The sequence below is a fragment of the Phalangium opilio genome, unplaced genomic scaffold, assembly GCF_054372755.1.
Source record: "Phalangium opilio isolate 3A_F unplaced genomic scaffold, DU_Popi_V2 ptg000039l_2, whole genome shotgun sequence".
Lineage (NCBI taxonomy): Eukaryota > Metazoa > Arthropoda > Arachnida > Opiliones > Phalangiidae > Phalangium > Phalangium opilio.
The window spans coordinates 1,353,385-1,425,473 of NW_028324163.1; the positions used below are offsets into that span (position 1 = coordinate 1,353,385).

At 39.0% G+C, this 72,089-nt stretch overlaps 1 protein-coding gene and 1 non-coding gene across 2 annotated transcripts; both read left to right on the plus strand.

Moving 5' to 3' along the window:
- The first annotated feature begins 30,237 nt into the window (after positions 1-30,237).
- Positions 30,238-30,427, plus strand: LOC149680191 (U2 spliceosomal RNA). The gene has a single exon (XR_016365631.1). It is a non-coding gene; the product is annotated as a U2 spliceosomal RNA (small nuclear RNA).
- An 11,553-nt stretch (positions 30,428-41,980) lies between these two features.
- On the plus strand, positions 41,981-49,732 carry LOC149680192 (uncharacterized). Its single transcript, XM_089834592.1, has 7 exons — positions 41,981-42,352; positions 42,410-43,295; positions 43,401-46,284; positions 46,441-46,934; positions 47,025-47,188; positions 47,880-48,153; positions 49,557-49,732. The coding sequence occupies exons 1-7, from the start codon at positions 41,981-41,983 to the stop codon at positions 49,730-49,732; spliced, it is 5,250 nt and encodes a 1,749-aa protein (XP_089690718.1).
- The last annotated feature ends 22,357 nt before the right edge of the window (positions 49,733-72,089 follow it).

Sequence of the window (72,089 nt, forward strand, 5' to 3'; positions counted from 1 at the left end):
GGTATTGGGGGATTTAAACTCTGATTAACCCTAATAAAATGACCGAAAAACTCATCTATGGATTCATTAGGTTTTTGTTTTCTGGTCTGTAAGTCTAATCTAGCTTTAGCTCCTTCATCCTTTATTCTATAGTGCCCTTTTAATCTTCCCTTGAACTCTGCCCAATCAACTCCTGGGGGAAGGGAGCGGAACCAATAGAGGGCATTATCCCGTAGCAATACTGGCATAAAAAGCATTTTATCGTCATCACTAATTTTGTGCAAACTTGCGTACTCCTCAAAGTTCCTAATGAACTCAGGGACACTCTCGCTCCTTTTACCATGGAATGCTAGCCTCTCAGGGGGCTCTAAACTCTTTGCATTTCCTTGGTTAGATAGTGCCAGATTAGAAAATGACTGTAAAATAGACGCTAGAAAAGCAGCCTGTTGGGCGCCTCCGGTGGTAGGATTTCCCTGTGATTGGGGATTTGAGGTCCCTTGGGTCTGACCTGTACCCTGTGTTCCGTGTGGCTGAGAGCTAGGAGGGGGCGGAGGATTTGTTTGAGGGGCAACGGAGGGTTGGCTGATGGTCCCCTGTGATTGTCCTATTGGATTTGTTCTAGCTAATCGTATCGGGGCACTCGTGTAACTAACAGAACTTCTCCTTGGGAGGGTTCCACGACTGGAAGTTGTCGTTTGGGTAGCTGAAGGCATTGTGACTGTCGACGAAATTGTGGGATTTATTCGCGTAGTAGTAGGCCAATTCTGCATAAACTGTTTGGCCCCTGCGTAAGCGCTTAATGCGGTTGAGGGTCTAATTGGGCTACTTCTAGGAGTTATTTGTACTGTAGGGAGATCTGATATGCTCCCGAATCTGTTTCTCCTTGTTAAATTTCCGCTAGGGACCGGACTTCGGCTTCTTTGATTAAAAAGGGCTAAATTTGCTTCGCGCCTCTGTCTTTCTTCCTCCATTTGACCACGGGTCTGAGATGATATGTTTCTCTGTTCAGACTGGGCTGTTCTATCAGGACCTAGGTCGGGGTTCTCATCCCACAGGGGTTCCTCATTTGAATCGTATGCATAAGCCATCTTTGTTGCGGTTAACCGAGGGGGGCGTAAAAGGCTTCCGACCACGAGATTAGGCTTAGCGGAATGAAGTGGGGATCCCGATAATTCCGAAGGTTTGGAAGAAGCCGAGGACGAGTCCGATTGTTTGCGTTCACGATAAAATTGATTATTAAAGCTTGGGCACGGTTCGGATTCGCTCATTCAAAAGAGGAAGATTAAAGCCAATTTTATTTTATGCCGACAATATACTTCCCGCAAAATAGCCTTAAATCATTAGTCAAAAACTATGTGTCCAAATAATTATTTAAGCCTAATTAATTTATTCTATTATAAAAGAAATAGGCATTTGTAAAGATTACGGAAACAATAAATAATAGAAATCCGAAAGTCGGAACTACGCTGTAGAATATTCTAGAAACATGGGCGCAAAATCAAAATGGCGGCCTTCATGCCTAAACTTGAACTAAAACGAGAACGAAGCCGAAGCGGGCCCGACCGCCCCGTCGAAAAAAATGGCGACGGCAAAACAAAACAAGCAATAACCCAAGGGTTCGAATAGCATGGGCACAGGCACCATTTGTAACTGATTGCCCCGGGGAAATATAAATGGCCGGTCGCGATTAGGGGAATCGTTACAAGCCGTGGGAATTTAAGAATAGGGAAAATAGGCCTATGTCATTCCGAACGGAAGAATTGAAATAGCAATAAACACATACCTTTATGCTCTCAGTGAAAAAACTTTTATTCGAGATTATCAAACTTCCAAAAGGATGACGCGACTAATTACGCGGACGCATAAACTGACCCGAGCTTGGTTCCAGATAGCGGAGAGAAAAAGATCCGCCACAGAAGAAGATCAACTTCCAACTAACTGTTGCTCGAAGCCCGGGTGTTTCTTATCACCTCGGTTTCGGCGCTTACTAAGAAGGGGAGGGGGTGAAACAATTACGCTCAACGGCTGGCAGAACATAAGCAAAGTTCCAGTTCTGCCAAACGTCGTCTGCAGCGGTGTCTGCTAGACGCCGTTGCAAACGTGATGTGTTCAACCGAACCTTCACGTGTTTTACACGTTTAAATTTACATCACAACTAACGTGATAGTTTCAACCTATTCCCGACGTGTTTTACACGCCGTAAACCACCACCAACAATTGCGTGATATTTTCAACCTTTACTCCACGTGTTGTACACGCTTTAAATCGCTACCTAATTAACGTGATGTGTTCAACCAAAACTCCACGTTTTTTACACGTCTAAATGTACTCCACAACTAACGTGATAGTTTTAACCTATTCCCCACGTGTTTTACACGCCCTAAATCATCACCAAAATTAGCGTGATATTTTCAACCTATACTCCACGTGTTGTACACGCTTTACATCGCCACCAAATTAACGTGATGTGTTCAACCAAAACTCCACATGTTTTACACGAGTAAATATACTCCACAATTAACGTGATAGTTCCAGCCTATTCCCCACGTGTTTTACACTCCCTAAATCAACATCACAATTAACGCGATATTATCCACCTATACTTCACGTGTTTTACACGCCATAAATCATCAGCTCTATTAACGTCATATATTCAACGTATACTCCACGTGTTTTACACTTATGAAAAACCCAAACACGTAATATATACTAAGTACACTCAAAATACACGCAATTTACATGGTGAATTGCTACCTGGGTAGTGTACCTTTGTAGATTCTGCTCGTTTAGATGCCATTTTGAACTATCATCCAAATCCTTTAAAACTAGAATAGAATTCATATCACCCTTTAAAACTAGAATAGAATTCATATCACCGTCTAAAGCCGTTACCACCTGCTTTTGAGGATGGGGGAAGGGATCATGTTTGAGCGTTCCGATAGGGATGAGTAACATTTTCTGGGCGTACTGCATAATCATGAATTATTTCCGGCTATCGCGCTGATAATTGTAGAAACCAGGGGGAAGAGGAACGAGAAAAATCCATACCCGTCTTGAACTATAATGGCACGTTTACGCTTCCAAGATAGTTTTCTACTGGCAATCTTCCTTAGTTTTCCCGAATGTTTGGCCAACCGAGCTTTTTGAGACGTGTTTAATTTTACTTTTCCTTGTGGAAGAAATCAGACCAACAGCTACCTTTGTTGACGACCCCCAAAACTGCCGAAAGATACCGTGAATATACTACATTTAGACCTATTAAACAGGGTGTAAATAACAACGCCTTGGGATTCACATCAAACAGGGTGTAAATAACAACGCCTTGGGATTCACATCAATTTATTAAAGTAAGACAGTACAAACGTGATAATGGGGAGTATGTCTGAATGCTACACACATTGAATTGTCATAGCCCTACACTTTAGCCTATGAACTTAGGCTGCACACTGAAACGTACAGTACAATCTGTTTTGCAAACATATCAGCGTAGATGTTCAATGTGTCTTCTATCGTGGTGAAGGCACTCTTCAAGGCGGCTGTCCAGGAAGGTGCTACGACACGGATGTTGGCGGTCTGGGAAGCGTTCGGTATACAATGCTGCCGCTTGTTGCACATTACCGCGACATTCACCCAAGATAAACATCATGTCCAGTTTAAACTGAATGGCGAGGTATAGCCGGCCCTTTAGAGATTAATCAAAAATGTCTTGATTAGAATCAAGACCTAAAAAGTATCGATAAGACTGAGGTTATCACTTGTCTGAAGGATCAGATATTAATTTTTTTTAATTGAAACTTAAATGCATGCTTAAGAAAATACAATGTTTCATTACCGTTTTCCGTTGAAATAACTTATTTTACTGGTAATCAATTTCAAAAATTTACTTATCTCGGCTTTTCGACCACAATTCCATTCCCCGAAAACATTTTATCATTACATTAATTACTTTTGGGAGAGTACGTGTATGGTTTTGCGTTTTAATAGGTTCCTAAAGACGTTACATCCCCATTCGTGACCGGCACGCTTCGAAGTGGAAGATTTTAATTATTCTAAAACCGGCGCCAAATTCAATAGGGACAGTAAGATTTTTACTCTCGGTTTTGAAAAATGATGTAATATCAAGTCCACTTTAGTCAACCGTCGTATTGTTCTTTCTCGTAGTTCAGGGCACGATCAGTGTTACTGCCCAATTTCTCTCTCGAGTTTCTAACAATGGTTAGAGACTATTTGATATGGCACGGCACAACGTTATATACATTTGTAAATTCTAAGTAGCACAAAAGGAAAAAGAATCCATTTTTTTATATTTTGGTTTGAAATAAATAAACTCATGATAGTAGTTATAACGAACAGAAATTCAAGGGAATGGCACCGGTAATGAGCAGCAAAAAGAGAGGAAAGTTTGCTTCAAGTTAGCAGAGGGACATGGTAGTGAAAATAGTAATCTAGAATTTTGTTCGTTCAAACCTTAATATATCATGCAAAATTCAAGTGAGGAGGCGGCACTACCTAGAAAGATTGATTTTGGCAGATAACAGCGAAAAAACTATGTTCTACACAAACTGGGACTATGGGTGTTTCAGGGCCGCTGGTCGCACATGATGAAATTTCAACTCCAGTTAACATCAATTCTCCCTGGTCGTGCTAGTAGCAGGTTAAGCTATAGTTTTTTCAGGTCCTGTTAGTCTCGAAAGGGTTATATAGTCCTTGTTGCTTTTAAAAGGTTGTTGTCATGGAAAACGGTAATGGAACGTTGTTTTTTCTTAAGCATGCATTTAAGTTTCAATTAAAAAGAAAAATTAATATCTGAGCCTTCAGACAAGTGATAACCTCAGTCTTATCGATACTTTTTAGGTCTTGATTCTATTCAAGACATTTTTGATTAATATCTGTTCCTTCAGTCTTCATTTTAATTAAGAATGTTAAGAAACTGTTTTACATTTTCAAAATCTGCACTAAGCAGAAACAAATATAAAGGGGACCATAATCTTAGCTCAATCAGACATTTATTTATAATGATACTTCAAAAAAAAAAAAAAACGTAAATCAATAAAAGTATGTATTCTTATTGTAATTAACATAATACAATTTTTTACAATCATTTATTGAAACGCGAGGTGCCCCCCTAAAAATTCCAGAAATAGGACCAAATTGACAATTATACAAAATTTTTAAAAATGCTGATTTATGTCCATTTAACATTTAGCTCAAAATGGTCATAAGCCCAATATGAAATTCGGATATCCTTTAAACTTCATAAAGACGATCCGAGATTGTCAATTTCAAACTTTTTTGTAGCATAAACTAACCTCTGTTTGATATTAAGCTTAAAACCTTAAACAAAATATAGTCAGGGCTACCCTAAAAGTTCATAAAGATGATCCCAGATTGTTAATACGCCTAATAAGTGCCATCTTCAAAATTTGTAGCCGGGGAAAAGAGAGCGTGATCGAGTGGGCTATGCTAGTGGTTGGAAGTCTCGGGGGTTGGGACAGGGATAAGGGAGTTGAGATGGATTGGAAATGATGATGGGCGACCTGCGGCACCGTTTCTCTCCCAATGTACCTCGCGCACGCCCCTACCCTTCGGTAGGCGATTGCTGAGTGCTGCCGCGTAGCGCCATTTTATTTGTATGAGAACTAGCTTCTATTTTGAAGATAGAGGGAGCGCCCTTTACAATTTCGTCCAGTACGACCCTATCTAACCGCTAAGGATGCTGGGAGGACTATGGTACCGTAGGTGGGGGTACACAGGCAACGCTATAGGTATGGGGGTTTCCACTCCATTCCTCTCTCCTTCAAGGTTGGGACTCCAGGCATAGCCAACTCCATCACGCACTCGACAACGCAAAACAACTCGCGCCAGCGTGGGAAATAAGGCGGTGACACAGGGCAAATGACCAGTTTAAAAATTAAATCGGAGGGGGGTCAGTGGTCCAAGTCACTCTGGTCAATGGTCACGGACCAGTTTATTTATTCCAAGTCAGAAAAGTCGCTGGCCTAATGTCCAGTTTAAAAAATGCTTATTTGGTCACGGACGAGAAAACTCACGTAAACGCGACGCGAATGACGAAAACTACGGATTTTCCGACTGAGGAGAGGCGAAATAGCCTGGCCTCCTTTTCCGTCCCCACTTGTAATTTGAAAGTGGAACTGGGACTATGGCGCGCGAATACTTATACCTTCTCCCTAGTAAACTAGATATCGCTTCTTGGTAAAACTTTATATCACAAAAACCATGAGTTTGTAACATATATTCCATAACATGGTTCATACAACTTTTGGAAAACAAATTTCCCTGAGATTTCCAGGCTTTTCCCCATATACTTCCCTGAGTTTTCCAGGCTTTTCCTGTATATGGAGTATCCTATGGAGCAAATGTTAACGATGGAGGGAAGGGGCAAATAGGACTATTACATAATCAAAGGATATCCCCGTATATCTAATATAACCAGAGTTACGAGCTTCCAAAATTTAGTGCTATGTTAATCCTATGGAGGAGGCAAGGTACCTACAAGCACCCGGGTTAAGTATCTACAAGCACTCACAAGCACCTAAAAGTACCTACAAGCACCCGGAGCAAGTACCTACAAGCACCCGGAGCAAGTTCCTACAAGCACCCAGAGCAAGTACCTACAAGCACCCGGAGCAAGTTCCTACAAGCACCCAGAGCAAGTACCTACAAGCACCCAGAGCAAGTACCTACAAGCACCCGGGGAAAGTACCTGCAAGTTCTCACTAAAAGTATCCACAAGCACCTACAAGCACCCGGGCAAAGCACCTACAAGAGCTGAAACGCCATGTTTTTTAATTTTTCCGCCCATCGATAGATGGCGTAAAAATTTATAGGGAGCATAAACGAGAGTTTAACTCCTCCTTCGTTTCGTCTTAACTCCTCCTTCGTTTCGTCTTCGTCACACCGCTTATTGGACGGCGTCGAAAACCCCGCCTTAATTTTCACCCTCAGCTGTCAGTCAACTCTACCTTTAGAATATGTATAGAGTACGCAAACAGAAGAGAAATTGCAGAGCTCTTCGTAGCCTAGTGGGTAAATCGATCGACTGTTTTTTCCTCGTGGATTGTTTTGAAGCCGAGGGTCGCGCGTTCAAATCTACCTTGAAATTTTGGTTAAAAATTTATATTTATTTTAAGCTATTTAATTCATTTACAAAATATTATTTTAAATTATATATATAAATTATTTATTTTAAATAATATGAAAAAATAATATTTTAAATAATATGAAAAAATAATATTTTAAATAATATGAAAAAATATATTTTAAATAATATGAAAAAATAATATTTTAAATAGTAATTTAAAATATAATTTAAATATATATTTTGGAAAATGCCAGGTGTTGATTTCGCTAAAATATACGAGATGTCGCCAGTGTTTCCACTTTGCGGCGAAAGCGAGATAAGCTATTTTTTAATTTTATTTCATATTTATTGCTTTATTATAATAGGAGATAGGACTCATAATCTGTGCTTAATTTTTACGAGGTGTGGCGGAAAAAATTATAATGGTCCCCTTGTTCTTGCTTAATATCCCTCTAACGGCGTGAATCACGACAAAAACGCCGTAAGTCCAATATAAAAAAATTAGGGATAAAATGCGTGTCTTTAACAGTGGTAAAACGCTGTAATTCCAATACCCAAAACAACGTAAGTCAAAGTATGTGTTATTAATGAAAAAAATCAATACTTAAACTTAATTGATCTTAATGAAACTAAGGGAAAGGACATCTATGGACTGTTATCTTTCATTTAAGATCGTTCCCAAACGTATCGAATGAATCGTTTTCTTTATACACTATCCCAATTAAGGTCATTTTTCAAAAAAATCCCATGTTATCTTTATGGAAGAATATTGTATCTTTCACCAAGTGTCGGATTAATTTTATGGATTCTAATACCACCCTTAACAACTTTTTTCATTATAGAATTAACTATTAGTTGTATCTCTTTGAAATTTTAACCACAAAATTGGGGCCCAAAGTTTAGTTCACTGGCAAAATTTCAAAGCAGCAAACACAATACGAAAAACGTTACGGCCAATCAAAGAACCCTCTTTTAGCATTAGAGGCAGTATCAAGTCTTATCTAAGAGAGCGACCGCTCTCCTAGAATTGTTTATTGGTTAATATTAAAGGGAAATATATTGTGAACAAGTTGTCCAATTCAAAATGTTAGCCTCGAAATAAAATATGAGAAACTTTTGTCTATTCAATTATTTTTAAAGGTAACGAACAGTTTTGGGGTCATCTTATAATAATAATATTTAATAGCGACCAGCGGCGTGCAAAAGTACAACCGGGCACATCTCTTTTTAACCGTGAAAGTTACGTCCTCTCCTTGCTGTTTAAGAGAGCCGATTCAGAGAAATGGAGACGAAATTGTATAACCAGTTTTATCTCTACCCGTCCCGCTCTGTTCTGTTCTCACTCTCCAGTTTAACTTTGAACTTACGAATCCTTCGTGAAGCCCAAGGTGCACTTAAACAGTCGCTTCAGAAAAAATCGAGACCGTCGAATTTCTATTCCAATATTAATTTCCTATAGGGTATTATACATCAAGTCATCTCTATAGCAAATTCATACACATCCCGTTCTTTCATTGTAGTCTACCGCTAAACGTGGGGCTCGAACCCACGACCCCAAATTAGCAATCTCGTGCTCTATCGACTGAGCTAGCTAATCCTATAACCTCGGTCATTTATTGCAATCCGGTAATTGGCCTGTCTATTAGGGTTACCTAAAATTCTTAGTGTACTGGTAATTTTACAGAACTGTCCCTACCGCCCAGCTTGATGTTCGACCCACTACCCCGAGATTAAGAGTATCGCGCTCTACCAAGTGAGCTAGCGTAGCTTTTAAACATCCGTCTTTAACCGATTTCCCGTAAATTGCCTATCTATTTCGGGAATCTAGAGTTCTTAGTCGTCAAGGGGTCTTGAGACGCTACCAAAAATCTGTTCTGATTATGTGAATTTCCGATGGTTAAGGTTTAGAGCGGAAAAAAACTGCTGCTGTTTGGGAGAGATTGGGCCCATGTTATTGTGCCGTGTAATTGTTTTTGCAATAAATGTGCATAAAGGAATCTGATGAATATATCTATCTTGGGATTTCTCAACGACGGTGGACTCGTGGGTCAGCTTTATAATAAGTACGTTGTGGAAGGCGGTGGCAGTACCAATGTTAGCTTATGCCCATGAAGTTGTCAGCCTGTCAGCAATCGTGAAGTTGGTCGGCCTGCGCTGCTGTAAGAGGTGAAATGGGCTGGAACATCCATTCTGCTTGATTGTCTGTATAAAAATGCATTTCTAAAGTGATCGATCCAAGTTGAATCAGGTTTAAGTTTACAAAATCAATGAAAAAATTGTGTTTGGCGTTTTAGTTGATTCTTTGTACAAAAATATTTTTGAATGACAGTTTTATTCTGAAATTTGGAAATTTTATAACATATGGGACAATCAGTCTATAAGCAAAATTTCGAAAGGGCCCACAAAAGCCATGGGCCTGCCCGCAGTTCCGGCTCTGCTCCCCTGTAGTTACGCCACTGATGTTCATCATATGATGTGGCTAAAAAAGAATCACAAAAGACCGAATGGCCTTGATTGTTCCCAAATTCACAGCCCCCATCCCTTCCCCCTATGCTATGCTAGAGAGAACTCAGTTTGTACAGTGAGAGGCGGCCGTTTTCCGGTCCCTTTAGAGATTAACAGTTCATTTTCAGCCAATAGGTGTTGGCTTACGAGTAGCTCCTAAACCGGAGGTCTGAATAAAGTCGTCGCGAGGTGTTGAATGTGTCGCCCTTCTTCAGTGTTGCTGCACAAGACAAGAGTGGGGAGTCCCAAAACCCTTGTTTTCGTTACCTCCTAGGCTCATTTAATGCACTTCTGCTATTACCTATATTCAAGGAACATGAAATAATTTCACTCAAAGTTCTTAAACACATTAGGAAAACAAACGCTTTATTTCAAAAACGAATGCAGCTGAAGATACAATAATTCCAATTAATAAAATTATTATGGGTAGGAAAATAGATTCTAGGGAAACCACATGCATTTTGGTCGATTTAGGAGTTTCAGAGAGCAGTTGCTTACACTTGATATATTCTTGAGTTTTTATATCGATATCCTTTCGAAACACGTTTCCTTCGAAGTACCTTAAACTTCTAAAAAAAGTAAATGTTTGAAATATATTAAGGCTTTAACAATAAAATTTAGAATTAACGCTAAAAGGTGATTTCGCAAAGTCGGGCTGGTCAAGTGCAACTGTTTCTTGAGACGTCACACAAAGTCCTACTACTGTCCAAAAAGAGAGTGTCTATTCTCACCCCCCCCCCGGGTGAAAATAGCTCGTACGCTATTCTCACCCCACTCCCGGGTGAAAATAGTCTGACTACTATTCCTACCCTACCACGTGACCGCACTCCCGCGTGACGCCATGCGGCCGAGAATATTTTGGTCATTCCTTTTACTAATTAAGCAAAATGTTCTTAAACATCCCCTCCATAGAATTAACATTACACTAAACTTTGGAGGCTCATAACTCTGGTTATATTAGAGATACGGGGATGTCCTTTGAGCATGTTATAGTCATACTTAAGGATCTTTTTAGGTATTCACAAGTTCTCCCAACATCAACAGTTTCTATGGTTTAATTATAAAAGCAAGTTTTTACCGAAATGACATAAGTGTCCAAAATAATCTTAACGTGGTCTAAAGTTAACCTATGGTGTCCAAAAACAGCTTAAGTTGTTTTAGGTTTTCTAGCGTTATTTAAATGTTTTGTAAACTTCTCGTAATAATTTCCAGACAGTGCGTAATCTTTAAATGTATGGCGTACTTTTGGAAAATACATAAAGCAAGGGTTAGTCACATGGTAGGTTGGAAATAGCCTGGAAGCTATGTTCACCCGGGGTAGACTTCACCGGGCGGTGAAAATAGCGCCCAAGCTATTTTCACCCTCCCACGGCCCTTACCTCAATTCTTAGTCACGTGGTTGGGTGAAACTAAAATCTACGCTATGTTCACCCGGGGTAAGTTTTCACTTCACCGGGCGGTGAAAATAGCGCCCAAGCTACTCACTCCTCGTCCTTACATAAGCCATCGTCGAAAAGGATATCTTGCCCAAGGAAGGCTGAAGTTAGATTGTTTGAAGCGACAAAATTAACTGAAAATCGATGAGGGGAAACACCCCCCAAACTCCATACCCGAGCCCCAGATTCCGATTGCTACAGAGACATTGAACGAATTTTGCAAGATTCAAGCGTTGCCCTCTCCGACTCTGGGTCTCCATCTTCCTGTATCTTTTCCCTTGAAACTTTAGGGTGCTGGGCTCCATTACTAAGCGCTATGCGAGTATGCGTACGTAGCTTCCCTTGATGAAATATTTCGGTTGTTAGGCCTTGGTTTTCGCCGTCGTTATATCTCGCGGGGCATATTTTGCAAACTAGAAACGAGTCTAGGGGAAAGGAGGGTGGTGAGTGAGAAAGAGAGAGAAAATAGGGACAACTATCCCCGCCTTTAAGGAATATCAGGCAATTAAAATGTTTAAGGAATAAGGACACGTCCTTATTGCTTTGGACAAATCCGCAACCACCAATATTTAATTTAAATAAACGAAACAGATATATTATTGTAACAAAGACACTCGTTTTAAAATTAGAATTTTATATTGGAACTGACAAGACGCTCAAACTATTATATCGAATGATTATTTATGCTGTTTTTCATGGGTATCTGCTATGGAGTAATTTTCTTGGATTGAGAACGAAATTCAGTTTAGAATTGCATTAAATCCATCTATTATTCTATTTCTAATTTAATGTTGCTCCATGGTGGCAGATTAATTGCTAGCTGCCAATGGAAAAAGGCATTGATAGGCGTATGAAATATGCTGTCAATCCAAAAATTGTTTTTTTTTTTACTTCAAATTAACACGCTCATTTATTATTGATGGACTTTTCAAAACCTTCGTGTATATTATATACCGATTAGTTTTACCAAAATCTACTCAGATCAACATGTAAAACCCAATAACGTTACCCTAACATTAGTCAATTTCTGTCCCTCTCTCTCTTTTTCTCTATCTCCCTCCTCTCACTGGTTTTGCATTCATTAATCATATAGAAAGGAATATGCTATTGGAGTGGCCGAGTGGACGCTCCATGAGCAGCTTTGGCTTGGGTTGGTGCGTAATACAGCTCTGCCATCTGTGTGCTGAACGTTGAACTAAAATATTTCAAAGTTGGGTCACCGTGAGGGCGCGTGCAACTAATTGCCATTTGTTAACGCGGGATTAACATGACTTTGCCTGTCCATGGGTTATGGTGTTCCGAGTACGCACTAACCCTAACATGTAGCGCCTCTGGTGGATTCTGCGCTACACATTACAATTTACGTGTGTTTTAGGTATTGTATCAGCCACTAAAGTAACATCGTCCTTTCTCTAAGTTTTAATAGTAAAATTTACGAACAAATCCTTTAGCAGTTGTGCGATTTCTTTACTTAGACGTCTGCTGAATGGAAAGATGCAGTACTCGGTGTATGAATTATCCTACGACACGTAATATTCTGGATCATTGTCGGTACACAAATTAAAACTTGATAAGCAAAACATCAATGTATCTGGATCGAAGAATATTATAGCTTTTTCGGATTTTATCATGTTCATAAAATCCGCAATATCAGCATCCATGATTTTGTAAGGTGATCCATTACGAAAAATTATATTTTTTACTTCAACTTCGCGTTTCCCAGTAGATTGCTAGTCATAAAAACAGTGTTGAAATGAAATACACAAGTAGGGGTGAACCGGTACCGATACCATATCGGTATCGGCACCGAGACTCGGGGTTTCCCGATAATATCGGATCGGTTGGTTTTATTATGATACTAAACCGATACTCTTTTAAAATGCGTTGGATTTTTATTTTTTTCATTAATGTATTGATGGTGATAACATCTCATTTCTGTGAATGTCAATCGTGATAATTTCTCATTTATATAAAAAGTACCTGAATTTAGTTTATCTCATAACTAACAAGCAAAAATAGCTTTAAAACAAAAAGAAATATTTTATACTACTTTATTTTGAAATGTCGAAAAAACTAAAAATTAGTTTCGCAAACATTTTCCAAGTTTTGAAATAATTTAATTTTTTGCTTCTAATTCTTCAACAGAATCCCGTTGGACCATGGGCCAAGAATAGTAAGGGTTGGACCGAATTCAGATTTGTACAATTGTAGCCAAATTTAAAACAATTTATTGCCCGAAGGGCGATTTTCTGCTGATTGGGAATTTTTATATGGAAGAGCTTTCGGCTGAATGGTATGGGTTTACACATATTATTATTATAGCGTTTTTCTTGAGTTGCCGAGCTCGAGTAGCGCAATGTTAGATGATCGAGGAAGTTAAACAGCATTAAGCGCCGTCAGTACTTGGGAGGGAGACCTTTTAAAGTCCGACTTCCATCAAAAAGGGTTCTAGCGAAATGAAAACCGAGCATCGAGACTAACAATGGAGCGACCGTGCCGAATTTCGAAGTCCCGCTGGGTAAAACATGGAAGGGTTCTAGCTAACTGAAAACCGTGCAATGAGGTTCTAGCGAACTGAAGATACGCAATAGAGAATTTCCTTCAGGGGAAAGCAAAAATTCTAGAGGAAATAAATTTGAAAGGATTTCTATTGTTCATCTTCAGTTCGCTAGAACCACATTGCACGGCTTACAGTTAGCGGGAACCCTTCCAACTTTTGACCCAGCGGGGCTTCGAAAATCGGCACGGTCGTTCCATTGCTAGTCACGATGCTCGGTTTTCAGTTCGCTAGAGCCCTTTTCGCTGGAAGTCGGCCTTTAAAGGAATGGTTCACCCATAAAATGTTTTTGTCTCTTAGCTCAATAGTGCTTTTATAAAGATAGTGGTACTACTGAAATTAAATTATTAGCGATAGTTTTCATTTTATAATTAAAATAAAATTTTATATAGACATCACCATTAGCCCCTATCTCTAAACTTCACTGTCGTGCTTGGCCAGACCTGCCAGATGACTGGCTGGTTTAAATAGCGTTAAGCCAATGAGATTTTACCACTCCAAGCAGAAGAATTTAGGTCGGGTTTTTTTTTGAGTCTGACAACTTCGTCTTCAAGTATGTTTAGCTCTCGTCGTTAGTCGTTTCGTTGATCAATTAGAATCAAAATTAATTGCCGAAATGCCAAGTTGTATTATAAAAGACTGTCAGAGTGCTAACTCCAGGTGTGCGGTTAGTTTTTACACTGTTCCCGATCAAATTGGTTACGATATGCCACCAAAGAGGGTGCCATATTTGATACCACGATTCGCTAGCGTACTAGCTAGGCCTTTGCTACGGCGGTCTACGGGCAGGCTTGACTACGCCTCTACTGGCGCTGCCAACGTACCTTGTCGCCGGTCTAGCGCTCAACCGCGTAATAGTAGAGTTTACTTTTTAGTAGAAGCTGGTCCTATAGATACCTCGGCCAATAAGATGGAGGACTGAATTAATATATGAGAGTGACGTATCGCACTCTCTCTGGCTTTGCGGAAAAGAACCATACAGGCGCTATAAGGTCCTCAATGCAATTAGTTTTTCTGATTTAATTTAAATTATACTTAATGTAAAATTTTTTCAACTCTCGAAATCTTGGTTTTGGGTGTAATTAAAGGGATTACAGCAAAAAAGTTTATGGGTGAACCATTCCTTTAAGGGTTAGGTTTGACAATTCCCAACAATAAATTTTATTAAACCATACGAATGAAAACTAAACTTGATAAACCTCAATTTGAAAATAAAAAGAAAAAAATCAGAAATGAAAGGAAAATTCATGATTGGAAAACCGCCAAAATTGCGGAATTCTGTCCAATGCTATGGGATTCGATCGAACAAGACATTCGATCCAATGGGACACGATCCAATGGGACACGATCGAACAAGACAAACGATCCAATGGGATTCGATCGAACAAGACAATTGATCCAATGGGATTCGACCCAATGGTACACAATCACTAAAGTATAAGCAGGGCCAGAAATAGGAAAACTTTCTTGTAAGACATGTGTCCAGCTTGACTGGAAAATTTATAGGACATTGTCCACTGGAGTGTGTAAAAAAATCTCCATAGTGAAGCTATCAAAACTTTATTGCTCAATATATCCAGTTATCCCCTTAGTCTTTAACAAAAATATGGGACACTTTAAAATTTTATTGGGCAATGTCCATTGTGCTTATTTCTGGCCCTGAGTATAAGGGCCTCTCAGCACATACTAGTTACAAAAGACAAGCTGTGATATTATTTCGGAAATACTTCTAAACATAGTACTTAGTGGTATAATTCATGAAATTACTCTTAAAGTTATTTCTTAGTATTTTTGATACATGTGTAAATGGCACTAAAGATATCGGTATCGACAAGATCTCATTCACGTAAAGAGGGAACGTTGGAGTTTACTTTCATCTTCGCTACCATCAAGTGCTACCTATGCCCCTCCCTATAAAAAATAACCCGCCAATTTATCGATACACTAACACCGCCTGGTGGACTATCCATTCATTATTTATCGAAATTGTCGTTCTCGATCTCGATGTGAGGGAGGCTGACTTCAGAATTAGTAGAAATGTTTATTAGAGCAACAGTTGATATTGCTGGTTATGTCAATATAAAAATAAACCGAATAGTAAATAGTGAAATAGAGAATTGTTATTCGATTATTATAACAAGGAAAGACCACTATTATTTTCCTAAAGTACCAGAACAACCAAGGCTTACGTTTGAAACTTCAGGTAAATAGCCATATTTTAATATAAAATCCAAGTTATTCTTAAATGTCCTTATCCCCATTGATAATAAATATATTTTTAATTAAGCCCATCCGATGTTACTAATCTGGATCTTATACTAAAACTTAACATTGTTGTCAATAGTTTCTTTCCACTTCTCTCCTAGGCCGACTTAAGAGTCGCTACTGGCCGCGTCCATTTTAACGTGTTATTCAGTAATTTCCGGCTAGTAGGTGCAAAGCCCACTCGATCCGCGCTCCCGGACACGGCTCTGCTCGTGCTATAGCTATAGCGTGACCAGCTTGCGTCATGACGCGCGTGATCGAGTGGGCTATGGTAGATGGCGCGCTAAACCATAGCGTCCGGGAGCGCGGATCGAGTGGGCTATGGCTAAACGACTTAAACTAAGCCCCTCCCAGAAAAAAAAGATAACTCTGACTTCATGGAAGCGGATTAGACATACTCGAACGTTCTCTCTTTACTTGAATGACCTCTTGGTATCGAGTAAAGTATCGGGTTTTTGGATCATAGTGAGTAAATATCGTTATCGGTTTCTGATTGCACCGGTATCAATCGGTATCGAGTTAAGCCGGGTATCGGCCTTCTCTAATTTTAATGTATACGCACCGTGAAAAAATTGTATATTCCGGTATTTTCAGGAATTAAAAGTACCATATCTTTCTTGTTTAAAAGATCCTCTAAAGAATTGATGAAATTGTACGGTTTAGGCATAAATAGCGTCGACAAAATATCGGTTTTGAATAAAGTTGTTAGTAAAAGGAATCCAAATTGTACGTTGATAGCCTCTCATCTTTGTTATGTTTGCGCCTGAAATTTAGAAAGAAATTCTGTAACATGTGTTTTTATATTTTATATACTATCAGAAGTCCGTTAAATTAGCCTAGGAAGTAAAAAAATACAATAGCTGGTATAGCGTACGTCTCTGCTTGGGTAAGAACTCCTTTTAACTCCATGGTTTTTCCCCCCTTTCCCAACCCTGTTAGAAATTTCGAGTCTTTCTTCACGTGAGCGGGGCGTGACTTCAGCCCATCAACACTCTGAAGGGACCGGAAAACGGGTGAGCCCTCTATATAGCACGTTTGCTTTTTTAAAAACTAAGGGGTCACTGGACATTTTGACCAATATATTTGCCGTAGTTTTGATGGTTTGACTATAAAGATGCGACACTAATTTTGCACACTCCAGTGGACAATGTCCTATAATTGATCCAGTAAGTGGGGGCGTCACTGGACACATGTCCTAAGGGAAGTTTTAGTTATTTCCGGCCCTTGCCTTGAGTGTTACCAAATTCACAGCCTCCATCAATTGCCCGATGCTATGCTAGAGAGGGCTCGGTTTTACAGTAGAAGGGAGGGGGCGTTTTCCGGTCCCTTTAGAGATGCAGCGTTCATTTTCAGCGAATAGCGGTTTCTCTCCCAATGCGGCAAATTTCGGCGTACGAGTCGACTCGCACCTAAACCGGAGGTTTGAGAAAAGTTATCGTGAGGTGGCGAATGTTTCGCCTTTCTTCAGTATTACTACACAAGAGAGTGGAGTCCCAAACCCTTCTTTTGGTCACTTCCTTGGCTAATTTAATGGACTTCTGATACTAGTAAAATTATGTTTTGAAAGGTCAACCTTGTTGCAGAAGCACAGCGATGATTTTTGTAGAAGCATTCAAGATGCTAGCCTTTGAAAGTCTGGGGTATTTTTTTGGAAAATAATTCCTTTTTCTTATATTCTTTGACATTGATCGCATTTTTAATATACGAAGTAGAGCGATTTTGAAAACATAATGACACATTGAAAGAAGAGTTAGAGTTAAAGGCAGCACAGTCCAAACCTGTGAAATTAAAGGCATTCTTATAAATTACACAACAAGAGTATGGGTTCATTTGAGCGCGGCAGAGTTCTTAAGAATCTCACGGGTGGACCGTGCTTATGGTAATGGTAACTGATTATCGTCTGTTTCATAATTGGGAGAACTACAGGGCACAATTATAACAAGTTGGAAAAACCAAAATATTACCTAGGACTACTACTACAAAAATATTTACCTAGGTATGGAATTATATCTCTTTTTTTTATGTAAAAATTTACGAATTATTAAAGCAGTATTTCAATCATAGCGAATATACAGTAAAGCAGACGACATTTTACATCCAGTAAAGATATGTCTTCCCCAGTAGCACATGGGCTCCGCAGTACAATCTTTTAACAGTCCGTGTGTCTGCTAGGTGTCTTAAAATCTCGGGACTGATAATACATGTAAACACAAGCCTAAAAGCAATAAAGTAAACCGGCCATTATTATTACTAAATTTATTAGTCACTTAACAGCCTCCTAATGCTCTAAATTCAGCCTGTTTTTTCTTACCCAAGATTATATTAAGTCAGTCCGCCGGCTTGACTATATTAAGTCTCGCATTTTCGGTTTTAGTCTTGTTATGAGACAGTACACCGGCTTCTCTATATTAAGTCTCGCAATTTCAGTTTAGTCTGGTTATGTGATGGTCCGCTGGCTTTTCCATTTTAAGTCTTTCACGATCAAGTTTTATTCTTGTTATGTGACAGTCCGCCGACTTGAATATATTAAGTCTCGCACTTTCAGTTTTAGTCTGGTTATGAGATAGTCCGCCGGCCTAACTATATAAAGTCTCGCATTTTCAGTTTTAGTCTGGTTATGAGACAGTCCGCTGGCTTGACTAAATAAAGTCTCGCATTTTCAGTTTTAGTCTGGTTATGAGACAGTCCGCCGGCTTGACTATATTAAGTCTCGCAATTTCAGTTTAGTCTGGTTATGAGATAGTCCGCTGGCTTCTCCATTTTAAGTCTTTCACGATCAAGTTTTATTCTTGTGATGTGACAGTCCGCCGACTTGAATATATTAAGTCTCGCACTTTCAGTTTTAGTCTGGTTATGAGACAGTCCGCCGGTTTCTCTCTATTAAGTGTGGCGCGTTCAAGTTATACTCTTGTTTTAAGACAGTGCGCAAGCTATTCTATATTAAGTCTTGCTCATTCAAATATTAGTCTTGTTATGAGACAGTCCGCCAGCTTCTCTAAGTCTCGCACGTTTAAGTTTTAGTCTCTAAAAACAAGAGTATAACTTGAACGCGCCACACTCAATACAGAGAAGACGGCGGGCTGTCTCATAACTAGACTTAAACTGAAAATGCGAGACTTAATATAGAGAAGCCGGTGTACTGTCTCATAACCATACTATAACTGAAAATGCGAAACTAAATATATAGAAGCCGGCGGACTGTCTCAAAACAAGACTAAAACTGTAAATGCGAGACTTAATATAGTCAAGCCGGCGGACTGTCTCATAACCAGACTAAAACTGAAAATGCGAGACTTAATATAGAGTAGCCGGCGGACTGTCTCATAGCTAGACTATAACTGAAAATGCGGGACTCAATATATAGAAGCCGGCGGACTGTCTCATAACAAGACTAAAGCTGAAAAGGCGAGATTTAATAAAGGCTAGAGAAGCCGGTGTACTCTCATAACCAGACTAAAACTGAAAATGCGAGACTTAATATAGAGAAGCCGGCGGACTGTCTCATAGCTAGACTATAACTGAAAATGCGAGACTTAATATATAGAAGCCGGCGGACTGTCTCATAACAAGACTAAAGCTGAAAAGGCGAGATTTAATAAAGGCTAGAGAAGCCGGTGTACTCTCATAACCAGACTAAAACTGAAAATGCGAGACTTAATATAGAGAAGCCGGCGGACTGTCTCATAGCTAGACTATAACTGAAAATGCGAGACTTAATATATAGAAGCCGGCGGACTGTCTCATAACAAGACTAAAGCTGAAAAGGCGAGATTTAATAAAGGCTAGAGAAGCCGGTGTACTCTCATAACCAGACTAAAACTGAAAATGCGAGACTTAATATAGAGAAGCCGGCGAACTGTCTCATAGTTAGACTATAACTGAAAATGCGAGACTTAATATATAGAAGCCGGCAGACTGTCTCATAGACTATAACTGAAAATGCGAGACTTAATATATAGAAGCCGGCAGACTGTCTCATAGTTAGACTATAACTGAAAATGCGAGACTTAATATAGGCTAGAAAATCCGGTGTACTCTCTCATAACCAGACTAAAACTGAAAATGCGAGACTTAATATAGAGAAGCCGGTGTACTCTCTCATAACCAGACTAAAACTGAAAATGCGAGACTTAATATAGAGAAGCCGGCGGACTGTCTCATAGCTAGACTATAACTGAAAATGGAGACTTAATATATAGAAGCCGGCGGACTGTATCATAACCCGACTATAACTGAAAATGCGAGACTTAATATAGAGAAGGCGGCGGACTGTCTCATAGCTAGACTATATCTGAAAATGCGAGACTTAATATATAGAAGCCGGCGGACTGTCTCATAGCAAGACTATAACTGAAAATGCGAGACTTAATAAAGGATAAAGAAGCCGGTGTACTCTCTCATAACCAGACTAAAGCTGAAAACGCGAGAAGGCGGCGGACTGTCTCATAGCAAGACTATAACTGAAAATGCGAGACTTAATGTAGAGAAGGCGGCGGACTGTCTCATAACCAGTCAAAAATTGAAAATGCGAGACTTCATATAGAGAAGCCAGCGGACTGTCCGCTGGCTTCGCTACATTTCACTACCTGATATCCATTATATAGTATTGTTATTTGATTTTGCAGGTGTCATGGGTTTTTATTTTATTCATTATATCAGTCCCTGACTTCCTTGGTTTTATCTTGTAATGAGACATTCCCCTGGCTTTCCCATAATAAGTCTAAGACTTCCTTATTTTAGTACTCTAATCAGACAGTCCACTAGTTACGATATATTAAGTTTTGCGCGTGCTCAATTTAGAATTCTCTGCTTTTGAGGTTCCAACTTCGTCGAGTTTGTTGGATTGTATCTATATCATGTCACCGTTCTACTTTTTCAATTTGTTCCATTTTTCATTGTAAACTTCTGTTATTTTATTTTAATGATAACAAGTGGGAAAACCAAAATATTACCTCTCCGAGTCAAGAGGTCTACTACTACAAACTTATTTACCTAGATATGGAATTATTTCTCTTTTTTGAAGTAAAAATTTACGAAATATTGAAGCAGTATTCCAAGCATAGCGAATAATACAGTAAAGCAGACGACATTTTACATCCAATAAGGATAAATCTTGGACACATGGAAATAAGTCAATGGGGAAAAGAACAGGGAATGAAGTCTACGCTTCAGCTGTTTACCGTATATTCTGATAGCTACATTCACAACTGGTTTGCAGTGTAAACACTATCGTCTCGTCTCACCTCAACAATATTCTTAGTTTGCCAACATGAATGTTAATGTTAAATAACACCAAAGCTAACTTGTAGCTAGACGCACTAATAGTCAATGCGCACCATAAAGAGAATAAAAAGTCTGTAGCTACTACCCGTTTACCATTAGCCCTTTTACTATTCTAATTGCCACCATGATCTTTTCTTCTATTGATTTCTTAACACATCAACACAAGGCTAACTGCTAACGCGACGCACTAGTGTAACAATTGACGGACACACACAGACAAAAACATAGACTGCTTTTTAACTCTTTCCGTATTAATTTTGAGTTGAGAAACAAGATTATCTTTAATATTTAAATAAATATAATTCTTTTTAATTATTTTAATCTTCAATAATTAACATTAATAATAGTTAAATCATTTAAAATTATATAAAAAAGACTTGGTTTGCCCAAGCCTTAAAAACAAAACGATAAGAGTTTTTCCAGTTGACTGAAGCGTGGATATTTTTTTTTCTATTGAATTTTAAAAAAAATCCGTATTTTACTTCTCTTTAGAATTTAATTCAATCACCTGATTTTACTGCTAATGGATTAGTTTCCTATAAATTAATTGAAATAAAAAATTACTTATCTCAGATTTTTCAACAAAAATCCCATTTTCCTGAAATGTTCTCTTTTCAAGGGAGAACGTACTTTAATTTTCAAATAATACTCTCATTAATAATGTATTATATGCGGTCTTTTCGAATACAAAAGGGGGCTGTTATCACCTTTCTTATATTTAATAAAGGGGTCCGTTTCTTTAAGCCCAGTGACAATTATTGAACTGTGTATATCAGTACTTGTGGGGAAGATTTTAGAAGTGTTGGTTGAGTTGCTGTTTAGTTGACAACATTATGAAAACTTGATGTGTTTAAAACCTTTTGAAAGGAAAATTCCCAGTAATTAAAAAAGAAAGTGTCAATTTGATATCCCTCAAAATAATAGCTGCACGATAAAATGTTTCAGGAAAATGGAATTGTTGTTGAAAAATCTGAGATAAGTAATTTTTTATTTCAATTAATTTATAGGAAACTAATCCATTAGCAGTAAAATCAGGTGATTGAATTAAATTCTAAAGAGAAGTAAAATACGGATTTTTTTTAAAATTCAATAGAAAAAAAAATATCCACGCTTCAGTCAACTGGAAAAACTCTTATCGTTTTGTTTTTAAGGCTTGGGCAAACCAAGTCTTTTTTATATAATATCTGTTCCTTCAGCCTTAATTTGTATTAATTACATTTTATTTTTCACGCGATGCTTTCCAGCACTGGTAGCCAGGTGGCGCTAGTATCTACTTCTCTACTTTTTAGTATAGGGAGTTGCACATCCTATAGAGCGACGAATGTTTTTCACGCGCAACGTTTATCAATGTTCAAGCCATCAAAACTTCGGAAACATTTACTGGTCAACCGTCCGGTGACCCCTTTAGTTTTGAATAAAAATTATGGAACATTATAAATATTTATTGGACAATGTCCAGTGTCCTGTGCTTATTTACGGCCCTGAGATAGTTTCACCTATCCTGACCTGGGCCGGAAATAAAACCAGCACACTGAACTTTGTTTAATAAAATTTTTAAATGACCCATAATTTACAAAATCGCGGCAGGGATTTTCTATTTATACTCAAACCTAACTCTTATCGTTAATCTCTACGGAGCTTAACATTACGACGTGAAAATAATTTTCAGAGTTAGACCCAAGGTTTCGCAACCAAGGGGGTGCACTTTTTTCACAACAAAACTTTACAGCAATATATTAGCAAAGCCACATCGCTCAGTGTAAAGTTTAGTTAACCATTTTGTATAGGTTTTAAAAAAAGTTATTTCTAAACCATGCGCCAGCACGCGCACATTTCATTGCAAGTTTGTTATTTATGAATTTTCCCTTCTACATACTAAGAATCTTCATCAAAAATGGACAATGAGCTTTCCAAGACTCGAACATGCAATGTTTTGCCTCGAATGCATACGCGTTATCCATTACGCCACATGCCCGTATTTGTAACAACAACAAAAAAATTATCCAAACATTGTACTTATAGGATTATTTCTTTTATGATGTATAAAAGATCTGTAAAAATAAACACCGAGCTTGCCAGGACTCGAACCTGCAATCTTCTGCTCCGTAGGCTGAAGCGTTATCCTATTCGCCACAAACCCGTTGGAGGCAGAATAAATGCTATGCAAACAGTGTAATATATGTATCGGTTTTAACATGATTTATAAATTAATTAAAATAAAATACTTAGACTTGATTGTTCTTAATCAAACTTCAGAAGATCAACAATCCATAGTTGCTTGATAATTCAAAAGTGTTCCAAACCTTAACTTCGCAGTAGTTTCTAAGTTATTCGATGGAGTGGAACACCAAAAATCCCATGCTTTTTCAATGGGACGCTAAGCCTAAAATCTGTGAATTATTTCTTTAACATTACGGGAGGGTGTGGGTTCTTATCTAGAAGGGCCTACCGGCCCTCTAGAATAAAGTTATACCTATTATCATCTCAAACTTTGCTAATATTGACGTTTAAAGTGAAGGGTACCCCTCTTGCCCGCTTTCTTCAAATTTTGGGGTATATATACGATTCGTTTCCATTATAATAGTGAGGAAAAAGCGCAATGGCGAAAATCTTTGGTGGCGATCCCACCTTAGGGAGGCTAGACGTTTCTCGTAACCCTAGCTGATCGCCGCGTATATCCTAAAACCAAACGATGATAATGGAATAGAAGCCAATGAGACAGATTGGTGTCTATGTGGAATAGACGGAAGACCAGTAGATGGTGGTGTTAGAAGCCAGAATGTACAGACTGGTGTCCAAGTGGGATGGACAAAGACCAGAAAATGGTGGTGTGAGAACTCAAGCAGAGGAGCCATTTCCGTGACTGTGAAAGCAGTTCGGAAATGGCGAACACGTTTGCTCCGATACGCAAACTGCGAACGCGGTCACGTGGGTGTAACAACGGACAGACAGACACACACACAGACACACACACACACGTCCAGTGTAATACCTCTCCGTGACGTCATCGTCACTCTGAGAGGTAAAAATGAAATTTCATCATAGATAGGGCTCAATTAGACAAATAATTAAGGCGAAAATTCAAAAAGCAATCACTGTCTTGCCACTTTATAATTATAAATATTTGAAGGTTAGGATGATTTTTATCACAAGTAAATTCACCATTTTCATTTTCAAGTGTAGGTAGCTATGTACAAACATGCTTGCAAAATACAAAGTTACACAAATATAATTGATACTGTCGTCAGATGATCTATTCGATAGACACCTATAATCATGATTGGGATCATTATCTATCCCTAACACAAACTTTATTAAGTAGACTTTTTAGGCCATTGATTGCCAACTACGCACATGATGTTACTTAAATAGAAGTTGGGAAACCAAAATATTATCTCTCCGAGGCAAGTCGACGTCTAACCGCAAACGTCTCTGCCTATACAGGAAGTTCCTGAAAAGTCTATCAGATATTAGGGGTGATGTTCTTCGATCCATTTATTTCTATGGCATTTTGCCATCCGAGCCACTGTTATCAAGTTAGAATTTGAATGCTTTATGGATGACTCCTAAATTAAATTAGCATTGTCTTTTAATTTCATAAATAAGTTTAAGGAGTCATCCGTAAATAACTCCAATCTTAACTTTGAAAACCGTGAATAACACAGTATAAACTAATGGTCTTAGATTAAACCCTTCAGGGTTTTTGCACTTTTGTCAGAAAACCAGTACCAAAGTGGTTTATTTGGAAACCATAATGCGATTTTTCCTATCCAAATAACACCATTGTTCAAACCATTTTACATCTCTAATTGTTATTCATTTCTACCGTTTTTAAACCCTTACAGGTGGTATATTCGACCTAATGTGGTACATTTCTTTTCCATTAGTGGGTAGCTTCTCAACCTTCCTCAAACCACTTACGGCGTTATTCTAAGCCATTTTTTGATTTTAGAACAGCCATGTTTAAAACCGAAATGGTGGTATATTCTACCATTAAGTGTTGTCGAAAGAACCTTTTTAAAACCTAGAACACTGTTGGAAAAAAGGGGTTCACTTGAAACCTTTTGGGGACACTTCAAAATTTCCCCGTTTGAAAACTCCGCTAAACCACACGACTCCTTATTCAAACCCCTAGGGTTTTCATTCAAACCGACGCCAGTTCTTATTCAAACCCACGCTTGTTCTTAATCAAACCCCCGCTAGTTCTTATGCTAACCTCCTGCTAGTTCTTATGCTAACCCCCGCTTGTTTTTATTCTACCCCCCGCTTGTTCGTTTTCTAGCCCCCCGCGTGTTCTTATTCTAACCCCCCCGCGTGTTCTTATTCTAACCCCCCCCCGCGTGTTCTTATTCTACCCCCCCACGTGTTCTTATTCTACCCCCCCCCCACGTGTTCTTATTCTACCCCCCCCACGTGTTCTTATTCTACCCCCCCCACGTGTTCTTTTTCTACCCCCTCCACAAGTTCTTATTCTAACCCCCCAAGTGTTTTTATTCTAAACCCCCAAGTGTTCTTATTCTAACCCCCCCCCCCCCACGTGTTCTTATTCAGACATCTCGTGCTTTTAATCAAACCACGCTCTAAATTGGACTCATATCCAGCCTTCAGTGTTGACATTCCGGCGTACTCCGAACAGATATATCGTAAATGGTGGACACGCCATTGAATAATACTTTCTTATTTACTTTGAACTGCAAAAATTTCCGTTTTGGATATATATAAATGTAGTATAGTTTAACTAAAATGTAAACACCCATTTCAAATATTAATATCAAAAGATGTTCTTGAAATAACGTTATGAAACGGAGCTTTATAGCTACAAAACTAGTAAAGGCATCGCATTTCCGAAAAATATTTCCCAAATTTTCGTTTTATATTGTGAAAAAAAGGTAATTATAATTTTGTTGTATTTCTTCACACACCAACTCAAGGGAAACTGCTAAAGTGGTGTCCTAATGTAACAACGGACGCTTACACACACACAGATATACGACTTCATTGCTCTTTCTGTATTAAAATTGAGCTTAGATATAAGAGTATCTTAAAATATCAAAATAAATGTAATTAATATTATATATTTTCTTCGTTAATATTTCATCTTATTGCGCATTACATCGTTTTAAGAAAGAACAATTAAACATTCTTGAGAGACTTGACTAATATTGACGTTTGAAATGAAGCATACGCCGGTTGTTTCGCCATACGGAAATCGGTAGTATATAAAGGTTTCGAATTCCAATGATGTAAATGACACCGCAATTGCATAAAGCTTTGGAGGAAGCACTGAGTTACAATCTCTTCGGTATTTTAAGTCAATCACACAATAAAACTTGTATTTAAAAAATCTTTTGGATAAAATTGAGCTGGCATAAACCAGAAGCTGCATATGGGCATCTTTCGCATATAACCTAATTTTGAATACTAAGACTTGAATTTTAATATTAAATTTTTAGTTGGTTTCTGGATTTTTTACCTCTCCGAGTGAAGATGACGGTACGGAGAGGTATTACATCGGACTTGCCTGTCAGCGCGTTCGCACATGAGCAAACGCGTTCACAGAAAGCAATTTTTGGCTTCTACTCCCATCATTTCACCAAAGATGCACGCAGTAACGACGTTTCTTATAATTTATGATTCATTGTGAATCAAGCGCCTTATATACCCCAAATTTCCAAAAATTGTTAAAGAGGCATACACTTGAATTCAAACGTGAACAATAGCAATGTTTTAAATAATAAAGTTTCTAGAAACGATTTAACTAATATTAAGGTAAGTTAATTACAATTAATATAATAATTATCAATTACATTTATTTGGTATTAAGAAAAACCTCTTAATTTCGTCTCGACTTTTAGTAGTCTATTTTAGTTTATCATAAGAAAATAGCTCATAGCTCCCTGTAAGTATGAAACTCTTCATTTAAGCTATGTTAACAGCATTTTCATCCATATTTTCCCGGCGCATCGTGCTTTTCGCGAACCCCTTAGGTGGCGGTGCTGGTTTTGTGCCCCCCTATTGTAGTACCAAAACTTCTCCCACTGGGTGCAAAAGTGTAAGCGCGCTAAATCTGAAAGCAAATGTTGTAGTACGAAAATATTCTACGTAATAATAATTATAGGGTGCTATATATTATTTTCTTATGAATTTATTATTAGTATTTTTAATTGGATAGCTAAATTGTTAAAAGTTTCGGGAACTCAAAGGTTTTTGAAATTCTAGCATTATTATCTTTCAAGGTTTATTTTTCAGAAGTAAGAGTTTGTATTCAGCACATACGTATTATATGTTTTTTTAAAATCGAAAGAATACCTTGCTTCTTTTTTAACTCAAAGAGGTTTACGCTGTTTGTTCAACCTATGTAAACCTTTTTTTCTAACAGTAACTCAATGGTTTGCAGTTTTTTGTAGGTACCACTTTTAAACCAATAATGGTTTGCTGTTTTCTATGAACCACTTTTAAACCCTTAATGGTTTGCTGTTTTTAGCATTACCATTTTAAAACCATCGAGGAGTTATCTTGAAAGGGACTACATTGAAACCAATTTTTTGACAGATCCCTGGCATTTCTTATTATAAACCAGAAACGGTTTATCAAAGTTGTTTTAAACCAGTAATGGTTTGCTGTTTTTGAAGGCAACCCTTTTAAACCATTTAGTTGGTGCTATAAAACCCTTAGTGGTTGCTGAGAAAATCATAAACCCTTTGAACACCATTATTTTTAACTGCGTGGGGCAACGTCAAACATTAGACGTACTGAACTCAGTGGTTCAACCTTATCGGATCTAACATATGTACATAAAAACTACCTCAGTTATACTATATAGTGACAATAAAACATGTGTTTTTCAGATCCAAACCACTCATTTATATTATTTCTCAAAAATTGAGTGGGCATTCATGGGTATGCCGCGGGTGGGTATGGATTTAGGCGGGTTTTCCAGGGCGGGTTTGGGTTGAGTCCTAACTGTTACGGAGTGGGTGGGCATATCCGAACTGGGTTTTCATTTTGTGGGTGGGTAATGGTATTTTTCTGGTATTCGGGTTCCCACCTCTAATCCCGTTCATCGCATTTCAACCAATAAGAGTGCAGAGAAAGACTTCCAAAGCGAGAACACTCCAGCCAAGCAAAGAGGGTAGCCTCTTTGTACCCTCTTTGCTGACATATGTCCATACTTTCTCACTCCATTTCATCTCTATTTGCCATTGATACAAATAATCATATTTGATTTTAAGTGGCCAGTAAGCGATTTGCAGTAGATCAGCTCCAGGTTTTTGCACAGGCTCGAATCCAGCCTGTGACAAAATTAGTTTTTTACTGTTTGGATTAGGTAGTTCTCCCAAGATAAAATAACAACACTATATTAAGCGTAACTAAGATATAAACAAAAATGTGTTTCCTATTAAATCTGCATTAGCCAAGAAACCCGGCGTTGCCCGGGATGTTTTAAGGATCTGAAGTCTATGTAGATGCCCACTCAAATAAAACATCTCCTTGAAGGCATTTCTTTTTAACCAGTTATATTGCAACTATCAATTTTAATTAAACGATGCTCAATTAGAAGTTAATTATAAAGGTTACAGGTATACAATAAGAAGTTCTTAATAGGCTTAATGGCTAGGTGTTAGCACAAGTCCCAACCCTTGTGAAGAACTGAACCAAACTACTTCTAATGAACTTGATTTCCCTAGTGTTACTGATATCATAAGTTAATAAGATATGTTCCAAAAGTATGAGACTACCCATACTTCGTAGTGCTACAGACTTACAGCTCGAGCTAGTTCGAGAACGACGGAAGCGAGTATTGAAGTCCTACATTCGGTGGTTAATTTTGCAGGACTTCCACCTTCCTATTTAGTCTGAATTGCTAAGCCTTTGACAGCGCCTCATCAGGCGTATGTTGCTTTACCTCCAATCTATGACCTACTTCATTCACTTCATGTCAAACTCCAGTTTGTAACCAGGAGTTTGAAAGCTTATTATGGAACATATCTTATGAACTTATGGCTGTCCTTGATACAGCTTGACCATTCATATTCTGTAACCAATTGCAACTGTGTAGGTCATGAAGAAAAAACAATCTGAAATAAGATTACAAGTTGATAAATCTGTGATTAAATGTGATGAACTGTGGGCGGGATGACGAATTCTTCTTGGAAATGAAATCAAAAAAACTATAGTTACTTAAGGGAGAGATAAGCGCTAATGGAATCATTAAATTTTCAAACAATAACAGTCCTGAGAACCAAGGAAGGCCGAACGAAAAGGCTGATTCGGGGTTAACAAATAGAGAAAGAGAGCTGAAAGCTGTTTTCAAGGACCTTCCGAACCGGTCGCTTCGGTTGCCATTGGTTACCAGCTGCAGATTACCCAACTTCGAAATATGGCAGAGCGCGTGCAGAGAAGCCTCGATACATTTATTGACAAGCCTTTTATTCCTTCATAAGCCCACTTCCTCGATACCCTTTATGCATTACCCAACAAAAGTTGATTAATCCGACGATATCAAATAGGTCTACTGTTTTCAAAATGGGGCGAAGTCGATCGCAGTGTCGTCTGCTTATATATAGAGTTTAGACGGAACATTGAATATTTATGTGGACGCAAAGACGTTAAATAGGGCTTAAATGTCACCAGTCAAAATTTGTTACGTATTGTAAGAAGACTTATCTTAATTAATTTGTTGTCCGCGTAAGAAAACAAGGTACTCAACACATCAGACTCTATTTTACTTCCAGACTTTTGAAAATGGTGTATTGGGAAATCAAGATAAATCTAGCCATCCTATAGGGTTTTGAAATCCCAGTGGTTTTCAATGAGCGCCTGTAAAGATGTTTACTCTGCCGAACACAGATGTTCAAGGAAATGTGTCCACTAAGGCAGCAATTAAAACTAATTGATGTAATATTATTAAATTAATCAATATAGGGTTGATAAATAATTAAGATTGGGTATGTGGTACTTCTGTCCGCAGTGCATAGACTATTTTAGAGCAATTTTTCATCCAGTTAATAGCTTTTTTTGTATAATTTCGAGTAATTAGGTTCTTAATTTAATTAATTAATTAGCGTTAATTAATGAAATATTTAAGCTTAATTAACCGTGCAATTAGTATCGCTTCTCGGCCTTTTGGCTAAGACCAAGTGTAGTATCTGTTCTGATCAGCTTAATATCTGATCGGGTTCCATTGGGACCCTTCGATATTAACTCGCTTTTTGGAACTGGGCGAAGTTTAACGGGCTTGCCCGACTTCGCCACGAGTCGACCTGATATTGCACTACATTCAGGATCGGCTCACCCCCTCTCTAATTAAATCAAAATAAAACACGCTTATTCTGAAGCAGCGAACATCAAAGAGATTAGGAGTTGAAGCTAACTGCTTGGGCAAGGCATTGTGGGAGTTCTCGCTGTACTGCTTTATCCTCAGGTTATAGTTCACTCTTTATATCCGGTTCACCGCATTTCAACCAATAAGAGTGCAGAGAAAGACTTCCAAAGCGAGAACACTCCAGCCAAGCAAAGAGGGTAGCCTCTTTGTACCCTCTTTGCTGACATATGTCCATACTATCTCACTCCATTTTATCTCTATTTGCCATTGATACAAATAAACATATTTAATTTAAAGTGGCCAGTAAGCGATTTGCAGTAGATCAGCTCCAGGTTTTTGCACAGGCTCGAATCCAGCCTGTGACAAAATTAGTTTTTTACTGTTTGGATTAGATAGTTCTCCCAAGATAAAATAACAACACTATATTAAGCGTATATATAGTCCTGTGGACCACTGTGACCCCTCTCCGATTTAATTTTTAAACTGGTTCAGGCAATTTTTAAACTGTTCATTTGCCCTGTGCCACCGTCTTATTTCCCACGCTGTGCCAGGCTGTCTCTTACACAACAATGATGGCCATTATCCTTCATGAGAAATGCTTCCTTGTCCAGTGTGGGAAATAAGGCGGTGGCACAGGGCAAATGACCAGTTTAAAAAAAAAACCACGGGACCACTAAGAAAATTCAAGGGTAACCAGAGTCCAGACATTAACTCAAAAAGTTTAATTGTCCAATTCCTAAATTTAGCAGACGACGTGACCTGGTCAATTATTATTATATAGCGCGAGCAGCTTGCGTCCATGAGCGCGGATCGAGTGGGCTATGCTTGCAGGCAGAAACTTAATGAAAGGCAAATATTTAGTTATTTTCATTAAAAATTCGTCGAAATGTCATTAAGTTATGAAGAAATTGATTAACGAGAGTTGATCAAGAAATTAATTATTTAATAAAAATTAATATTTGTTTACAGTAATTAATGATTCATTTATGTTACAACAAATTATTCATTTGTGTTGCTAAGGAAATGGCTGGATAACCATTTGTAAGATAAAGGGATAGCAAAATGACTAGGAAACGTTTTCTTAAGTTCAGGGATAATAATTATTAAAATGGATTAATGAGAACAGAACGTTAATTTATTAAAATTAATCAAAAACAAGTTGGGAAAACCAAAATATTACCTCTCCGAGTCAAGACGACTACTTACAAAGTTATTTACCCAGATTTGGAAATGTTTCTTAAGTTAAAATTTATGAAATATTAAAGCAGTATACAAAGCATAGCAAATATACTGTAAATCAGACGACATTTTACATCCAATAATGATATACTTGTACACATTAAAATCATCCGATGGGGGAGAAACGGGAAATGAAGAGATAAAACTTTGGAGGGATACTACCTTTACGTGTTTGTAAAGGCCCAATTTTCTACTCCTCAACTGTATGTCCTCTATGTTCAAAGCCATATTCACAACAGGGTTGCCATATAAACACTACCTTTATATAAACAGACCTTTCGCTGATCTGGGCTGCGTTCAGCAGAGCTCACTAAAAAACAGCGGATTTTGGAAATGTTTACCGGTGAGCTCTGTCGTCATAGCTTTTCTCCGGTCATCGGCGTTTTATAAATGACGCTAGCGCAATAAAGCGTGAAGGTACCAAGGCTTAACAAAAATTGTATGATAACATATTTATAGAGATAGATAACAACTTTTATAATTAAAATTAGAAACTAACATATCTCTTAAAATTCTCGCGTGATCAACTGGTTTCACGCCATTAAATAGCTATAGTCCCATAGAGCTATTTGTATTAATTCATCCATGGTTTTTTCGCCAAGCTGAGAACTACACGTTTTACGTCACGTTATCCAAAAAGCCGACTGTTTTCTTTGAAGACCGCGCTAGCTCAGCGCTAAGCACCGTGACGTCATAATTCAAAAACAAAATCCCGTTATGTAGGACACTGCTAACACCGCTGGTCTCTGCTGAGCGCGGCCCAGATTTCCACCATGATTATAAAATCTAAGCCTAATTATTTTATAGTGTATTTAACTTTCGGCTCACTCTGAACCGTTAATGTCTCTGCATTACAGAAACGAAAACCAAACCCAAGCGTTTACTTTTTGGTTCACTAGGCCTATTGACAAATAAAAGATCATTTGACCACCATTGTAGCGTTGCGCTTATATTCACTTTAGGAAGGATTATGCTATAAACAGATGTAGTATAGCTTAAGTAATATATAAACATCCATTTTAAATAATAATATTAAAAAAAATCTTTGGAATATCAAAATGAAATAGAGCTTTAAAGCTACAAAAGTACTAAATGCATCATAATTACGAAAAATATTTCCACATATTCATTTTATATTATGGAAAACGGGAATATTAAGGTTCTGAAGGATTTCTTTACACATCAAAACAAAAACGAACTTGTAACGCAGCGCACTAGTGTAACAACGGACGGACACATATAGACAAACACATAGACTGCTGTTTTACCCTTTCCGTATTAATTTTGAGTTTAGAGACATGATTATCTTAAATATTAAAATAAATATAATTAATATTAAATATTTTCTTCGATAGTTGTTCGCCTTATTGAGCGTTACATCGTTTTTAAAAAGAATAATTAAACATTCTTGAGAGACTTGACTAATATTGGCGTTTGAAATGAAGCACACGCCGGTTGCGTCGCCTTACTCACATAGGTAGTATATAAGGGTGTCGAATCGCAGCTATGGATAAGAACAGCGCAATTGCGTGAACCTTTGGTGGAAGCCCCGCCATTGGAAGGCCAGACGTTTCTCGTAACCCTGGCCGATCGCCGCGTATGTCTTAACCTTAACGATGATGATGGAGTAGAAGCAAGGTGTACAGACTGGTGTCCTTGTGGGATGGACAAAAACAAAGACCAGAAGATGGTGGTGTTAGAAGCCAGGTGTACAGACTGGTGTCCATGTGGGATGGACAAAAACAAAGACCAGAAGATGGTGGTGTTAGAAGCCAGGTGTACAGACTGGTGTCCATGTGGGATGGACAAAGAGCAGATGACGGTGGTGATTAGAAGCCAGTGTGTACAGACTAGTGTCCATGTGGGATGGACAAAGACCACAAGAGGGTGGGGATTAGAAGCCAGTGTGTGCAGACTGGTGTCCATGTGGGATGGACAAAGAGCAGATGAAAGTGGATTATAGAAGTCAGTAAGATGGACAAATGGCCTGAGGATAGTGGTGTTAGATAGGTAATGGATAATAGCCATTGTAAGTGGAATTCAATTTTCCAAATTTCCGGGAACTGTAAATGCGGTCCGGAATTTGGGAAAACGTTTGCTCCTATTTGAAAACTGCGAACGCGGTCCCCTGGGGTGTAAGTCAATAACAACAGACTGACACACAGACAGACAGACAGACAGACACGTCGAAATTAGAACCTCTCCGTGACATACGTCACTCGGAGAGGTAACAAGTTGGGAAAACCAAAATATTACCTCTCCGAGTCAAGACGACTACTTACAAACTTATTTACCCAGATATGGAAATGTTTCTTAAGTTAAAATTTATGAAATATTAAAGCAGTATACAAAGCATAGCAAATATACTGTAAATCAGACGACATTTTACATCCAATAATGATATACTTGTACACATTAAAATCATCCGATGGGGGAGAAACGGGAAATGAAGAGATAAAACTTTGGAGGGATACTACCTTCACGGGTTTGTAAAGGCCCAATTTTCTACTCCTCAACTGTATGCCTTCTATGTTCAAAGCCATATTCACAACAGGGTTGCCATATAAACACTATCCTCTCGTTTCACCTCAACGATTTTCTTAGTTTGTCAACATGACTGTTAACGTTACATAACACCAAAGCTTATTTGTGGCTTCACACACTGAAAGTAAATGCGTACCATAAAAAGCATGAAAACACGAAGCTATTATCCGATTACGATCAGACCTTTCACTGATCTGGGCTGCGTTCACCAGAGCTCACCAAAAAAGACAGCGGATTTTGGAAATGTTTACCGGTGAGCTCTGTCGTCATAGCTTTTCTCCGGTCATCGGCGTTTTATAAATGACGCTAGCGCAATAAAGCGTGCAAGGTACCAAGGCTTAACAAAAATTGTATGATAACATATATATAGAGATAGATAACAACTTTTATAATTAAAATTAGAAACTAACATATCTCTTAAAATTCTCGCGTGATCAACTGGTTTCACGCCATTAAATAGCTATAGTCCCATAGAGCTATTTGTATTAATTCATCCATGGTTTTTTCGCCAAGCTGAGAACTACACGTTTTACGTCACGTTATCCAAAAAGCCGCCTGTTTTCTTTGAAGACCGCGCTAGCTCAGCGCTAAGTACCGTGACGTCATAATTCAAAAACAAAATCCCGTTATGTAGGACACTGCTAACACCGCTGGTCTCTGCTGAGCGCGGCACAGATTTCCACCATGATTATAAAATCTAAGCCTAATTATTTTATAGTGTATTTAACTTTCGGCTCACTCTGAACCGTTAATGTCTCTGCATTACAGAAACGAAAACCAAACCCAAGCGTTTACTTTTTGGTTCACTAGGCCTATTGACAAATAAAAGATCATTTGACCACCATTGTAACGTTGCGCTTGTATTCACTTTAGGAAGGATTATGCTATAAACAGATGTAGTATAGCTTAAGTAATATATAAACATCCATTTTAAATAATAATATTAAAAAAAATCTTTGGAATATCAAAATGAAATAGAGCTTTAAAGCTACAAAAGTACTAAATGCATCATAATTACGAAAAATATTTCCACATATTCATTTTATATTATGGAAAACGGGAATATTAAGGTTCTGAAGGATTTCTTTACACATCAAAACAAAAACGAACTTGTAACGCAGCGCACTAGTGTAACAACGGACGGACACATATAGACAAACACATAGACTGCTGTTTTACCCTTTCCGTATTAATTTTGAGTTTAGAGACATGATTATCTTAAATATTAAAATAAATATAATTAATATTAAATATTTTCTTCGATAGTTGTTCGCCTTATTGAGCGTTACATCGTTTTTAAAAAGAATAATTAAACATTCTTGAGAGACTTGACTAATATTGGCGTTTGAAATGAAGCACACGCCGGTTGCGTCGCCTTACTCACATAGGTAGTATATAAGGGTGTCGAATCGCAGCTATGGATAAGAGCGCAATTGCGTGAACCTTTGGTGGAAGCCCCGCCATTGGAAGGCCAGACGTTTCTCGTAACCCTGGCCGATCGCCGCGTATGTCCTAACCTTAACGATGATGATGGAGTAGAAGCAAGGTGTACAGACTGGTGTCCTTGTGGGATGGACAAAAACAAAGACCAGAAGATGGTGGTGTTAGAAGCCAGGTGTACAGACTGGTGTGCATGTGAGATGGACAAAAACAAAGACCAGAAGATGGTGGTGTTAGAAGCCAGGTGTACAGACTGGTGTCCATGTGGGATGGACAAAGAGCAGATGACGGTGGTGATTAGAAGCCAGTGTGTACAGACTGGTGTCCATGTGGGATGGACAAAGACCACAAGAGGGTGGGGATTAGAAGCCAGTGTGTGCAGACTGGTGTCCATGTGGGATGGACAAAGAGCAGATGAAAGTGGATTATAGAAGTCAGTAAGATGGACAAATGGCCTGAGGATAGTGGTGTTAGATAGGTAATGGATAATAGCCATTGTAAGTGGAATTCAATTTTCCAAATTTCCGGGAACTGTAAATGCGGTCCGGAATTTGGGAAAACGTTTGCTCCTATTTGAAAACTGCGAACGCGGTCCCCTGGGGTGTAAGTCAATAACAACAGACTGACACACAGACAGACAGACAGATACGTCGAAATTAGAACCTCTCCGTGACATACGTCACTCGGAGAGGTAACAAGTTGGGAAAACCAAAATATTACCTCTCCGAGTCAAGACGACTACTTACAAACTTATTTACCCAGATATGGAAATGTTTCTTAAGTTAAAATTTATGAAATATTAAAGCAGTATACAAAGCATAGCAAATATACTGTAAATCAGACGACATTTTACATCCAATAATGATATACTTGTACACATTAAAATCATCCGATGGGGGAGAAACGGGAAATGAAGAGATAAAACTTTGGAGGGATACTACCTTCACGGGTTTGTAAAGGCCCAATTTTCTACTCCTCAACTGTATGCCTTCTATGTTCAAAGCCATATTCACAACAGGGTTGCCATATAAACACTATCCTCTCGTTTCACCTCAACGATTTTCTTAGTTTGTCAACATGACTGTTAACGTCACATAACACCAAAGCTTATTTGTGGCTTCACACACTGAAAGTAAATGCGTACCATAAAAAGCATGAAAACACGAAGCTATTATCCGATTACGATCAGACCTTTCACTGATCTGGGCTGCGTTCACCAGAGCTCACCAAAAAAGACAGCGGATTTTGGAAATGTTTACCGGTGAGCTCTGTCGTCATAGCTTTTCTCCGGTCATCGGCGTTTTATAAATGGCGCTAGCGCAATAAAGCGTGCAAGGTACCAAGGCTTAACAAAAATTGTATGATAACATATTTATAGAGATAGATAACAACTTTTATAATTAAAATTAGAAACTAACATATCTCTTAAAATTCTCGCGTGATCAACTGGTTTCACGCCATTAAATAGCTATAGTCCCATAGAGCTATTTGTATTAATTCATCCATGGTTTTTTCGCCAAGCTGAGAACTACACGTTTTACGTCACGTTATCCAAAAAGCCGACTGTTTTCTTTGAAGACCGCGCTAGCTCAGCGCTAAGCACCGTGACGTCATAATTCAAAAACAAAATCCCGTTATGTAGGACACTGCTAACACCGCTGGTCTCTGCTGAGCGCGGCACAGATTTCCACCATGATTATAAAATCTAAGCCTAATTATTTTATAGTGCAACGGTTTAGGCCTACCGTTGCAGACGACCTGTTGCAGACGACAGTGGAAGGACGCTTCAATATTTAAACCGCCGGTTTATGCTCAGTACACTGCCGTCTTGTAACTACATCAACCCCAAACATCCGAGATATTTCCGGTTGCCACCCTTCCCCCTTTTGCGGATAGGAGTTAGCATCCTAATGGATTGTATAAAAGAGAAATCTTATCTTGTAACATACACATTCGCATTCACACCCGGGTGAAATGTAGTCATCATTATTCAGTCTCTTTAGTTATGTTTATTTTTATTTTAGTTTATGTTAATAAAATCAAAAAGTTTTTGATTTATCAATGTCTCCTAATTTAAGTTTAAGGATTTGCAACCCTTGTACACGGAACATCCTTTCTACCGTTACAAATGGTGCCCGTGACCACGCGATTCCGAACCCTCGGGTATTGCTTTTCTCGCGTCGCCGACTAGCCGTCGCTCTTTTTCCGACGGGGTGGTCGGTCACGATCCGAATGTCGATCCTGCCCGCGGTTACGATCCCGCCATAACTTTTAGAGACGGACTTCGACAATTCGCGTACTCATGGGCTCGCTAAGCCTAATTGCCTCGTGGTGCATGTTCGTTAGTCTTCAGATTTGAACATTAATATTCGGATACAACTTTATTTAATTTCATCGGAACAGTAATAATCGGATAACCTTTATTAAATATCATGGAACTTTTCCCTCGACTTACGTTAAGATTTTGAACGCGGAAATACGGACCCCTTTACTAACATTCGCAGACACAAGATGTCGAACTTCATGAACGTGCCCCAACATAACTTGTTAATGCCAAAGTCTCGCGTAATTTACGGATTATTCCACTACCCAGACATAACGTATCCTAGCAAGATGGCCCACAAACATGAACTTCCGGCGTAATAGTGCTACACATAGTAAAATTCTATTTCCTACAAAATCGCGCGCCTGCGGATATGACAATCCCCGGCTAAGACGTACAACAACTAAACCCGAGAACCCCCAAGGAACTCATCATCACAGATCAGACGATCCCGGATAGGAAATCACCGCCGCAGATCTGACGATCCAGGAACCATAATCTATACTTCAGACGATTTAGGAATGGATATCACCGCCGCTGATTCGACAGATCCCGGATAGGAAATCACCACCGCAGATCAAACGATCCCGGAACGGAAATCCACACCTGACCAAGAGAGACCCCACAAGGACAACACCGCCGCTGATCAGACTGATCCCGGAACGGAATTCCACAACAACAAGTACTTCCATTGACATCCACACCAAACCGCATCCAGAGGAACTCAAATCCCCAGACTGACGAACTCGCTGAAACCGCACCGCCATCCCGAGGAAGCATCAACAGATGAAGACGCGCTATACAGATTAGCTTACAAACTTTTAATTTTATAACAATGTATAAAATTTTTCTTTGAGGGGTAGGATGCAACGGTTTAGGCCTACCGTTGCAGACGACCTGTTGCAGACGACAGTGGAAGGACGCTTCAATATTTAAACCGCCGGTTTATGCTCAGTCCACTGCCGTCTTGTAACTACATCAACCCCAAACATCCGAGATATTTCCGGTTGCCACCCTTCCCCCTTTTGCGGATAGGAGTTAGCATCCTAATGGATTGTATAAAAGAGAAATCTTATCTTGTAACATACACATTCGCATTCACACCCGGGTGAAATGTAGTCATCATTATTCAGTCTCTTTAGTTATGTTTATTTTTATTTTAGTTTATGTTAATAAAATCAAAAAGTTTTTGATTTATCAATGTCTCCTAATTTAAGTTTAAGGATTTGCAACCCTTGTACACGGAACATCCTTTCTACCGTTACACGTTAATTTGGTGGGGATTTCAAGCATGTACAACACGTGGAGAATACGTTGAAAATGTCACGCTAATTTTGGTGATGATTTAAGGCGAATAAAACACGTGGCTATAGGTTGAAACTGTCACGTTAATTGTGGTGTATATTTAGACGTGTAAAACACGTGAAGTTTTGGTTGAACACATCACGTTAATTTGGTGGGGATTTAAAGCGTTTAATACACGTGAACATGAAGTTGAATTTATCAGTTACTCAATATGCCTAAATCACGTGACAATGGCGTTGAAAAGAACAAGATATTTGTATATGTGATGGAAGTTGATTCAAACAAAGTAGTTCAAATATATACTATTTCTAACATATGAAATTATTTGTTAATTTATAGTTTCACAATGTATTTAACTTTAAACTTCTAGTAAATCAAATTTCCACACATACAATTTTATTAATATAATGTTTGGAAAGGCAAGCACAGGTGATATGTATGGGTACAAATAAATAAGTGATTATTGTATAGACTTCACCGTTGGTATTCATCGTTGTTAAGACCGTCCGTCATTCACAGCAAATTGTTGAAGCCCACATTTTCTTTCTCCAATATGGCAATGACACCTACCATCTACTACCGTTTTCTATTGACATTTTCCCTGGAGTAATAATATAGGATTAAAAATTAACATTGCCTAATAAGTGCTTTAAAATACAGCTATGTCTCCTTCAGTATAGTGCTCCTAAAAAATAGGTAGGGTGTTCGGCCGTTCGCTTTTTTGAATCTTTCATTTTAAATCGAGGTCTAAAAAAATATTAGACCTCCTTATCTATCGTAATGTTTTAACCATTTGGTTTTCGGTCGGCTTTGCGTTTAAAGGGATAGGATCAATGTTTCCGACTAGTACAAGATGAGGGCAGCTTTAGGTAAAAAAATGTGCCTAAAATTATGTGTGCCAAAAAAATTCGAATTAAAACGTTTAAAATTAAGAAAAAGTACGTTAGATATTTTGAAATTCAAACTAGCCGCGAAATACCGCCCAACTTGTTTTTCACACTGTGACGTTGCAAATGTCTCTTGATTCATTGGTTGTTTGGAAATAGGAGAATGAAGGGAGCTCGAGACCACTGTATAGTAGCTTTTCACTTTCACTATCACTGGGGAAGCGGCACATATTTGAGAAGACCTTTGTAAACATAATTCTGATTTTTCATGTTTATTATCCTTTGTTCTCTTAACTCTCGGTTACGTTGTAGAGTAAGGATGATAGAGATTTGTCAAAACTGTTACAGGTATTCTCCAAAACACCACATTTTTGCGCTATTTTGGCAAAGGCTTAGCTTCCATGTATAATAATGGTATGGCCATATTTTAGCCTAATGGCCCTAATCTAAGCTTTAACATATTTTTAATTGTAATTAAACATAGTAAAACTATTACTTTGAACACCAAAATTACAGTGAAACTCTATACCTTCCTTTATAACTTTCAAAGCATCCCCGTATCGAAATGAGTTATATTAATTTGGCGAAAATGCAGAATAGTATGAAAACTACTTTTAGGAGTAAATCTACTGTACCTCCGAGCGAGAGGAGAGTCGCGGGAGTAATTCAGTTTTTTCGCTCGTGTTTTTGCAAACGACTGTAGAGGGGGCAGTGATCGGAGCGGCGCCGAAAACTAATACTTTTAAAAATTAATTAAAAATAGTTAAGTTATTAAAACTATCAATATCTATATATTTTTGAAAACGTAATTTTAGGTTCTATCTGATTTAAAAAAAATGAAAGCTTTTCATTAGAAGTCAAAAGATTGATTCTATCCCTTTAAGCATGGTTTTCACTTGACCGAAAAAAACTACTTTGCAGCTGGACGTCAAACGTCAGATTTGTTTTAACGTTGTCGCCCAGCGTTATAGCGTTTTCACTTAGCGTAGTTCCCGCAAATAATGGAACCAAGGCTTAACAGATAAACTGAACACTGCACTAATTGCGGCCTATTGTCTTTCTTTTTTTGCAATCTTTGTTTCTAATATCATACAGATTTGTATCGTTCCTAACCTCTTCAATAAACCTTTCAGCATTGAACTTCGGCACTTTCAGGGATTTTTATTAGTGACTGACTCGATTAGGATCGAAATAAATAAAAAGATGGCGGACCGCGGACGGCCTCTTTCGAACACGCGTGGTCGAAAATGACGTCACGACTCTAGCTTATTGCTGATTGGCTCACGCTGTCGCCACTTCTAATCGATCACCTCCAAGCTAAAACTAAACTAAACTGAACTAAATTGAACTGAACTAAAAAACTAAACTGTTAACTTAGAAAACAAACCATGTTTGAACTTTGATATCTAAATAGACATTCTGGTAAAAAATGATGATCTTACATTTGTATAAAAACCCATTCCATTTTTTAAAGAAGACAGTTATCTTAGAGATCTCGGCGGAGTAACTTAATTTTAAATCAAAACAATTGACGCGCAGTTAGAGTAATTTTGCTGTAATGTTTTTAAACTAATAAACTGAAGTATTAAGTAAACATCCGTATCAAGAATTAGTCAATTTATCACAACCTTGAACAAGGGAAGAATAGTCGCGACATTTTGGTGCCGAGACCCGGGAGCAGAGAACGAGAAGTAAATATCGTGGCATTCGAATAGAGAAGAATTACGAGACAGTTCAAGGGAAGACATTGAGAGGGACTTGTAGAGGTGCTATATTGACTGATCCACGGTATGGAAGCCGCAAAGAAAGCTAGAGGTGTACTTCGTCAAAGAACCACTAAGTTGCTAAACCAGCTCGAGAAAGCCTTAGAAGAAGACAATTTGGTCAAGGACGAGTTAGAAGAGATTCTGGAACAGCTGGAAAGCAAGAACACCAGTCTTAATGAGCTGAATATTCAGATCCAAGAGCCAATGGACGAAGACGAGATCGAAATGGAGATCGCGGTATCTGAAGACTACAAAGAGAAGATAATCAAATGGAGAACGAAATTGAACAGAGCAATTAAATCCCTAGAGGCTCAAAGAGGAGACGAGTCATTCCGGTCAAGTTTGGAAGCTCAAGATCAACCTAATAGAGAGAGAAACCGCGGGATCAGAGCAACCGTAAAGCTACCTCATTTGACCATTCCCAAGTTCAGTGGGGACTTCTCGTGCTGGTAGAACTTCTGGGGACAGTTCGAAGCATCCATACACCATAATCCAGCATTGGCGACTGTAGACAAGTTTGTATACTTAAAGTCATTCCTCGAGGGTCCGGCGTTGCAGGCTATTGGAGGTTACTCGCTGTCGGACGAGAACTACAGAGCGGTGGTAGAGAAGCTTAATGAACGTTTCGGCAAGAAGTCTCAAGCCGTCAACAGTCATATGGTAACGCTGTTGCATCTACAACCTGTAAGGAGAGCCACGGAGGTAACATTGCTAAGACAGCTATATGATACTTGTGAAATACAAGTAAAGAGTCTTGAAGCATTGGGAACGACCATGGAGACATATGGAACCTTCTTATACCCCATTCTTACGCGACTCCTGCCACAAGAGATACTATTGGACTTCAACAAAAACTATGCAGACGAGGAACAAGACGCGAGACATCTGTTGAATCATCTCAAGCGAGAGGTGGAGAGCCGAGAAAAGACTATGGTCCTATGCGTACCTAATAGAGCCGAAGAAGAGGGTAGATCTGCAGGCGTGGGACGTTGGAGTTCACACAAATCGAAACATGAGCCTAGTTATTTCAAGAGTCTGCAGAATCCAAAGAGCCGTGTCCCAACAACAGCGGTCCTCAAGACTGCCGTCTCAAAAACCTGCCTTTTCTGTGGAAGTACGGAGCATCCAACGGAAGAATGCGAAGCCTTATCATTAGAGCAGAAAGGTGAGCAGATAAGGAACCAGAATAGATGTTTCCTTTGCTTGAGTCAAGGTCACCCGGTACGCCGTTGCACATCAAAAGCAAAATGTCAACACTGTGGGAGAAAGCATCATGCATCTATCTGTCGGCAGAGATTCAATGAGACTTCAAAATCTGGAGCGGAAAAACCGGACGAAAGTGAGAAACATCAAGAACCCGAGAAAAGATCCCTCACCATGACAACATTTATCCCACGGCCACCAGAGAAATAAGTTCGACGCAAGTTATTTCTTCAAACTGTAGTTGATTACGCAGAAGGAAGAAATACCAGAGCTCCCGTGAGATGTCTATTTGATGGGGCTAGCGAAGGGACCTTCGTACGAGAAGATTTGGTACTAAGCTTAAAATTACCTGTCGTAAAGGAGGAACTCGTCAACGTATTTGCCTTTGGGAAGTCAGAGCCGGAAAGAGTCACCAGAAGAACTGTAAAATTAACGCTTCGAAGCGTAATGGATTCCAACATCACTGCCCAAATCGAAGCCTTAGAGGTACCAACCATCAGTGGAGCCATCGTTACCGTTCCTGGGGAATGCATTCGACAGCAATTAGACGAGAAAGAAATAACGCTGGGCGATATGGACCAAATCGAAGGAGTCTCCGTTTCGCAGGATGTACCCATTTTAATTGGCGTCGACTATTTCTGGTCTCTATATACTGGAGAGACGAGGAGGCTCGATAATTCCCTGGTAGCTGTGAAGAGCGTATTCGGATGGTCTGTGCACGGAGTTCAAAACCAATCTGTGGCGGTCAACTCAATCCAAGTCATGAGGGTCGGAATCCAGAATGAAGAACTTGCGAAATCTCTCAAAGCCTTCTGGGAGATTGAATCCTTGGGGATAAAGGAAGAGAATACACATACCATGGTCGAAGAAAGTGTACTTGCCAGTCATGAAGACACTCTGGAATTTGAGGATGGAAGATACAAAACCAGTCTTCCATGGAAGGACAACAAAGACAAAATTGGGGATAACATCGCCTTGTCTACGAAGCGACTGGGTTCTCTTATCAAGAAGCTACGACATGATCCCGTTCTGTTCCAGAGATACGAAGACGGCATAAACGAGATGCTGGCTCAGGGCTTTGCTGAACGAGTACCTGAAGAGAATATCGCCATGAGAAACGGAGTGCATTACCTTCCGCATTTCCCAGTCCTCCGAGACGACAAGACCACTACAAAGCTCAGAGTAGTCCATGATGCTTCCGCCCATGAGAAAGGATCGCCAGCGCTAAACCCTTGCCTACACGTTGGACCAAGTTTAGTCCCAGATTTGCTAATAATCCTGCTTCAATTCAGACAACATCAGATCGCTCTAATGAGCGACGTTGAAAAAGCGTTCCTGCAGATAGTCCTCAAGCCAGAAGACCGAGATTATGTCCGATTTTTATGGATTACCAAGTTACCGAAACAAGACGAGCCACTTCAAGTAGTACACTTACGAATGACGAGAGTTTTGTTTGGAGTGGCCTCCAGCCCATTCCTTCTCGCGGCCACCTTGCATCATCATTTGAAGAAATTCCATGAAAAGTATCCTGTCCTCAGCGAGATGTTAGCCAAAAGGCTCTACGTTGACGATCTTGTAACCGGTGCCGAGTCTAAGCACGAAGCAAATGAAATCTACCATGGATCGAGACAGATATTTTCCGAAGCTGGAATGAACCTACGCAAGTGGGTTACGAACTGTGAAGAGCTCGCAATTCAATGGTCCGAAGATCAAGCACCAGTGACGCTATTGAACCAAGAATCAAACTCCAACTTGCTGAAAGTACTTGGGATAGCTTGGAACCCGAAGAAAGACATCCTAACTTTCGATATATCTACTCTACTTGCGTTCCTGAGGGAGACCCAAGATACAAAGAGAGGGGTACTCAAGGCGGCGGCTAGACTATTTGACCCGATCGGACTGTTATCACCATATCTCATCAGAGTCAAGTGCCTTTTTCAGAAACTGTGGGTAAAAGGCGTTGGTTGGGACGACAAGTTACCTTCTGACATTCTAACGTTATGGAACGACTGGGTCAAAGAGCTGAAGGAGTTCGGGAAAATGTCGATTCCACGATGGTACTATTCTGGAATCCATGGAAAAGTTGTCGATAGAGAGATTCACTTTTTCTGTGACGCGAGCGAGTCGGCCTATGGAGCAGTAGCGTATATTCGTTACGAGACGGACAAGGGAGAAATTGGAGTCTCATTAGTATCGTCGAAAACCAGAGTCGCCCCGATAAAGTCACTCACCATACCAAGGCTTGAGCTTATGGCAGCTTTCATTGGATCTCGCCTACTGAAGACGACGATGGAAAGTTTTGAAGGAGCAATTACTGCTTACCGATGCTGGACCGATTCAGAGATAACGCTACACTGGATCCGTGGTGTGTCGAGGGAGTGGAAACCCTTTGTCGCCAACAGGGTGATGGAGATCCAATCAAGTACCAATCCGAATTGCTGGTCACATGTAGCTGGAAAGGAGAATCCTGCGGATCTAGCGTCAAGAGGCTGCTCGGTAGACACCTTGAACAAGACAGCTCTATGGTGGAAAGGTCCAAGCTGGCTTTCGGAAAAGAGAGATCAATGGCCATGTCAATCCAGGTCAACGGTCTGTACTCTAGACGAGTCAGTTACCAAGGAGAAGAGGAACATTATCACGTTGGTTTGCCGCGTCACAACAGAACCGCTTTTGGACATAAAGAGATACAGCCGAATCAGCCGTGTGTACAGAGTGACGGCATGGGTACGTCGCTTCATCCACAATATAAGAATCGCAAACGATGAAAGACGCAAGGGATCTCTGTCGGCTGCCGAACTTCAAGATTCCAAACTCTTCTGGGTACGAGAAATTCAAAAAGAGAGCTATCCGGATGACTACCATTGCCTACAAGCAGGCGAACCATTAGCGAAGACATCAAAACTCCTTCAGTTTCGTCCATTCCTCGACAACGATGTCATACGTTTGGGAGGACGACTTCAATTCGCCAATATCAGCGATGAACTTAAACACCCACTCATCATTCCCGCAAATAATTGGCTAACACAGATAATAGCGATCGAGGCTCATCAAAGGGTGAAACATTGTGGACTTGAAAGCACCTTGGCGCAATTACGAGGAGAATTTTGGATACCGCAAGGACGCCAGTTAGTCAAAAGAGTCGTAAACTGATGTGGTAGATGTAGAAGATTCCGGACAAAGCCTGCAGCTCAGATAACAGCACCTTTACCAGTCGATCGAATAGTAGAAACACCTCCATTTGTTACCACAGGAGTTGACTTTGCCGGCCTTCTATTCATAAGGAGCGGAGAAGAACACGAGAAGGCGTACATCGCGCTCTATACATGCGCAGTCACCAGAGCAGTGCATTTGGAGGCAGTAACGGATCTGAGCACGGAGAAATTTATATTATCCTTTCGACGTTTCATTGCCCGAAGAGGACTCGTCACTACGGTATACTCGGACAATGCGAAAACATTCAAGAGAGCTGAGAAAGAGTTAAAAACTCTTTACGGAAGGATAAACCAAGACGATTTCCGGAACTTCCTGGGACAACAATGCATACATTGGAAATATATCGTTGAGAGAGCGGCTTGGTGGGGAGGCTTTTGGGAGAGGATAGTACAGTCAGTGAAGGAATGCCTCAAGAAGACCCTCGGACGAAGCAGTTTAACTTATGAAGAGCTAACAAGCAGCCTGGCGGAGATAGAAGCAGTTTTGAATACCAGACCGATGACTTACACCTACACTGATTTAGGGGAGCCCTCCCCCTTAACTCCTTCTCACTTCCTCATCGGCGAGTGCCAATTTTGCTGATATGCCACCCACAGCCTGTAGAAGTCAATTAACCAGACGACTTCGCTATAGACAGAGGATTATTGACCAGTTCTGGAACCGTTGGATTTGAAGACCGCTCACGCAAGCAAACCAGTCCATGACGTGGTGGAATTTAAGAAGGACGATATAGTACTCCTGGCGGATCCAAAACTTCCTCGTCAAAGTTGGCGCATGGGACGAATTCAAGAAGTCTTCCCGGGACGAGATGGAAAGGTCCGAGCAGTCGCCGTCAAGCTTCCAGGAGGATCCACAATAAGGCGAGCAGTCCAAATGCTTCATCGATTCGAAGTCACAGACGGATGAACGGAGTCCATGGTGGGGAGAATGTCGCCACTTCTAATCAATCACCTCCAAGCTAAAACTAAACTAAACTGAACTAAATTGAACTGAACTGTTAACTTAGAAAACAAACCATGTTTGAACTTTGATATCTAAATAGACATTCTGGTAAAAAATGATGATCTTACATTTGTATAAAAACCCATTCCATTTTTTAAAGAAGGCAGTTATCTTAGAGATCTCGGCGGAGTAACTTAATTTTAAATCAAAACAATTGACGCGCAGTTAGAGTAATTTTGCTGTAATGTTTTTAAACTAATAAACTGAAGTATTAAGTAAACATCCGTATCAAGAATTAGTCAATTTATCACAACCTTGAACAAGGGAAGAATAGTCGCGACACACGCAGAGCGTTATCGTTGAACGCGGCCGAAAAAATAGAAAGCTAATATCGTCACACTCAACGTAATTTCTGTCCAGCGTAACTATGTTTTTTTTCGGTTGTCGCTCGACGTCGGGCGAAAAGTCGTGATTTACGCCAAGTGAAAACCGTGCTTTAAGTATGGTACGATGTGGCTGCTATTATGAGCCCTTGGGTCGTCCTTGTTATTAATTCATTCAAAAGAACAAAAGTGTGGATACCAATCACGCTGAATTTATGAATCTGGTGGTTCCTGAAGTCGAGGGTCAGGGCCAGGTCGACGTTGTTTACCTCGACCTGGCCAAGGCCTTCGACAGAGTTTCTCACCCATATTTATTAGATAAACTTCAGGGTCTCGGAGCAGGTGGTTCACTACTTAATTGGTACTGTTCCTACCTTGCGGATCGCGTCAATGTCCTTAAATGTAACGGCTCCATGACTTCAACCACCTACAAACTTAACTGCGGCGTTCCACAAGGTTCGTCGCTTGGACCGCTTTTATTCAACATTTACATTTACGACTTACAATTTTTGGTTAAATATTCGCACCTTTTTCAATTCGCTGATGATAACAAAGTTTGTAAAATCATTAACTCACCTCGCGATAGCGCGGAGTTACAATTGGACCTTGACACAATCTCCGGTTGGTGTCTTCACCATAACATTCCAATAAATCCCACAAAATCGGTGCATGTCATCTATACTAGAAGATTTTGCCATGAGGTGCGATCAGAATATGTCTTACACAATGCTGCCATTCCACAATGGACTACCATAAAAGACCTTGGCGTTATATTCGATCGACAACTTTTAATTTGAGAACATGTCAATTTAACGGTCAGTATGACTCGCCGCACATTGGCAGTAATACTCAAACTGGCGAGAAAGCTAGGTTCGCTCTCCCATTTCGCTTCTCTATCTAAGTCTGGTTCGGTCCCGCATCTTGTATGGTTGTCTCGTTTGGTCTGGCTGCAGTGTATACTTAAAAAATAGGATCGAGAGTATACAAAGAAAATTTATCCTCTATTGTCACACTTTCTATTTAAAAGATAAAGTATATGATTACCTCTCTTTCTTGAAAATTGTAAAAATTGCCACTTTGGACCACATTTGCAAAATGTTTGATGTACAATTTGTCTATAAGCTTGTAAATAATACAACTCCATCCCCCATTTTGCTCTCAAACCTTACCTTTTTAGTGCCAAAAAATCTACGTCGATGTGCCCTATTCTATAACTCAAGAATTAGCAGAAATCCGATTATAAGAATGCAGCAGTCCTGCAATCTCCTCAATGATAGATTTGACATATTTTCTGATAACTTGAATACAATAAGTTAATTTCTACTATGTCTCAAACTTTTATTTTCCTTGTATAAATCTCTAGTCATGTCTTAATTATTAATCGATTGTACATACTATTTATGTAAATGTGTATTTTCTCGTGAACCACTACGGTTCTTTTTATGCACAATAAACAAGATATTCATTATTGATCCCTCAATACGTATTCCCTTCAAAATAATTAATTTCATGATAAAATGTTTTCGGAAAATGGAATTGTTCTTAAAAAAGCGTAGATATACAATCTTTTGAATAAATTTAGAGGGAATAAATTGATTAACAGTAAAATCAGAAATAAATTGTGATTAAGGATTAAATTAATAATAATTAAAGAAAAATTGCAATATCTGAACTTCAGTCAATTGATAAACCTCACTCATATCGTTTATATTTCGGCCTTGGTTAAACCAAGACATTTTTGTATAATATTATATGGCACTGCATCAAAAACTAACTTAAAGCGGCTTCAAGTATTACAAACCAGTTGCGCGAAACGTAAAGCAGAGAGAAGTAATTGGCTACATTCTTGGGCATTTCAGACCTCACCCCGACCAGTATCTCCGCCTATTTGTCACTGGGCAAAAGCGTCCTCACTAACGCCGTTTGCGAGGGCGTCACTAGGTACATTCACAAACAACCTGGGGCTGACAACTCCAACGTTATTGTCTTGAAACTAATTTGTAATTGTCATTCATACTTGAACGTATTCAATTAATACGTGAACACGCGTGCGCCCCGGGTCGTGAACCCCAAAACTTGGGGGTGGGGAGTCCTCAAACGGCACGCGAGTGTGGAGGGGAAGAGCGGTAGGCCACCATGAACGCGTTGAAATCATTTTGAAAACTAAAGACATCATCCTGCCTTTCACTATAGTAGGTTCTTTAAGCATTTAACAAGGACTCTCACTATTCGAGATGGTAAGATTTCTACTGTTAAACCAAAGACTCTTGTACGGACAACCAAATAAATACTTGGGGGGTTTTTCTAAATGTCTCCAAAAAGAAAGACACCTGAAAATCTTTAAACCAATGACAAGGTTTCTGATAATTTTTCCAGCGAAAATTTTTACCCTTGTACGTGCCAAATACCTATAAGTCACGTGTTTGATCCTGAACACGCCTTCTCCCTAGTAAAAAGTATAACATGATGGGGTTGATACCCCAAAAGGTACCACATTCTCTCGAATTGCACCAAAGATGAACCACTAACAAGAAGAAGAAGATCAAGCCATGGATCTCTCTTCAACAGAGTAAGAAATACTTTTTCTAAAAACGTTTAGAGAAGACTTCGAAAATCTTTCTCTATAGCTACCTCCACGGGGTTGATACCCCTTCTTCACCCTGCGAGTATTCGATCTCGCCGAGTACTTCTCAATTAGGTACCCCCGAGCCATGGGACCGGATCCCCTACGACGCCCGCGCTGCGTCGTTGGACCTCCACACTCACCAGCACCATATCCGTTCTCCCGGTTACTTATTACCGATGGCTAGTAATGTCCCGGCCGGGAGAGGATGATCAGAATTTCAATTTAGTTTTTTTTCATTAAAGCCTAAAACTATAATCTCTATTTATTTATTACGTTGTTTACCAAATCACAGTGTACCTGGCGGTAATCGCCGAGCTCCTGGCGGAAGACGCATTTATGCTGAATCAAGTTCGGCAGATCGTGTATAATAACTACGTCTTTATTCCCCACGAGTGAGTTTTCATGCATTAATCTAAATTTAGTTTTATTATTTTTATTACAGCCTCATGAATGATATAGAAGTTAAAAATTAAAGTGTCTTTAAGTTTTTAACTTCCATCTAAATGCACAAGTGCCTTCACTTTTTCTTGTACGCTACGAAGTTAAAAGGATCGTTTCTGAGTGAAAGTATCACTGCTTTAAAAATAAATGTCAGATTGGCCTACCGTTACTCTCTCCTTTTTTTTTTTTTGCTTTTGCTAAGTGCAGATTTTTAAAACTAACTACTTCTCAACAAACTTAATTAATGAATGAACAGATATTAATAAAAAAAACTGTCTTAGTGGACAAAGACTAGAAAAAGTAAACGATAAGAGAAGAAAATGGAATGACCGAAGTCCCAGATATTAAAATTTTTCATTTTATTGACATGATTATAAAAGGTATCTTCCCATTGCGCAGAATTCCATTAGACCGAATCCCGCCAATGTTTTTAATGAATTTAGCCCAACGGCGGGATAGGTATTTAAATCAAACGACTCTATTTGTCGAAAACAGCGACCCCAAAAATGCTATGTAGTTTAATTTCTATTAATGTCGGTTTTAATGAAAGCGTTTTAAATACATTTTTACTGACTTGGAAACGCCACTATTTGGTTAAGCTAGGTTAGTTATATTTTATAAATCATTTAACAATGTTACGCCTTTTCCAAAATATTGATGTTTATCTTCATTGACTTCTCAAATAATATGCCTTTTCCAAAAAATTACTGTTAGGTTATGTTTGGTTAGGAGGACGTCTCTAACTCTTTGGAGCGGTTATACACTTCAATTATATTAAAACGGCTCAAAGTATTTTCATGATGAATATAACATAAAACGGCACAATTTGGTTAAGTTAGGTTAGTAACATTTTACAAATCACTTGACAATATTACGCCTTTTCCAAAATATTGATGTTTATCTTCATTGACTTCTCAAATAATATGCCTTTAACAAAAAATTTCTGTTAAGTTAGGGTTGGTTAACAGGACATCTCTTCCTCTTTGGAACGGTTATACACTTCAAGTATATTAAAACGGCTAGCTTAAAGTATTTCGTGATGAATATAACTTACAAAATAAATAAATATTAGCATTTGGTTTAGGGTGTGGTGGCGTAGTGTTTAGCGCTTTCGCCTCGCAACAAGAGGATCCCGGGTTCGAACCGGCACCGGGAGAAAATCTGGGAACAACTCCTTCTGCGAAGAGTTTGCAAGTTCTCTCCCCGCTTGTTAAAAGTTTTCCTCCGCGGTCTAACCCGGTTTCTCCTTTCCATCAAAACTTGCAGAGGTTAACGGTAATAGTTATTATAGGGTGCTGTAGGTTAGCTGTGGCATAGGGGCTTGCCACCACCCCTCTATGCAATGTAAAGGGACCCACCTGTAAACAAGCCACAGGCTTAGTGTGAAAATCCCTTCATAGACAAAGCCTAGATTATTATTATTAATATTATTATTATGTCATATTTTGCTGATTTATTACCAAATTGTTCTTACAATCCTTAGTTTAAAATAATTATTTAGAAAATGTTTGGATCTAGTATTAATTTTACATTGGCTTTAAATTGTTTTAAGTTAATTTAATTTTTACTAGCAAAGATAAAATCTTTGCATTCCCGGGAATTTATTTATTTAAATTGTATCGGGAAAAACCCGAAGTGCGGGTTTTTCGGTGCAATGGGGTTGTCCCATTGAACCGTATCATAAATCCGCCAAAGTGCGTGTTTTTCGGTCGAAAAAGGATTGGGTTCGGTTGTTTGGGATTCGGCGCAACGGAAATGAATCATTATAAAACATCAATTTTTTTAAAAAAAAATACTTATCTTCGTTTTTTCACCATAATTCCATTTTCCCAAAATATTTGATCATGAAATTTTGAATTATGGTCGAAAGAGCACGTATGAAGACCCGAGTGTTAACATAAGTACCATAAAGGGGGTCGCATAATAGTATCGAATGGATTGATCTCGAATAGAGAGTTGCTCTCAATTTACGATATTAACCAAGAGTCGAAAGGAATTGTATTGATCGTACTTAAAGTCGAAAAATTTCGCTTATTAAGGATTAGCAGCAAACCCCATTTCGACCAATTTGATTTGTATCGAATGGAATGAGGTTGTAAATAACAAAATACGGTCGACACGGAACTATGTCGAAAGTCATTATAGTCAAAAACATATAGCGATTTCCACTGACTGCACTAGAGCACTCTAAGTGCACTCTCGGGGCGTTTTCGTCCGCCACTGGGAACACGAGTGCAACACTCGCCCAGAATCGCGTTTTCCACTGACAACAAAAACTGCCCGAGAATTGCTCTTTCGTGCTCTGAAAAATTCGACGGAGCGTAATAAAATTAAAATGGCGGACCAGGCGGTATGTGATAGAAGACGGGCTCTCGCTTACGCGTATTCATTTTTGGAATCATCTTCTGAAAAGTTCTGAAGATGAAGAATACGAAGTTTTGTCGCATTACTTTAAAGATATTACGCCTCGTCCTAAAATCAATAATTATATCGGAGACGTTGTCGATCACTACTCTGATATAGAAGTAATGAATCAAAATTGATTTTTTGTAAATTAGTTGAAATATTAATTCTATTAATTGGTTTCAGTTCCGTAGAAACTTTAGGTTAGAAAGAAAAACAACAGAGTTTCTAATTGAACGGTTCGAGAATTCCAGATATTATCCAAATAATGTCTGTGGGGGAAGCCCAGCAATTTCTGGCAAAATTCATGTGTTGGCATTTTTTTGGTTCGCTGGTAATAAAACAAGCATTCGTGATGTGGCCAGTAGATTTGGTGTTGGTGAAACATCGTTCCATCGACAGATATCTAGAGTTATGGACTTTTTAATCAGTTTAGCCCCTTCAGTAAAATGCTTTCCTAGTACGGAACAGGAAAAAGAAGATGCGGCAAAAGATTTTGAAGCTATACCAGTAAGGTTTCAGGAACATAGCAAGTGTAAAACTTTATTTTGAAATTTTTTTAAAGCAAGGTGGAATTCCAGGGGTTTTGGGCTGTATTGATGGATCCTATATTTCAATAAGAACACCAGCGCATAAAATAAAATCAATGTATATCAATCGACATGATGGAACTTCTATTACTCTTCAAGGAATCTGTGATGCGAAGCGCAGATTTATAGATGTTTTCACAGGCACTCCAAGCAAAATTCATGATGCTAGGGTGCTCCGATTATCATACATATATAAAGATCTTCCCTCAAAATGTGGTGATGGATATCACTTGTTAGGAGATGCAGCTAATCCATTGCGAGAATGGCTTTTGACCCCTTACCGACAATATGGAACTTTAACCAATGCACAAGTTAATTTCAACCAAAAATTTTGTGCTACACGCTCAAGCAGCGTTTTCGACAGTTAATTAGACTAGACTTTCATCGCGTAAACACTTCCACTAAATTCATTGTTTCCTGTTGTGTTTTACACAACTTATGTATTGATTTCAAAGACGAATGGGAATATGAAAAAGAGACCCTAGGCGATGACTCTAATGTTGAATGTTCTAATGAATATGGAAAACGAGAAACATTGCTTAGGAAATTAAGCGAAGCAAAAAGATATAGAATTTGCCAAATTTTGAAAAAATAAACATTTTATTGAGCCACTTTAATGATTTGGCGCTATTAAATAAATAAAATAAATATTCAAACAAAATGAAAATAAATAAACAAAATGAAAATAAATAAACAAAATGAAAATAAATAAACAAATGAAAATAAATAAACAAAATGAAAATAAATAAAAAAATGAAAATAAATAAACAAATGAAAATAAATAAACAAAATGAAAATAAATAAACAAAATGAAAATTAATATACAAAATGAAAATTAATAAACAAAATGAAAATAAATGAACAGAAATGATAATAAATAATCAAATTTGCTCAATCAGTTCTAATAAAACTTATTTTCCAAACAGTTCTTTTAAAGCTTTTATTTTCTCTTTGGGTCTGCGTTCTTTAGCCTTTTCTTTTTCCTTATGAATTTGAACCAAAGTCTCCGCAATCACACTAGGTGCAGTCTTCTTACTTTTCTTTTTAACAGGCGACGAATGTGCTCTTTTTGAGTTAAAGGTGACTTGTCCAACGCCTCTTATAACTTCAGGTATCACACTATCATCATTAGCAGCTATTTTAAGAATTTCCTCTTCAAATTCAACATTTTTGCGAGTTTCCCCTGATTTTTTATTACGTTCCACACTGTCCTTTTTCCTTTTCAACACAGTTTTAAAATGATTTTCACACTGAGCAGCGCTTCTATTTAGTTGTAGATGTTCTTTAATATCTTGAGAATTTTTTTCCCACATATCTTTTTTCTTCTTAAATTTTTTCATGGGGCCAATTTGCGATAGATACAAATCATATCGATCTAGAAGAAATTTTGTATCGCCATCATCCCATTCAACATCTAAAATGTTTTTCATTTCATTTATTAAACATTTAAAATATTATTATATTATTATTGGTTATTTACTTTTTGCAAACTCTTTGTGACTAGTGGCTGAAACTTGACTTGTAGATGGTAATGATGTATCAAGATCAGAAGCTAAACATGATTCTGGAGTTACATCTAGATCAGGAGAACTATGTGATAGTGCCGAATTGCTTGTTGATTGTGTTAAGGTTTTACTACTTGTTCTTGATGTCGATAGGTCAGATAACGTTGATGGTAGAATGCCAGATTTCTGCAGAAGTATTTTTGCTATTTCCATATCTTGACTTTCACCTAAAAATAATTAACAATTAGAATATGAACTATATTGAAAAATACAAGCAGCCAAGACAAATTTTAATAGCCAAGTTTAAGCAGATCATAACAATTATTATAACATTGTGTAAGCTAAGGCTTACCACAAAATCCTCGGTTTAGTTTCCGTGACTTAAAAGACGGAATAAGTTAGAACGAGAAATGTGAAATAACCAAATAAAAAATAAGTTTCTTACCATTTAATAAAACATTACAAAGGACGCCATTGATGTTGATACAGGTAGCCCATTTGTGTCAAAATATATGAACTTTATTACAATTTCGTCTCCGGACGACGCCATTTTTGATTAATGATCCAGAGCGCCCTCGGACCTCTCGATCGTGTTCCACTGACTAAACTATTCTCTCCAAAACTCGCCGAGGGCAGTTACGTCATCCTAACCCTGAGAGCACTCTTTGGAGCAGTCAGTGGAAATCGCTATCAGTGGCGTCATTTAGTCAGAACATTAAAACCAGACTTAGTACTTCCGGAAGAAGAAGAAACTCAATGCATGGTGTTAGGCGATGGACGTTATACCTTCACGAAGGGATGCGCGCGAATAAACTTCCGCTTAGGACATTTAAAACTAACGCAGGGATTTCACGTAGTTCCCTCACTGCCAAACGAATTTTTTCTGGGGAAAAATTTCCTGTATATACATCGTGCCGTTTTGGACTTTGGTACAAAAACGTGTCAGATTGACGGAACATCCTTTCCATTCGTGCTTAATCTCCCTGGGTTAAAGACTCCAACAGCTCAGATTATCGATGATATTGAACAAGCTGTGGCGTCGCCTACGCTGAGTCCTAAACAGAAGGAAGACTTGAAAACTTTATTATTACGATTTCCAAAACTATTTTCGGAAAAAGCGGGACGTCCTAACTTAGTCTATCGCGAGATACACACTACCACTGATTATCCCGTTAGTCAACGCGCGTATCGTGTTAGTGACGAGAAAAAACGGATAATTGAAGATCATCTTAACGAAATGATCCGCGACGGAATCGTGAAACCATCCATTAGTCCTTACGCGTCGCCAGCGGTACATGTCCATCAGAAATGCCGAAAGATCCGTTTCTGCGTCGACTATCGCGCATAAAACAAAGTGACCGTGAAAGACCCTTATCCGCTACCGAGAATAGAAGAACTCTTAGGAAAAATGGGTGCCCCAAAGTTCATCACAGCACTGGACTTAAAGAGCGGCTATTGGCAGATAGACCTCCATCCGCAAGCGAAAGCAAAGACTGCTTTTATCACGCATGCGGGGAAGTACGAGTTCGAAGTACTTCCGTTCGGTCTATGCAATGCGCCGTCGTCGTTTCAACGACTCGTCGACGAAGTCTTCAGGGATGGACATCACTTTTCCATCTGTGTCTATCTGGATGACATCGTTATTCCATCCATTACTTGGGCTGACCATTTACAAGCCTTGGAATATGTCTTTCACCGACTGTCTGAAGCGGGACTTACGCTTCAGACTAAGAAATGTCGCTTTGCGCAAAGCGAAGCGACCGTGTTAGGGCATATAGTAAATGAACGAGGGATTCATATTCATCCCTCCAAGACTAGGGCTTTAGTAGACTTTCCAGTCCCAAAGAACGTGAAAGAAATCCAAAGGTTTCTGGGCATGGCGGAATGGCACTCACAATTCATCCCACTGTATTCCAAGATCGTTGCCCCGTTAAACCATCTCAAGAAAAAGGACGTTCCGTTCCAGTGGAAGAAAGAACAGCAGAAAGCGTTCCAGGCCATCAAGGTTGCGATCTGTATGGCGCCTGCTTTAGCGGCTTACAACCCTAAGTTGCCGTGTATCCTGACAACGGATGCTAGTGACGCCGGACTTGGAGCTTTCCTGTCGCAGATCCAAGATGACGTCGAGGTACCTATTGCCTATGCCAGTAAACAGCTGACCGACGTCCAGAGATATACCACGACGGAAAAGGAATGTTTTGCCATCTATTGGGGAGTTGGAAAGTTCCGGCCATACTTGGAAAACATACCGTTCACTGTGATCACCGATCACAAGGCACTACAGTGGTTAATCACCTTGAAAGAACCAAATTCTCGATATGTTCGTTGGGCAATGTACTTGCAAACGGATGACTTTAAGATCATATACAAGAAGGGAGTTGAGAACAAGGTTGCGGACGCATTATCAAGAGCGCCTGTCTCTCGATTAGCCATGTCTTTGGAAGACATGACTTCACCGTCCTCGTCAGAAGATTCCAGTCCAGCGGAATCCTCTTCAATGACGTCGACTTCGTCCTCAACCAGTAGCGGATTACCTCCTCCCGCTAATCACGCATTGTACCGCTCTTTCACGCTGGAAGAAGTGCGAACGGCCCAACAAGAAGAACAAGCCACCAATGACATCATAGTCCAGTTATCAGGAGATAATCCTCAAAGACATCGGTACTACGAACTAAAGAACGATGTCTTATACCGAAAGGCCTATGGTAGACAACCCGCGAAATCTATTTGCCACAGCGGTTCCGGCGGGACGCCATCCGCTTATTTCACGACCACCCTCTATCTGGACATCGAAGTCGGGAGCGTACCTTCGAGAAAGTACGGACCAGATACTGGTGGCCATCGTTAAGGCAGGACGTTACCCAGTACGTCCGCGGATGTCCTTTGTGTCAGATGCACAAGGCCCGCAATAGAAAACGTCCAGGTCTCATGCAACCTACGGCCATTACTGAGCCTTTTGATTTGCTGGGAGTGGACATAATGGGACCTCTACCAAGAAGCCGTCACCATCACAAGTACCTCCTGGTTTCCACTATGCCACCAAATTTGTCGAACTGTACCCGATGAAGAACATCACCGCCAGAACGTGCGCGAAGAACTCGTCTCCATGATAGTTCGCTACGGATGTCCGAAAGCCATCGTAAGCGACAACGGGACACAATTCGTTTCTCAACTTTGGAAGGACATTCTCAAGATGTTGAAAGTCAAACCACGATACATCACTCCGTATCATCCTCAGAGTAACATCGTGGAGCGCACAAACAGAGTTCTGGGAGAAATCATTTCGATGTTCGTTGGTCGAGATCACCGAAGATTGGACGAGAACTTACCATTTATCCAGTTCGCCATCAACTCGACTACACAGGAAGAACTCCTTTCTACCTTAACATGGGTAGGGAACCGAGATTTCCCTGGGACTTGGACGTGGGTATGCCAGTAGCGGACTTTGTTGAAAGGTCCGCATCGCTCTCAGCTTTAGCGAAGCAACTTGCTTTGTCTAAAGAACTTGCCAAGAAAGCGGAAGCACGCCAGAAACGATACTACGATCAGAGGCGGGAAGGGATTGAATTTCCCGTTGGTGCGCTTGTCTGGAAGGAGACGCATCCCTTGTCTCAAGCAGCACGTAATGTCGCCGCTAAGTTATGTCCCAAATGGGATGGTCCCTACAAGATCGCAAAGAAGATAGACCGTTTGCGATATAAATTAGAATCCCCAGAAACTGGAGAAAACAAAGGAATCGAGAATATCGCTCATCTAAAGCTGTATTGGTCAAACAAAGATGTCTGCCAAACGGACGGAAGCCAGTCATCCTCAACTTCAAGTTCTACAACGTCACAGTCCGTACCTATACTTCAGGACGCTGGAGTCAGTACTGGTGACGAACGTCGTGAGACTCGACGAGAACGAAGACAACGACTGTTGAGAGACCAAGAAGCGCAGACCGAGTCGTCTGGAGAAGAAACGAGGAGCAATCAAATCTCATCTTCATCCAATGATGATGATGGATCCTCTTATTTTCCCTCGGAAGAAGTACCAGATCTACCTGCGGAATCTGAACCAGACGCTTTCCCTTATTCTCAGATCCTCACTCGCTTTTCCGAGTGAATCGGATACCGCCAGACCTTTCTCCTCCTTCCTCTCCTGATAGGAGCTCGAGGGAGTAGTCTCTCCCTCTACCCTCTCCTCTGTCTCACCCTGACGATTCCAGTTCTTCCTCTGAATCCGAGGAAGATGATACGGAATTGTCCAACCCTGTTCCCATCAATCCCATGAGATTTGTAAATCCTTTTCTTAAAGGATGGAAACGTGGGATAGTACTGAGAAAGAATCCTAAGCCTGGAGTTCCTGAAATGGACATAAATTATCACCCTCCAGCTAATTATCCGCATAAGACTCTTCGGTCTCGCGCATACGTGGAACAGTATTAACGCGTGCATGCAATCACAGATGTGACGTCTCGTGATTTTTACTTTTCGCGTAAAGCAATCTCGCGAGAACCATGGGAGACTGTACGGGACGCACATTGACAAGCATCTATGCAAGGAGATTCAGCATCGGTAACGCCATTTCCCGTGGAACCCTCGGTGAGTCCCAAGGCTACTCCACCGCACATGGTCCCTGATGAAAGGTCCACTGCGAGGCGTACAAGGCCCGCCGAAGTTACAGGCCAAATCAAGACGGCGCCGAATCTGCGCCGCCTGACACACAGGGTCCAACTCACCTTGCAGCAGACGACTTTTCTTTGGGGGGGGGGAGGATGTAACCGTCCACCGCCAGCACCTCCTTCCCGGGAAAAAACCGCGTCGTCTGCCTTACTCGTATTGTATTTTTATACTAAATTTTGTATAATGCCAAATTGTCCCGAAGTGGCGCCTTAAGCGCCACTGCTGTAAAAGTTTAAAAAAAACATTTTTCGCGGGAATAAAAACCCCCGCCTCCGCCTGTAACGGGGTAGTCATATTGTACGCGCGCTCTTGTCGAGACGCGCTTTGGTTTTGTTTAAAAATAAATACGAATTATTGCCATTCACACTGCGTTTTTCGTCGACAATGGATTACCTGGTAAATATTGCTAGTCATGGACAATAAGTCCATTAAACGGGTAACCTGGGAACTTCTTAATTTGCTAGTTTTAATTTAAACTCTTTGTGAGCCGTGAAAATTAGGCCCCTTTTCCTACATTTAAATTTTACGGTTACAAACTCTTCTATTTTTGGTCTGATCTGCAAGAGGAAAAATCAAGTTTGGACCCAAGTTGGGGTTAGAAATATTGTCGAGCCCAAAGATATCGGACATCTGAATGCAATTAAGTATGGGAAACGGTATGAAATTATTGCCAGAAACAAGTATCAGGAAAAAATGCATAGCTTCGGCCATTGCGTCACCATCCATTCATATGGATACATTGTAAACCATAACAAACCGCGGCTGGGAACTTCCCCTGATGGCTTAGTAGAAGACCCAAAGGAAGCAGAGCCTTATGGGCTTCTTGAAATTTAATGCCCCTATTCAGTTAGGGATAAAAACCCCAGAGAAGTTCTGAATGAAGATTTTAGGGTTAAAATGGTTAACGGGAAACCTGTTTTGAGTGAAAACTATAATAATTTTTTTCAGATTATGGGCCAAATGGCCTTATCCGGATTGAAATGGTGTGACTATGTGACTTATTTTCCCGCGGGCTTGATAATTGTTAGGGTACACTTCAACCAAGAAAAATGGGAGAAGATGGAAACAATTTTAAAATTTTTTTTTAAGCACGGTCTACCAACCTTAGCAAAGGATTTGAAGTATTAACAATTTAAATAAGTCTAGTGTTAAAAATTAATTAATGATCTCATTTTGCGTTAAAAAATGGTTAGTTGCAATATTTATAACGTGACCTTTAAGTTTTAGGAATAATCTCCAGGGAAACAATTTCCTAAATAGTCAATATTTGTGATAATTTATTTCCAAACTAGTAATTAAAATGAACTACTGGTTGTTGAACAACACTGGATTAAATTTAAAAGAAGAGGCTAAATGCAGTACTTTGGCATAAATCTTTTCAATTTCTCTGGCTTTTCTAACTTAAAAGCTAATATGCATATTTTTGGATTAAAAACAGTTTTTAGAGGGAACTGTCGAAATCAATTGCAGGAATTTCTTGCTCTGTCCCACTCTCATCTGAATTAACATCTTCAACGGACATATTTTTTGGTTCTAAAATCTCTTCTTCAAAATCATCCAGCTCGTCAGAATGGACAGTCAAAGTAGAATTACCCGGTTCCAAAATATCTTGATAAAATTCATCACTTTCCAAGGAGCTTTGGTTTGCATTTTGTTCACTTTCCATATTCACGATGAGAGGACTTTGGAAGTTAGCCATAAAGGCTACAACAGTACACAGCTGATTAACGACAGGTGCAAGAGTCAAAGGAATTGGCCGATCAAGGATGTGAAAGCCTCTTATTCTAGCAATTCGCCGTTCTACGTGGATGCGAAGGGCTGCGATCTTTTGCGATTTTTCCAATTCCTCCTTGGAAAACTGGCCTTTTTCACCAAGGAATGGTAGTATATTCAATTTAACCTCTTTTGCGTTTAGCATCTTTTCAAACAAAAAACCTTTGTCTGCCATAACACTATCATTTTCGTTGAATTTAAGTTTTAAAAAACCACTTCGTCTTGTTATTTCCTGATCAGATATACTTCCGGTGAACAAATGAGATACAAATGTGACATAGCCATTAGGGCTTATTCCTAGAAGTCCTTTGTAAGTGGTGGTGGATTTTTAATTCGAATAAGAAGCAGACTGCAACACCATAGACTTGGAGGCTTGACATTTAAGTTCTGTCGCATCAATTATCACGCGAGTACTGGGATAATCTCTCTTGAAACCCTCCGGCATAGTTGCGTCGATTTGTTCTCGTGTAGGCCATATATTAATTTGTCCTTAGCGGAAGTACATGAAATTTATCCACGTAATACAATAATTGGACACTGTGCTTGGTGAAATACCAAAGCGATCTGCTAAATCTTTTAAAAACAGCCCTAGTCGCAGACGCATCAAAACTAGAAGAAATTGATTTTTTACGTTCAGCTTCCTATTACGCGTCACAGGTGAGGTTTTTGGTATAATTTTCCCACTATTCCAAAAGTTGATATTTTATGAATTGTGACCTGGATTAAGCCGATTGTAAGAGCCATAAGTTTGTTGTAACTAGGCAGACCAGTGTAGAATAATAGGTCCTTTTTGTTATCCTTTAATTTTTCTATACTAGGTTTAAGTTCATAGTAAAGTTGCTCTGCAATTTTGGCTTGATGCTTTGCTTTAAGTATATCCTTCTCGGCTTCCTTCAGTTTGTAATTTTGGATATTAATTGCCCGCTTTTGGAGAGAAACTTTCAAATTCAGCTCCGCAATGCACGCTTCCAACTCTTTCACTCTTTTAGAACATTCACAATTGCAATCATCAGCTCCAAGACACTCCTCTGTTGAAGCGACAACCGCGATTATATCCGATACAATATCTTTAATATCAGATTCCAGAACTTCAGTATTATTTAACCTTTCATCCGTTGGTTCTGTTGAGTCGTCTATTTTGGTACTAGTTGCAAAATTCCAGCTAAATATGGAAGGAACCGCCCCATTACTCAAATAATTCGACCCATTACCTCGTGTAGGTTCATAATCAGTTGTTTTAAAATGTTTGGAGCACACATATATGTATTTCACCGGGTTATAAATATAGTCTCGACGGCGGAGTTGCTTAAGCGGTACTACTAACTTACGTTCATTTGAGGCTATATGAATTTTGGGAAATGAACAAGCCTTTCGGTGGTGTGGTTTGCGTTCTTGTTTTTGGAGATTTCTTCCAATTGCCACCTGTACAGGGTAATCCTGCGTTTTTAAAAGTCACGTCCCAGGAAGCTAGACTAAGATTTAATAGCATTGGAGGCACTGATCTTTGGAAGTATTACCGATACGATAAACTAACGCAAAACGTTCGTCAGGCGGACGACCGAGTTTATGGCGACCTTCTTAACCGAATTGGAGTCGGAACTGTTACAAAAGATGACATTTCAACCTTAGAAAGTAGACTAGTTACGGGAGGGAAAAATATTGAGGCGGCTATGAATCTTTACGTTAAGCTGGTTTAAGAAGGATTTCATCCCATCTGTTTGATGCCGAAATTGGCCATGTGCGATAAATGCAACATAAAAATGCTCGAAGAAAGCCGACAGAAAGTTGAATGCGTTGAATGCGAAGACAAACTCGTTGATTACGACAAAAAAATTACCAAAAACATTGTCAGACTCAAAATGTTAGACAATGAGCCGTCTAAAACTGGAGGTCTAGAGAGCAAGCTGTATCTCTGCGTTGGATCTCGAGTAATGGTAAGGAGAAACATCAATTTTGAAGAAGGTGTTATTAACGGCACCATGGCCATTATAACGGGATTCCAAAAGAACGACAGTGGGAACATCACTGGTATCCGTATCAGAATGGATCGGGAACCGAGCGACGAGAACAATAAGCCCGACTTTTCAGTCGAGAAAATGAGCGTCAAGTTCTTGCTAATGACCAATTTATACGTCAAACGAACGCAATTTCCGGCAATCTTGGCATACGCCATTACTATACATAAAAGCCAGGGAATGAGTTTAAAATGCGCAATTATGGATTTGGGATCAAATTTATTTGGAACTGGCATGGCATACGTCGCTTTATCGCGAGTGACTTCCTTGGCCGGTCTCCATCTCTTGCAATTAGACCCGAATAAAATTATGGCAGATGGACGAGCCATTGCGGAGTATAACAGGCTGCGTCAAAAACACAGACCTGATCTTCCACTTATAGAAATAGTGGGGTCGGAAGCAAAGAGAGGTACAAAAAGGCCAACGTCGAAGAGTATTTTAGAAGGTGAAGGAGAGCGATCTGGTGAAACGAAAAAGAAAAACCAAACAAAAAAATCAGACTTGGTCTTCAGAGTATGGACATTTTTCCCTTGAAAGGATTTGAAAATGGAGATGGAGTAATGTGCTAGGCAAATAGCGTTTCGCAATTGCTCTTACTGATTCCGGAATTAAGAAACAACTAAAGGTCCTAAAGGATCATTGAGCGATAAGCCTATTTTGACTTGCCTTCGTAACACTGTTCAGCATGTTGAAAATTCAAATACGAGTTCCTGCGACGACGGTTGCGATTTGCGAACGGCTGTTGGTCTGCCTTTTACCCACAACCAACAAGAAGATGCTAGTGAATTCTTGTGGGTTCTGTTGCCGAAACTAAGCGAAGAAATATAAAATTCTGACTCTAACTCTCTTCAAGAATTATTATGTCAAAGATCGCTTGCTCTTTTTAGACATTCAGTAGAATATTTCAAATACTCAATATTGATCACTCAACACGTACTCCCTTCAAAATAATTACTGTTAATATTACACTTGAAGTATATTAAAACGGCTGGCTTAAAAGTATTTTTATGATGAATGTAACATAAAAAAATAAAAATCTGTAAGCAATTAATTGCTTTTATTATATCATATTTTGATGATTTACTACTATTTTGTTCTTAAAATCCTTAGTTTTAAAATAATAATTTAGAGAGTGTTTGGATCTAGTGTTCATTTTACGTAGGCCTTAAATTGCTTTAAGTTAATTTAAATTTTGCTAGCAAAGATAAAATCTTTGCGTTCCCAAGATTTTATTTATTTAAATTCCATCGGGAAAAACCCGAAGTGCGGTTTTTTTGGTATAATGGGATTGGGTTCGAGTGATTGGGATTCGGCGCAATGCTACTGAAGCGCTAATTGCGAATACTAGGCTTAACTATTCGTGATAAATCGGTTTGAAAAACAATTATCGAGGCCTAACTTGGAATGAACTATTCGATTCGGTATTTGACAAGGACAATTTGTTGGCATTCGTTAACCGGTTCAATACCCAAAAAGTGGTTTTTCCACACCCCTAGTTTTATGCATTAAAGGGAGTAACAACCTTTTTCTCCCCGTCTCCTCTGATCTCCATGACGATGATAAACATTTCCACACAGATTCGCAGCCTCTTTTGGCGCTTCCCCTCACAGTAAATCAGATATTTGCATGGCATCTATGGCCTCTTTAAGATTGCAAATGGTAAATCTACGTATTCGTGATTAGAAAGACATTATTTTTGCGACCATATTGGAACTTGACAGCAAATATTGACTTCACGTTTGGAATTAAGCAAGGAAAACGTTTTCAGCATTTATCTTACATTTATTTCCGAGAAAACCATAAAAAGTTATGGAATTGGTGAAATTTGAAAACAATATACCATTTGAAAGGGGATCAACAGTGGCCTGGGCTTTAAGTTGCTCGTGTAAGCATAGTTTCAGTCGAGTAGATATATATCGAGCAATCGTAAAACACAATTCAAAATGCTTAATCTTACTGGTACAATTAAATGCAATGCTTAAAGTTACTATTATAATCACCTCACCACAATTTTGTCCTATTCTCTCTCCCTTATATGACGAAAGAAAAATTTTATACTGCCAAAGGCGCTATTCTTTCACGTCTAATGGTACTAGTACTAGTACTAGTACTAGTACGAGTACGAGTACAACAGAGCAGGCCAAACTAAGTGCCTCATCGTAGATGTACATCATACGATGTGGCTAAAAACAATGATAACACACTGACTGGACGGGACGCTTTCAAAATAAGTGTTTTACGTCTTATGTAACAATCTTATGACAAATGCCCCCGATGAATCTTTCTCTGGAGCTTTCCAAGAATTGGCAGAAATGTATTGCAAAGATTTAAATTTTGAAGAGCTTGAAAACGAACTGCTACAATTCAAACATTTCGAGAAGAATGAAGAAAGCAAAAACCCAGAATTCTTTCATTCTTTTATTCGTAACAATAATATCATTTCAACTTTTCCAAATTTGGAAATTGCTTTGACAATTTACTTGTGTTTGCCTATTAGCAATGCAAGTAGCGAAAGATCCTTTTCAGCTTTAAAAAGAGTGAAAAACTACTTCAGAACCACATTCGCCCAGGAAAAATTAAGTTCTTTATCTTTGATATATATTGAAAAGGATTTACTAAACGACTTAGTAGACTATGAAGAGATAGTTGATAAATTTCTTGAGTAAAAAGAAAGAAATTTAGCTATAGAGTTAAAAAGAAATTTAAATATGGTGTTAAATGTTAAGTCAATTATAGGATGTCTCTTAGATTCACTTAAATTGTGGTCTGGTGGGAGGCTGGGGGCCCGGAACTAAGCCCTTGCCTAGGGCCCAAAAAATTGTGAATACGGCCCTGGTTTTTAGCGAAGTCTTGAGAGGATAAACATAAGCGAGATTGTTTCGGAAAAAAAATACTCCTTCCACTAATGGGTTTATACTCCTTGTTACTGTTGTATAGAGTAATCATGATAAAAGCTTAAAAAATTACGAGAGGACAGACAATTTTTATCCTCTTGTTATATACATTTATTTTGTATCAAAAAATAATTTTCGGTGCTAAGATTGCTTTAGAAAAATCGAAACGGTTAGGCATTGGTAAAAAAGACATGTGTAAGCTATTTGCAGAGATGATAATTGTTTTACATGTTTTAAATAAGACTGAAGCTTCCACTATTGTGTTTATGCTCCTTGTTTGTTTGACTGAAAACCATCTAGGTGTAGATAACAGTCAGACCAAAAATTTCAAAAATATATATTTTAAATCTAATCAGATACGCCCACCTAGTTGAAAATTGACCTTTTAAATTTGCGGGAGCCATTCTTGATAATTTTTCTTTGATTGTGGGTTGTCAATTTATCTACCAGTAAATATTTGTGTTTGGAAGTTGGATATTAAGTCAAATTAAGTGGTTGTAAAGAGCCAGCAAGTTTTTGCCGCTTCTTCTTGTGAGTATTTGATTTTTACCTCTCCGAGTGACGTATGTCACGGAGAGGTTCTGTAACGATCGTGTGTGTCTGTCTGTCTGTCTGTGTGTGTCTGTTGTTACACCCACGTGACCGCGTTCGCAGTTTGCGTATCGGAGCAAACGTGTTCGCCATTTCCGAACTGCTTTCACATTCACGGAAATGGCTCCTCTACTTGAGTTCTCACACCACCATCTTCTGATCTTTGTCCATCCCACAGGGACACCAGTCTGTATTTACTGGCTTCTAATCACCACCATCTTTTGGTCTTCGTCCATCCCACATGGACACCAGTCTGTACATACTGGCTTCTAATCACCACCATCTTCTGGTCTTCGTCCATTCCACTTGGACACCAGTCTGTACATACTGGCTTCTAAACACCACCATCTACTGGTCTTCCGTCTATTCCACATAGACACCAATCTGCGTCATTGGCTTCTAACTCCATCATCATCGTTTGGTTTAAGACATTCGCGGCGATCAGCTAGGGTTACGAGAAACGTCTAGCCTCCCTTGGGTGGGTTGTCCACCAAAGGTTTTCGCAATTGCGGTTGTTCTTGCTTTTAACTGTAGTTCGACACCCTTATATACTACCTACTTGAGTAAGGCGAAGCAACCGGCGTGTGCTTCATTTCAAACGCCACTATTAGTCAAGTCCCTCAAGAATTGTTCTTTATCAAAACGATGTAACGCTCAAAAAGGCGAACAACTAACGAAGAAAATATTTAATATTAATTATATTTATTTTAATATTTAAGATAATCTTGTTTCTGAACTCAAAATTAATACGAAAAGAGTTAGAATGCAGTCTATGTTTTTGTCTGTGTGTGTCCGTCCATTGTTACACTAGTGCGTCGCGTTAGCAGTTAGCCAAGTGTTGATGTGTTAAGAAATCATACAGAACCTTAATATTCCCTTTTTCCATAATATAAAGTGAATATGTAAAAGTATTTTTCGTAATTATGATGCATTTAGTACTTTTGTAGCTTTAAAGCTCTGTTTCATTTGGATATTCCAAAGATTTTTTTTAATATTGTTATTTGAAATGGCTGTTTATATATTACTTAAGCTGTACTACATCTGTATATAGAATAATCCTTGGTTTAGTAATTTCATGAAAAAAACTAAGACCTAGACTCCGGCGGGTGTATCAAGTATTATCCGCAATAGGCTTAGTGAAACAAAGAGTAAATAATTATGGGCCGTGGTGAAGTAAACTTTGGGCTTTGATTTTCGTGTCTGAAATGAAGAGACATCAACGGTTCAGAGTGAGCCGAAAGTTAAATACACTCTTAAATAATCAGGTTAAGATTTTATAATAGAAGAAAAGATCATGGTGGCAATTAGATTAGTAAAAGGGCTAATGGTAAACGGGCATCGACTATTATTGCGGCTAGGTACATTTTAGCTTTGGTGTTATTTAACGTTAAAATTAATGTTGGCAAACTAAGAATATTTTTGAGGTGAACCAGTTGTGAATGTAGCTATCAGAATATAGGGTAAACAGCTGAAGCGTAGACTTCATTTCCTGTTATTTTCCCCATTGACTGATTTCCATGTGTCCAGGATTTATCCTTATTGAATGTAAAATGTCGTCTGCTTTACTGTATATTCGCTATGCTTGGAATACTGCTTCAATATTTCGTAAATTTTTTACTTCAAAAAAGAGAAATAATTCCATATCTAGGTAAATAAGTTTCTACAGAAGTCCATTAAATTAGCCTAGGAAGTGAACAATTACAATGGCTGGTATAGCGTACGTCTCTGCTGGGATAAAAACTCCTTCTAACTCCATGGATAGGGGGTTAAATTTTTCCCCCTTTCCTAACACAGAAATCTCGAGCTCCTCTCTAGGAAGTCTTTCTTGACGTGAGCGGGGTGTGACTTCTTCAGCCCATGAACGCTGGATCTCTGTTTGCTTTATAAAAAATCAAAAATAGGAACGGCCACGGTTGTTAAAGGGAGGGTGAAGTAGAAAATCAAGTGATTTTTTTATCGATTCTTCTACTAATTATAAAAAGGCAGGGGGTTACGCGATTGGTCGGACGTCCTTATTTAAAATTATCCTTTAAATCCGAACCTAATTTGAATTTTAAAATCATTCGGAAGTATTTCCTGAATGTTTGACTATGCAGACTGGTCTTGTAATTAGTAGAAGAATCGATAAAAAATCACATGATTTTCTACTTCACCCTCCCTTTAAATAGTTTTTTTCAATAGGTTTATGAAGAGTCATAAAAAACTGAATGACCTTGACTGTTCCAAAATTCACACCCCCATCCCTTCTCCTATGCTAAAGAGGGCTCGGTTGTACAGTCGAAGGGGCGTTTTCGGCCAATAGTTTTTTCTCTCTCGATAGGGCAAATTTTGGCGTACGAGTCGCACCTAAACCGGAGATCTGAGAAAAATTGTCGCGAGGTGGCGAATGTGTCGCCCTTCTTCAGTATTGCTACACAAGAGAGGGGAGCCCCAAACCCCGCTTTTGGTTACTTCCTAGGCTAATTTAATGGACTTCTGGTTTCTAGTAGTAGACCTCTTGACTCGGAGAGGTAATATTTTGGTTTTCCCAACTTGTTCTAATTACTTTTATTGATCTCTTTGAGGAGATTAAAAATATACGCTTTTGAAATGTGAATTATTGTTGTAGTTTCAAATTTTGCCAAAATCCGTTTCCAAAGCGGTATGGCTTTATTTGGTCTTCTTCCGAACCAAGCGCCACATGAATACGCTTGTTAACCGTAATTCAGTCGCTAAGTTTTACGAAATTAATACTAATTACCCTAAATCATAATTTCGGCAGGAAATGTTTTGTTGAAAACACCTTTCATTATGTGTATTTACTCACTTCCCTTTTCGCTTACTTTTCTGCTATATACCTGACTAGATTTTGTAGCCTAAACAAAACCATAGAAAACAACGTCGTAAGATTGCCTTTGAAGTAATATACCTCCAAGGCTTATTTAATGGTTCTCAGTGTCTTTCAGGAAAAAAAAGGAATTGTGTTTGTGTTGGTTTGTCAAAAATCGTTAAACGCATCATTTAGTTACAAGGTTTATGACTTTATTTGTTGATAATTCGAAAGTAATCTAGCGGAAAAATAATTTTGAAATTAATTGCGTTTAGCGTGGGAAGAAGAGAAACTAATCATGAGGCTCGACACGAATCTACTTAACCAAAAGGAGATTAAACTTAGCTATGAAACGATATGGAATTGATTGATTACATTGCGATCTCTAAATACATTTCTACGTAGGTAGAATTCGGGGAAACGATATAGTCCTTTAAAACCACCACCGGGCAAAGACATGTGTCTTAATTATTTCTACGAATTGAGATAACCCCTTCAATTTTCTCCAAGATAATTTTGTCTTTAATAATCACATCATCGTAGTTAAGGTTACGTTTTATTGATGAGATAAAAGCTACGAGATGTTTAAACCGTGTTTAATAAAATGTGTTTGTTTACAAAGTATTACTAAAGCAACAACAACAAAATAATCATGGTTAATTTATATCGGTGTATTTTCTATCTTTACTCGAGTCTTCACTATAAATTTTATCGTAGATTTGTGCGTGACGGACATTTGAATTTAACAAAGTTGTTTTCAATGTTCGGTTAAAAGTTGTGAGATTTTATGTCGTTTGTAAATATTTGTCATTATTTCGAAATCAATAAGGTGTACTTTTTGTAAGACGTTTTGATTGATTGATTTGCCGATTAATCGTATCTATATTTCTTCCAGCCGAGAATAATTTCAAAGAACAACATGGCGACGCAAACTGTTAATGCCGATTAAGTGAGGTAAAAGACGCTACAAACGGCGAATAAAGTTAGGTCTGACGCGGTCTTAATTGGACGTTCCCATTTGATGAAATCCAAGGCGTAATCCCCTGGGAAATCAAAATAATTAAACGCTTTCGTCTCGAAAAAAAGAAGCATTCTAAATAATAATTAAAACCAAGTTAGTTTGCAGTGAACAACTTATGAATGGATATAGATTACTCTTTTTCGAAATTTTCACGAAAGATCGGGTTGCTGAAAAAGGATGAATTGGCAGGCAAGACGACGTAATCGCTTTGAAGCGATTTAGAAAAGTAGAATGCATCCAATTTGGTTTTCCATTCGCTGATGATGCCATTTTCTTGTTTAAGAACGTAACCCAACGCAGCAGACAAAACATTTTGGTTCAAAATCAAAGCTTTATGGCCGTGTACAACTTCCTGGTACACTTCTGACGAAACCGGGTCGTAAGTATCTCAAAAATGCTCCTCATTCAAGTGATTCTTCATCCAATTATCGAACTTCTCCACTTTCTTGGCCTAATAAATTGCCCAATTTATTTTTGAGAGGACCGAACTGGAATTATAACAAGCAAACGCTTACTCTATTGCTTAGAATGTAGTGAACCAATCCGTCTTTCATTATAAGTGGTTGAACATTGGCGTGACTCTGCATGTATTGAAGATCTTCGATCGTTTCGATGAATAAATATTTCTCACTAAAGAACTCGGACTTGAGGAAAGAACTCACGAGGAACCCAATAAAGGTGACGCCAATTACCCAAAACGCGTAGGCGAGACGCTCGGAAATATGAACCAATTGACCAGGGTACGCTGCGTAACACGATAGATAAAATTTCCTTCTCAAATTACTACGATTTTTGAGAGGTGAAATTACTTACGTTCAAAGAAAAATACGGAAAAGACGTCCCATAAAACTATCGGATATCGCTTGATTACTTGATTGAAGTTACTTCTTGGCTTTGTTAGGATGGCGTGCCACAATTCGTGAGTCAATAACAATGATGTAACCTTCTCAAGCCAAGGTGTTGAGGCATCGGGCCGAGGGCTGCATGGTATCGGGGAAGTAAAACTACGGTATCGCTAACGATCCCCTCGGGGCACCAGGCGACACCCCGTTGTATCTAG

What these genes read in the sequence shown, in the direction of transcription:
- LOC149680192 (XM_089834592.1), top strand. Translation starts at nt 41,981, where the DNA reads ATGGAAGCCGCAAAGAAAGCTAGAGGTGTACTTCGTCAAAGAACCACT. An exon ending in TCCTTCTCACTTCCTCATCG is followed by an intron (nt 46,935 to 47,024) that starts GCGAGTGCCAAT and finishes ATTATTGACCAG; the next exon opens with TTCTGGAACCGTTGGATTTG. An exon ending in TCCCGGGACGAGATGGAAAG is followed by an intron (nt 47,189 to 47,879) that starts GTCCGAGCAGTC and finishes TTCATTCAAAAG; the next exon opens with AACAAAAGTGTGGATACCAA.